The sequence below is a fragment of the Globicephala melas genome, chromosome 4 (assembly GCF_963455315.2).
Source record: "Globicephala melas chromosome 4, mGloMel1.2, whole genome shotgun sequence".
NCBI lineage: Eukaryota > Metazoa > Chordata > Mammalia > Artiodactyla > Delphinidae > Globicephala > Globicephala melas.
Genome location: NC_083317.1, coordinates 14,306,163 through 14,378,251, shown reverse-complemented (window position 1 = coordinate 14,378,251; position 72,089 = coordinate 14,306,163). Strand labels below are relative to the sequence as shown.

The 72,089-nt window shown below is 36.3% G+C and overlaps 4 protein-coding genes and 4 pseudogenes across 4 annotated transcripts; 6 read left to right on the top strand and 2 right to left on the bottom strand.

The window, feature by feature from the left end:
* Positions 1-6,513: 6,513 nt before the first annotated feature.
* On the top strand, positions 6,514-7,080 carry LOC115865831 (keratin-associated protein 13-1-like; the record flags this gene model as incomplete). Its single annotated transcript, XM_030880910.1, has 1 exon — positions 6,514-7,080. A coding segment is annotated over one exon (567 nt), but the record flags the coding sequence as incomplete, so codon positions are not given.
* A 4,337-nt stretch (positions 7,081-11,417) lies between these two features.
* Positions 11,418-11,921, top strand: LOC115865852 (keratin-associated protein 13-1-like; annotated as a pseudogene).
* Positions 11,922-17,464: 5,543 nt separating this feature from the next.
* Positions 17,465-17,643, top strand: KRTAP23-1 (keratin associated protein 23-1). The gene is given in 2 exon segments (XM_030880912.1): positions 17,465-17,576; positions 17,579-17,643. Coding segments are annotated over 2 exon segments (177 nt in total).
* An 801-nt stretch (positions 17,644-18,444) lies between these two features.
* LOC115865833 (keratin-associated protein 13-1-like) lies at positions 18,445-26,952 on the top strand (annotated as a pseudogene).
* A 5,959-nt stretch (positions 26,953-32,911) lies between these two features.
* On the bottom strand, positions 32,912-37,221 carry LOC115865834 (keratin-associated protein 13-1-like; annotated as a pseudogene).
* A 3,968-nt stretch (positions 37,222-41,189) lies between these two features.
* On the top strand, positions 41,190-41,699 carry LOC115865853 (keratin-associated protein 13-2-like; annotated as a pseudogene).
* Positions 41,700-45,785: 4,086 nt separating this feature from the next.
* LOC115865854 (keratin-associated protein 14-like) lies at positions 45,786-46,296 on the bottom strand. Its single transcript, XM_030880924.2, is given in 2 exon segments — positions 45,786-46,139; positions 46,141-46,296. Coding segments are annotated over 2 exon segments (510 nt in total).
* Positions 46,297-49,340: 3,044 nt separating this feature from the next.
* KRTAP15-1 (keratin associated protein 15-1) lies at positions 49,341-49,788 on the top strand. The gene is given in 2 exon segments (XM_030880913.1): positions 49,341-49,577; positions 49,579-49,788. Coding segments are annotated over 2 exon segments (447 nt in total).
* Positions 49,789-72,089: the final 22,301 nt, after the last annotated feature.

Sequence of the window (72,089 nt, the reverse complement as noted above, 5' to 3'; positions counted from 1 at the left end):
AACTCCCCACGTACCGGGGTAGGGCAAAAGAAAAAAGAAAAAACAGAGACAAAAGAATAGGGATGGGACCTGCACCTCTGGGAGGGAACTGTGAAGGAGGAAAGGTTTCCACACACTAAGAAGTCCCTTCACTGGTGGAAACGGGGGGTGGGCAAGGGGGAAGCTTCGGAGCCACAGAGGAGAGCTCAGCAACAGGAGTGCAGAGGGAAAAGTACAGAGATTCTGACACAGGGGATTGGTGCCGACCGGCACTCAGCAGCCTGAGAAGCTTGGTGTGGGCTGGGAGCTGAGGCTTGGACTTTGGAGGTCAGATCCCAGGGAGAGGACTGAGATTGGCTGCATGAACACAGCCTGAAGGGGGCTAGTGCACCACAGCTAGCTGGGAGGGAGTCTGGGAAAATGTCTGGAACTGCCTAAGAGACAAGAGACCATTGTTTCAGGATGTGCGAGGAGAAGAGATGCAGAGCACCACCTAAACAAGCTCCAGAGATGGGCACAAGATGCGGCTATCAGTGAGACACCAGAGATGGGCATGAGATGCTAAGGCTGCTACTAAAGCCACAAAGGATCCTGTGTACAAGCACAGGTCAATATCCACACCTTCCCGGGAGCCTGTGCAGCCCACTACTGCCAGGATCCCGTGATCCAGGGACAACTTCCCAGAGAGAACACATGGTGCGCCTCAGGCTGTTGCAACGTCACATAGGCCTCTGCCACCTCAGGCTCTCCCCGCATTCCATAGCCCTTCCTCCCACTGGCCTGAGTAAGCCAGAGCCCCTTAATCAGCCATTCCTTTAAAGCCCTACTATCTGGGTGAAGAACAGACGCCAGAGGACGACCTACATGCAGAGGCGAGGCCAAATCCAAAGCTGAACCTCAGGAGCTGTGCAAGCAAAGAAGAGAAAGGGAAATCTCTCCGTGCAGCCTTAGGAGCAGTGGATCAAATGTCCACAATCAACTTGATATACCCTTTCTCTGTGAAATACCTGAATAGACAATGAATCATCCCAAAATTGAGGCAGTGGACTTTGGGAGCAACTGTAGACTTGGGGTTTGCTGTATGCAACTGAATAGTTTCCGATTTATATATTTTTCTTAGTTTAGTTTTTAGTGCTTGTTATCATTGGTGGATTTGGTTATCGGTTTTTTAGCTCTCTTCTTTTTTTAAAATTACTTTTAAATTTTAATAATATATTTTATTAATTTTTATTTTAATAACTAATTTTAATTTTGTTATTCCTTTCTATTTTTCTCCCCTTTCTTCTGAGACATGTGGCTGACAGGGTTTTTGTGCTCTGTCTGGGTGTCAGGCCTGATCCTCGGAGGTGGGAGAACCAAGTTCTGAGTTCAGGACATTGGACCACCAGAGCCCTCCTGGCCCCATGTAATATCAGTCGGTGAGAGCTCTCACAGAGATCTCTGTCTCAACACTAAGACCCAGTTCCATTCAACGACCAGCAAGCTCCAGTGCTGGACACCTCATGCCAAACAACTAGCAAGATAGGAACACAAAACCACCCATTAGCAGAGAGGCTGACTAAAATCATAATAAGTTCACAGACACCCCAAAACACACCGCTGGGCTCAGTCCTGCCCACCAGAAAGACAAGATACAGCCTCATCCACCAAAACACAGGCATTAATCCCTCCACCAGGAAACCTACAAAGCCCACTAAATCAACCTTACCCACTGGGGGCAGAAAACAAAAACAACAGGAACTATGAACCTGCAGGCTGTGAAAAGAACACCTCAAACAGAGTAAGTTATGCAAAATGAGAAGAAGAGAAATGTGCAGCAGAAGAAGGAACAAAGTAAAAACCCACCAGACCAAGCAAATGAAGAGGAAATAGGCAGTCTACCTGAAAAAGAATTCAGAGTAATGATAGTAAAGATAACCCAAAATCTTGGAAATAGAATGGAGAAAATACAAGAAACATTTAACAAGGACCTAGAAGAACTATAGAGCAAACAAACAGTAATGAACAACACAATAAATGAAATTAAAAATTCTCTAGAAAGAATCAGTAGCAGAAAAACTGAGGCAGAAGAACAGATGAGTGAGCTGCAAGATAACATAATGGTAATAACTACCACAGAACAGAATAAAGAAGAAAGAATGAAAAGAATTGAGGACAGTCTCAGAGACGTCTGGGACAATGTTAAATGCACCAACATTTGAATTGTATGGGTCCCAGAAGAAGAAGAGAAAAGGAAAGGGACTGAGAAACTATTTGAAGAGATTATAGTTGAAACCTTCCCTAATATGGGAAAGGAAATAGTCAATCAAGTCCAGGAAGCAAAGAGAGTCCCATACAGGATAAATTTAAGGAGAAACATGCCAAGACACATATTAATCAAACTATCAAAAATTAAATACAAAGAAAATATATTAAAAGAAACATGGGGAAAACAAAAAATAGCATACAAAGGAATCCCTAAGGTTAACAGCTGATCTTTCAGCAGAAACTCTGAAAGCCAGAAGAGAGTGGTAGGAAATATTTAAAGTGATGAAAGTGAAAAAGCCTACAACCAAGATTACTCTACCCAGCAAGGATCTCATTCAGATTCGATGGAGAAATTAAAAACTTTACAGACAAGAAAAAGCTAAGAGAATTCAGCACCACCAAACCAGCTTTACAACAAATGCTACAGGAACTTCTCTAGGCAGGAAACACAAGAGAAGTAAAAGACTTACAATAACAAATCCAAAACAATTAATAAAATGGTAATGAGGACATACATACCGATAATTACCTTAAATGTAAATGGATTAAATGTTCCATCCAAAATACATAGACTAGCTGAATGGATAAAAAAAAAATACCCATATATATGCTGTCTATAAGAGACCCACTTCAGTACATAGGGACACATACAGACTGAAAGTGAGGGGATGGAATGAGATATTCCATGAAAATGGAAATCAAAAGAAAGCTGGAGTAGCAAGTCTCATATCGGACAATATAGACTTTAAAATAAAGACTATTACAAGACAGAAAGAAGGACACTACATAATGATCAGGGGATCAACCTAAGAAGAAGATATAAAAATTGTAAAAATTTATGCACCCAACATAGGAGCACCTCAATACATAAGGCAAATGTTAACAGCCATAAAAGGGAAACATAATAATAGTAGGATACTTTAACACCCCACTTTCACCAATGGACAGATCAACCAAAATGAAAATGAATAAGGAAACACAAGTTTAAATGACACATTAAACATGATGGACTTAATTGATATTTATAGGAAATTCCATCCACAAACACCAGAATACAGTTTCTTCTCAAGGACTCATGGAACATTCTCCAGGATAGATCACATCTTGGGTCACAAATCAAGTCTTGGTAAATTTAAGAAATTGAAATAGTATCAAGTATCTTTTGAGACCACAGTGCTATGAGTCTAGATATCAGTTACAGGAAAAAAAAAACTGTAAAATATAAAAACACATTGAGGCTAAACATTATGGTACTAAAAAACCAAGAGATCACTGAAAAAATCAAAGAGGCAATTAAAAAATACCTAGAAACAAATGACAATGAAAACATGACATGCAAAACCTATGGGATGCAGTGAAAGCAATTCTAAGAGGGAAGTTTATAACAATACAATCCTACTTCAAGAACTGAGACAAATCGCAAATAAACAACCTAACCTTATATCTAAAGTAATTAGAGAAAGAAGAACAAAAAACCTGCAAAGTTAGCAGAAGGAAAGTAATCATAAAGATCAGATCAGAAGTAAATGAAAAAGAAATGAAGGAAACGATAGTAAGGATCAATAAAACTAAAAGCTGGTTCTTTGAGAAGATAAACAAAATTGATAAAACATTAGCCAGACTCATCAAGAAAAAAAGGGAGAAGACTCAAATCAATAGAATTAGAAAGGAAAAAGAAGTAACAACTGACACTGAAGAAATACAAAGGAGAATGAGAGATTACTACAAGCAACTCTATGCCAATAAAATGGACAACCTGGAAGAAATGGACAAATTCTTAGAAGAGCACAACCTTCTGAGACTGAACCAGGAAGAAATAGAAAGTATAAATGGACCAATCACAAGCACTGAAATTGAAACTGTGATTAAAAAACTTCCAACAAACAAAATTCCAGGACCAGATGGCTTCACAGTAGAATTCTACCAAACATTTAGAGAAGAGCTAACACCAACCCTTCCCAAACTCTTCCAAACTATAGCAAAGGGAGGAGCACTCCCAAACTCATTCTACGAGACCACCATCACCCTGATACCAAAACCAGACAAAGATGTCACAAGGAAGAAAACTACAGACAAATATCACTGATGAACATAGATGCAAAAATCCTCAACAAAATACTAGCAAACAGAATCCAACAGCACATTAAAAGGATCATACACCATGATCAAGTGGCATTTATCCCAGGAATGCAAGGATTCTTCAATATAGGCTAATCAGTCAATGTGGTAAACCCTATTACTAAACTGAAGGAGAAAAACCATATGATAATCTCAATAGATGCAGAAAAAGTTTTCGACAAAATTCAACACCTATTTATGAAAAAAAACCCTTAGAAAGTAGGCATAGAAGGAACGTATCTCAACAGAATAAAGTCTGTATATAACAAACCTACAGCCAACATCAGTCTCAATGGTGAAAAACTGAAACCATTTCCACTAAGATCAGTAAAAAAACAAGGTTGCCCACTCTCACCACTCTTACTCAACAGAGTTTTGGAAGTTTTAGCCACAGCAATCAGACAAAAAAGAAAGAAAAATCATACAAATCAGAAAAGAAGAATTAAAACTGTCACTGTTTGCTGATGACATGATACTATACATAGAGAATCCTAAAGATGCTACCAGAAAACTACTAGAGCTAATCAATGAATTTGGTAAAGTAGCAGGATAAAAAATTAATGCACAGAAATCTCTTGCATTCCTATACACTAATGATGAACAATCTGAAACAGAAATTAAGGGAACACTCCTATTTACTATTACAACAAAAAGAATAAAATACCTAGGAATAAACTTACCTAAGGAGACAAAAGACCTGTATGCAGAAAATTATAAGACACACATAAAAGTAATTAAAGATGATACAAACAGATGGAGAGATATAACATGTCCTTGGATTGGAAGAATCAACATTGTGAAAATGACTCTACTACCCAAAGCAATCTACAGATTCAAGGCAATCACTATCAAACTACCACTGGCATTTTTCACAGAACTAGAACAAAAAATTTCACAATTTGTATGGAAACACAAAAGATCCCAAATAGCCAAAGCAATCTTGAGAAAGAAAAACAGAGTTGGAGGGAACAGGCTCCCTGATTTCAGACTATACTACAAAGCTACGGTAATCAAGACAATATGGTACTGGCACAAAAACAGAAATATAGATCAATGGAACAGGATAGAAAGCCCCGAGATAAACCCACACACATATGGTCATCTTATCATTGATAAAGGAGGCAAGAATATGCAATGGAGAAAAGACAGCCTCTTCAGTAAGTGGTGCTGGGAAGACTGGACCACTACAGGTAAAAGAATAAAATTAGAACGCTACATAACACCATACACAAAAATAAACTCAAAATGGGTTAAAAACCTAAATGTAAGGGCAGACACTATAAAACTCTTGGAGGAAAACATAGGCAGAACACTCTATGACATAAATAACAGTAAGATTCTTTTTGACCCACCTCCTAGGGAAAAGGAAATAAAAACAAAAATAAACAAATGGGACCTAATGAAACTTAAAAGCTATTGCACAGCCAAGGAAACCATAAACAAGACAAAAAGACAACCCTCAGGATGGGAGAAAAAAATTGCAAATGAAGCCACTGACAAAGGTTTAATCTCCAAAATTTACAAGCAGGTCCTGCAGCTAAATATCAAAAAACAAACAACCCAATTCAAATATGGGCGGAAGACCTAAATAGACATTTCTCCAAAGAAGATATCCAAATTTCACAAAAATATATGAAAGGACTCTCAACATCACCAATCATTAGAGAAATGCAAATCAAAACTACAATGAGGTATCACCTCATACCTGTCAGAATGGCTATCACCAAAAAATCTACAAACAATAAATGCTGGAGAGGGTGTGGAGAAAAGGGAACCCTCTTGCACTGTTGGTGGGAATGTAAATCGATACCGCTACTATGGAGAACAATATGGAGGTTCCTTAAGAAACTAAAAATAGAGCTACCATATGATCCTGCAGGAGTTATTGCCCAAGAAAATAAGAAGGGCTTACTTGGCCATGATGAAGTAGACATTAATTCCATGCTGTCAGACCATTCATAACATAGATATAATTCATTGACATAGAGCTATAAAAATGAGTTCACTTATAAATATAAGATGAAGGGAGTTAGTTAACTGCTATTACAAAAAGAATTACTGAGTTACATGTAAGCAAATGAGTGGGCTCAAATATGGAAAGATGTTACTGTAAGGTGCCACACCCATTACTGTGAATATATAAATACCACAGTCCAGGAGTAACATTCAAACTCAGAATCTTCTCACTGTAATTCAGCTGAACTCACATCTCCTGTCAATATGTCCTACAACCGCTGCTCTGGAAAATTCTCTTTTTTCCTTGGGGACCACCTGTGCTATTCAGGCTCCTCCTGTGGCTCTTCTTATCCAGCAACCTGGTCTACTGGTACTGGTACTGTCTCCTGCTCTCCTACTACCTGCCAGCTGGGCTCCTCTCTCTACAGTGGTTGTCAGGAGACCTGCTGTAAACCCACTAGGTATCAGACATTCTATGTGCTGTCTAGACCTAGCCAGATATCCTGCTACCACTCAACAACCTCCACACTCTGCAGGCCCTCTCAGACAACTTATTCTAGGTCTCTAGGCTTTGGGTCCAGCAACAGCTGCTCCCTGGGCTATGGATCTGGAAGCTCCTACTTACCAGGCTGTGGTTCCAGTAGCTTCAGACCCGTGGCTTACAGAGTCCGTGGTTTCCCTTCTCTAAACTATGGATCTAGATTCTGCTACCCATCCTACTTCACTTCTGGGAACTTCCAGTCTTGTTACAGACCAACCTGTGGATCTGGCTCCTACTGATCATCGTACATAATTTTTAATCTTGTCCAATGTCTTCAATGACTCTATTCATAACCTTTATTGTTTTCATCATCTACAGGAAGAATTACCCTCTTATTTCTAATTATCAAATTGTCACCTTATCTCTGGTCCTGAACGTTGGCTGACAAACTTTATCTAACAATTTTTATTATTAAAGTACTAACTCAAAATAAAGTCTAAAGTCTGCATTGCAGATAGAATTGACATTGTATTTTCTTCCAAAATTGTGTGAAAAGTCATTATAATCTAATAAATTAATTGATTCTGATATCCAGCTATGTTTATTATTGTTAGTTGTTTATTATTATTGTTTATGTGATTGTAATAGATAAAAGTGTTTATTGACTAGGGTTTGATTGTGATAGATAAAAAAGATAATATGAAAAGATCAGGGCTTCCCTGGTGGCGCAGTTGTTGAGAGTCCACCTGCCGATGCAGGGGACACGGGTTCGTGCCCCGGTCTGGGAAGATCCCACATGCTGCAGAGCGGCTGGGACCGTGAGCCATGGCCGCTGAAACTGCATGTCCAGAGCCTGTGTTCCACAACAGGAGAGGCCACAACAGTGAGAGGCCCGTGCACCGCAAAAAAAAGAAAAAGATCAATATGCACATGGGAATAGGTTCTGAAATCCTACAAAGTTGGGGATTTGAACAAATTTTAGAGGATCTCAGATATTTTTCTTACTCAGACTATAACTGGTGGAAGAGTATTGTTTGAATAGAATATCTCAGAATCAGAAATTAGATTGATTCCCTTGTAGGATGTGGATCCCCACATAGATACAGTTATAGATATAGTTTTATATAGCTATAATTACCAATGAATATATAGCTATAAATGAATATGTAAATATAGATGAATATATAGGTGATACAGTTATAGTTTGATATCCAAGGAAAATTTATCAGACTTCAAGAAGTTAAGAAATTATTAAAACCAAAATATGTGTTATGTGGTATAAACAGACTTACAAGGGATTCAGTAAATAGAAAGGTAAGACATAGATCTTATAATAACTATAATCCATATGCTTAAGAAATAGAGATAGAAAATTTTGGCAGAACATTGAAACATATTAAAAGAATCAAGTAGAAATTCTAATATTAAAAAATGCAATAAATTAAATGTAGAATTGGTTACAATTGGATTAAAAATAAATTAAACATAGCTGAAGAAACTATTAGAGATTGTTCAGAAGAGTATGTTCAAACTAAAAAGTTAAGAAAGCATAAAAATATTGAACAGCATTCCAGAGCATAAGGAACATGGAGAATATGGAAAGGTCTAAAAATTTCAACTGGAGTCCTAAAACAAGTTGTGTGTGTATGTATACATATATATATATATATATATATATACACAGACACATACACAGACACATGTATATATACATATATATAAATATATATATACACGTTCATATTCAATGAAAAATTAACAGCCATTGACAAGTCAAGACATCACCAAATCTAAGAGACAAAGCATAGAATAGAAACAGATCCAGAGAGAATTTTCCAAATAGAGGAAAATCAATTCACAAATTCAAGAAATGTTACAAATCCCATGTATGACAAATATGAAGAAAGGCCCACACCTAGGCACAATGGAGTCAAACTGATGAACAAGAAAAAGAAAAAAAAATGTAAAACAACCTATGGGGAAAAAATCAAGTTACCTTCAAAAAAAAGCAACAATAGGGCTTTCCTGGTGGCGCAGTGGTTTAGAGTCCGCCTGCCGATGCAGGGCACACAGGTTCGTGCCCCGGTCTGGGAAGATCCCACATGCCACGGAGTGTCTGGAGCCTATGCTCCACAACGGGAGAGGTCACAACAGTGAGAGGCCTGTGTACCACAAAAACAACAACAACAACAATAAAATTGACAACTGAACTCTAAACATATAGAAAGGGGAAGGTAGGAAAAAAATTAAATAGTCTCAAATTTGTGAAGAAAGAACAATTTAAAACTAGAATACATCACTAGTGAGTATCTGTTTCAAAAAGGAAATAGAAATACAGATATTTTCAGACAATTGAAAACTTCGAGAACTTGTCACTAGCCTTCCAGCACAAAATATATAGATAAAAGTTATACATAGTCAAAAGCAAAATGATCCTAGCCTATAGCAAAAAAATGTAGGAAAGAATAAAGAGTAAATAAAAAATATATATTGGGTACATTTAAGCAAATATTGCCTGTAAAAACATGGGGACCAATATTTATCAATATGCATAAGCATACATAAAATGAAAATACTAACATAATAATACATGAATTGGTGTAAGGATAAATGGCCTTAAGATTTCTCACATTCTTGCATTGTACAGAAAACAGTAAAAATATGAATTTACATTAACAAATCAACAAATCGGCTGTGATCCCTAAGGCAGCACTGCCTAAGAGAATTTTCTTTGATGCTGAAAATATTTTTTATCTGCAATTTCCAATATTTGGTATCCATTAGCCACACGTTATCTGTTGTGCACTTGAAATGTGATGAATATGACTGAGGAACTGAATTTTAATTTAATTTAATTTAATGTATGCAAATTGAATTTGATATATGTGGCTAGTGCCTACTCTATTGGATGGTGTGGTCTTAGTGTAACATTTAAATAACTAATGAAGTAATATGTATCCTCCTGGTAGTCCGACAGATTGATTGTTAAGAAATATCTTGATTAATATACAATAAACTTCTTAACATATAGCAAACTTTGAAATTAATAAAGTAGAACTAGCATTTTTGTTTCTTTTGCCAGATATATCTTTTATGTTTCCTTTTCTGTTTCCTCATATTTAAGAAAATCTCTTTTATGTAGAAAATAGTTTTGATTTTCATTCCAGTCTGATATTCTAAGTCTTTTATATGGACTATTTGTCATATTATATTTAACTTAATTATTGATACAGTCAGATTTCTACCTTCATATTTACTATTTTATTGTTATTTAATCCATCTTTTATGTTTCTTTTTGTCTCCTTTCATGCATTTGAGGAGTAATAAAATGGTTTAATGCTATAATTTTACTCTTTTGTTATTTTTTCCAGGCTTTTAATTTTTAAGCAAAATCTTAGATTTTAATGATCATTCTTAATTTATTACTGTTTACTTCTTCTTATATATTAAGAACCACTTAATTAGTGCTGTGTACAATGTGTATTTAGACATAATTTACTCATATTTCAGTCTTCATTTCCCCTCCTGCAATTCCAAATTTCCCCCTGAGATTATTGTCTTTTTAATTTGAGAAAATTCTTCAATATTCATTTTAGTTCAGGTTTACCTGTTATGGAAAGCTCTATAAAAAGAAGATATTTGGATATTTTACAGTGGAAAAATAATCTTAAAGGAATAGAGTAGATAAAAAATATGTTTTAAAGTGAAAAAGAAAATCATATGAAAGAATCTGAAGGTAGAAATGTTCAGAAGGTATTACTTGGGAGTTGTTCTAGAGAAGAAAGACCTCTAGAAAATTTTAAATATAGATGACAAAAGGGACAATATATATATGAAAAGCCATAAACTATACTCATATTGAACTTTTTAATTTAAACTACAGAGAAAGAAAACCCCATAAAGTCACTACTTATCTCCAATTGACTCTAAAATATTTGACTCTGAGTCATTTCACATGTGCACATATTGGCATCCCCTGAGTTTCTGCTTCAAAGTAGACTTCTTTAGTCATTTTTGCCTCTAAACATTTGTTCTGGTTTATCTCTGTAATCCACCATATTTCTTATTCAGTTTATCTGATCTATTTTCTCTTTCTAAAGAATTTGAGAAGCAATTTTATAATAAAATATATAAAAATAATTTTAGGCAATGAAATAAAGTTAGGGAAAGAAAATCATTGGTGGCAAATAGGGTACCTTTATTCCACTGACAAAAAAAAAATTACTTCATCTTAATCTCTTCCCTTAGAGGTAAGAAGCCTCCAGCCAATATACAGTCAAATGAACAAAGAATCTTGGCCAGCGAGAAGAGTAGGGGATTTTCTGGTCATGATGAGATGGCATCAAAGACATGTAGTCATAGAATTTCTGACTTTGGAACAGGTCATTAGCTTAGTGCTTTAACAACATGGTGAATTCACCCATGAATATGAGATGAAAGGAATTTTTCATCTGCAATTACAGAAGATATTATTGAATTACACATACAGAGATGAGAGATTACAAGCATGAGAAAGGTGACTGTGTAGAATGCCACACCCATGGCTAAGAGTATAAAAACACCCCAGTCCAGGAGGTGACATTAAACCTCAGAATCTTCTCATTGTCACTCATTGGAACTCACATCTCTTGTCAACATGTCCTACTATCACTGCTCAGGAAACTTCTCCTCCCGCTCCCTTGGGGACCACCTGTGCTACTCAGGCTCCTCCTGTGGCTCTTCCTACCCCAGCACCCTGGTCTACAGCACTGACCGCTGCTCTCCCAGATCCTGCCGTCTGGGCTCCTCTCTCCAGAGTGGCTGCTATGAGCCCATCAGGTGCCTTACAACCTGTGTGCTATCCAGTCCCTGCCAGACATTCTGCTACCGCCCAAGGACCTGCATGCTCTACAGTCCTTGCTGGACAGCTTATCTTGGGTCTCTGGGCTCTTGGTCCAGCAGAAGCTTCTCCCTGGGCTATGGATCCAGAAGCTGCTACACACTGGGCTTTGGATCCCATGGCTTCAGACCCCTGGGTTATGAAGTCTATGCCTTCGCTTAGTTGAGCCATAGATCTGGGTTCTGCCGTCCATCCTACTTTGCCTCTAGGAGTTGCCAATCACTGTGTTACAGACCAATCTGTGGATCTGCCTTCTATTGATCAGCTTGTGGAACATTCAGATGTGAGCAATGTGTCCAACCTCTATACAGAGCTTCTATCATCTTCATGATCTTCGGGAATATCACCTGTTCTTCATCTTTTTTCCATTCGTAAAATACTGACCAAAAAACTGTCTGCCACATATACTGAACTTAATGATTAATTTTATGGAATAAATTAACGGAATTAGTAAAATGAATGAAATATATTACTAAATCAATTAATGAAATTCATGTTAACAAACAATGAATTAATGTTAATAAATTAATGGGATCATTGTTCATGAATTTTATTCACAAAATGGATAAAAATCTAAATGAATATAATCTAATAAACTCATTCAATCTGGCTTGCAAATATGCTACTAATTTTATTGTTAGTTTTAACTAGTTAAGTGGGGTTTTTTTCCTTTTGCTTTTTTTGGAGGCTGTTTTTGAGTTAACGTTTACTATACCTCTGAAAGCAAACTTTGAAAAACTAATATTGAGAGATTTGAACTAATTTATTTCAGGGTTTAAACATTTTCTTCTTCAAAACTTCTGTTTTCTGAAATCCTTACATTGCATGTATAAACTTCACGTGAATAATAATCTCAGGAGTGGCATAGAGCACATTTTCTTCAAAGAATATGGGGCCTTGATGTTTGCTGACTGAAGGAGAAAAGCAAGCAATTTGGAAAATACAACTGAATGGGGAAAAATTTTAGGTTATATGAAAAGTTTTGTACATTAGTTTAGAGAACTTTCTTTGATTCAGTCAATGTTGGGTGGCAAAAAAACCATATCCCTTCATCTCATTGAGTATCTTTGTATGTAATTGATTTCTTCACAGGTGTAAAGAGGAAGCCAATTATATTTGGTGAGAATTAATTAGGTTCATGAGATGTAGATTTTCACCTATTGTATCCAAGATCCAAATTAAATATGGCTGGAAAAACAAGGCTTTCAAACCATCAGAAGTCGCTATTTCATTCATATTGCAACACACGTTTACACACTCCTTGTTTTTATGTTTTATGTTGCAATTCTGACATTTTATAGGTCACATATTTCAGAAAACAGCATAGTGCTAGTATAGATAACATATTGATAAGGTCTAAAGAAAATAGCCAAAAGACAGTATCTTTATACAGAGATAAAGAACAAGGTTCAAAGAATTTTCCTATTCATCATTTTTCAGATCACTATAAGAATTATGAGAAACATACATTTTATGAACTAGTTAATTTACACAGAAGGAAATGAAGACTCAAAGCAGATTAAGGGTTCACTATAGGTCCCAGTCTTACAATAAAACCAAATAAAACCATCTATCTATATGATAGATGAGGACTAATATAAGAAGTGAAGACGCAAGCAACATGGGAGAGAATAAAGAGAATTCTGAGAAGGTGAAATAAAATGATCAAAGCAGAGAGGTACAAAGGTACTTGTGTTCAGGAAATTATTGAAAATCAAGTTACAATTTGTATGGATTAGTAATGGAAAATCAGCTAGAGAGGTATAATTGGTCTCTTTCACTTCATTGTTTTGGATATCTTGAGTTTTGGATCACATTAATCTTAGGATTCATCTTCTCTTATTCATACTGTTAAAATAGCTTTCTGCCTGCTCATTTTCATTTTATTTTCTACTTATTTAAACATTTTAAAATACTTTATAAAATAAAACTTTTGTCAAATATTATGTAAAATAGTATGTCATTATATTTCCTTATTTTATATATATTCATATTAAATATATAAAATAATATAAAAAATATAAAAAATATAACAAACAGTTAAATCTCTTAAATCCCCAACTACAAATAAAGTAGCAGAGCATCTGGTAGGCTTTTTGGGGTTCTGGAACAAACATACTCCCCAAGTAGAAGTACCTCTCTGGCCTAATACAAATCTTCCTTTAGATCAGGAGCAGGAAAAGATTCTGTAGGTCTAGTCTCAGATGCAAGCAACCCTACTGGTTGGGTCAAACAATCTGGCAGACCATATGGTGTTGGTGGCATCTGTGGTATTGAAAAAAATAAAAATACAATAAAACTGCAATGTGAAGTTTACGGCACACCTCAGTGGGAAAATCACAATGCAGGCAAATAAAGTTGTAGAACAAGGTCTTATAATCTGTAGTTGAAAATTAACATATCTTTGGATAATCAGATCCTTGGAAACTACTTGGACCTGGTAGAGGTACAAAACTTGACTGTGGGACAAGTGATCATGCATCTGTAGCTTCCATCGTGAGCTGCGTTCTGTTGAAACTTCCAAGTCATGAAGTCAGGTGGACTCAGTAGCAATCCATTGTAAGACAGAAATAGCTCATAGAGGAATGAACACTAGCAGAACAAGAAAGCAGACTCCATGAGCAGAAGCCCAGACCTCCATGTCACCGACCAGCACTGCACCACCACCTCTTTCTCAGATCACATATGTGGTCACATTTGGTGCCTCAAATGACCAGCTGAAGGAGGAAGGGAAAAGCCCAAGCAAGGCTTGCAGATGGATTGGCTCATTGCATGGATGCCTTTAAACACCATGATGAGAAAAATATGCTTTCTCTATGTGTAGAATCATATGTCTAGCACCTGGTTATCCACTTTGTATAAAAGAGAAAAGTGGTCCCAGTTGATGATACATCTAGATTCCTGGACAGTTGCAATTGACCTGAGCAGCTAGTTAAAAACCTGGAAGGGAGAATATATAATATTCAGACAATAAAATCTGGTATAGAGACATATGGATGGATATATGCAAGTTGGTCCAAAGTGTCAAGATCTTTGTATTTCTTCTCAATGCCCACCAGAATGCATCTATCATGGAAGAGGAACTAAAAAATCAAGTTGACAAAATGACTGTCAGTCGAGCTAGCTTGCCTTTGCCAGAAGTCCTCACCATGCTGGCAAGATGAGCATGTGAATAAGTGACCAAAGAGGCTATGAATGGGTCCAACAGCATAAGCTCCCACTTACAAATCTGATATAATTAATGCCACTACAAATGTCCAATCTGTCAGCAATGGAGGCTAATGCTAAACTCCCAGTATGGCACTATTCCTCAAGGAAACCAACCGGTCACTTGGTTGCAAGTTAACATGGCCCCCTTGTGCCTGAAAGGATCAGTGGTTCATCCTCAAACACATAACTACCTATTCAGAGTAAGCCTCTGCTTTTTGTGCTTATCTCAGCAGCAATATTATTCAGGAGCTGATGAAAAACTTGATCCACCAGCATGGAATTCCTCACAAGGCAGCATCTAATCAGGAAATCCACTTCATAGTAGAGACAGCAAGAAATGGGATCCACAAGTTATATCAAAAACCACAGGACCCTGAAGCTGTCTGCCTGATAGTGCATTAAATAGCCCCACTGACGGCAAAGCTGAAGTTTGCTTGGAGCATGGAAGCAATGTCCTCAAAGATTGGGTCCCAAATATCCACTTACTGTCATCCCCAATGACCCGTTTAAGAACTTTGTGCTTCCTATTTCTGCAACTGGAATTTCCAAGGATAGAAGACCTGTTCCCAAAGATAAACTTTCTAACGGACATACCAAGGGTCTCACTGAACTACAATTATGACTGCTGGCTGAGCACTTCGAGTTCCTTGTTTCAGGTACCAGCAAGCAAAAAAAAAAGAGTTACCATCTAATCCAAGGGTAGATGATCCTGTTTAGTAGAAAATAGTAGGGTTACTGTTACACAGTGAAGGTAAGAGGGAGTATGTGTGGAGCTCAGTCGATCTACTTGGATGGCCCTTGAAAATTCCCGCCCAATTGATGTGATTTGTCATATGCAGTAACTATAGCAAGAAAAGGGTATGATTATCAGTGTTCATACTTCTTAGGAAAGGGCATAGGTAATACCACCAAGAAATCCACTGAGACCAATAGAAGTGGTAGCTGAGGGTGAAGCAAATTTCTAATGGATTGTGAAGGAGGGAAATAATGAGTATCCATCTCAGCTCCAAGATCAAATGCAGTGACAGAGTGCGTTTCATCCCACCCAGTCACTCTTGAACATTTCCCCTCAGGAAGAGAGGCCAACCAGAGCTACGGAGAATCTCTCTCCTGATAAGTTGACCCTCAAGGTGAAAATGGTGGACTGTGACAGGTACAGATCTGCACTGGAACTCACTTCACATCACTTCAAAAAAGGAATAGCTATCCAGATGTGACAAGTGAGGTTAGTTGACAGCCTTTCTCTGTTGGCTTCCTTGGAATCTGCCTCGGATTTCAAGCCAAAGTCAGGTTTTTCTCATGGCAGCCCCTTGTCAATGACTGAACAAGGTGGTATAATGGCTTTTTTTTCTTTCACAAGTGTTACTCTCTTACAAACTTTTTGTTCTTCCATTCCTGTCTCAGTGTCTGCTTCCTGGAGAATCCAACTAGCAAATATTCTATTCTTTCTTGAAACTTAATGTTTCCTTTTAAGATTATTTTCCTTCATCCTAAAGAATTTCTGTGTTTATTTCAGTGCAAGTTTATCTGATATAATTAGCCCACTGGAAATTAGCACTCAGCTATTATATTATACAACAGAAAAAATAAAATGGAGAACAGGGGTGACAAAGGGAAAATATTTTATATTTTTGAAAGAAATTACAGAAAAGGAACTGACTTTGAAAAATGCACAAAAATCATTCACAGTATGAGCAGAGAAAAGCCTGAGTTGTTCTAGGATGCAGAACCCAGGTTCTTTTAAAATTTTTATGAGGTAAATAAAAATATATGAAAATATATAAATTATATTCATTTTTGAAGTGTTTTTTTGTAATGGCATTTAGATCCATAGTCTCAAAGCAAGTAGAAGAGATACCTGAAATCCCTGTCTCTTCATCCCTTTTCCCAGTTTCTCAAACTACCATCATTATCCCCACTCCCTCTTCACATGCCACAATCAGTTTCTTCCTGTGGTTCCATCTTAATTCAGTCTTCTGGAGTAACTTTGTCTTTAAATGTTTGCCTGATTCCTTTCTGTTTCTAACCATTTCTCATTATGTGTTATTTTTCTTCCCTCCATTGGATATGAGGAGCACTGTATAATAATATGTGATAGATGGAAAATAAATTTGAAGAATGTGAATCAGTAGTGACAAGTAGAATCAATCATTAGAAGCATCCTTATAAAAGACAAAGTTATGCCACTGATCACTTGACATGGTAGAAAAGTGACAGAAGAAATCCCAGAGCAAAGCAGGAGTAGATATACATGGAGTCATGGCCAGGAAGTAAAAAATGGGCTTTCCTGTCCTTAATAGGATGAAGATAACTGACAAATTGTCCTAGAATTTCTGTACAGGAATGGTCATTGGCTTTGTGTTATAAAAAATCATGGCACCAGTAAATAGAATAAGTAGGAAACTAGTCAACTGCAATTACAGAGACGATTAATGAATTACACACATGCAGAAGAGGAGTGAAAAATGTGAGAGGATTGCACCAGTACTGTGCCAAACCATTGACAAGAGTATATAATTACCCAGTCCACAAGATGACCTTAGACCTCAGAATATTCTCAGTGTATTTCTGCTGAACTCATATCTCCCGTCAAGATGTCCTACAATTGCTGCTCTGGAAACTTCTCCTCCCACTCCCTTGGGGGTTACCAGTGCTAGCCAGGCTTCTCCCGTGGCTCCTTCTACCCCAGCAACCTGGTCTACAGCACTGACCTCTACTCTCCCAACACCTGCTAGCTGGACTCCTCTCTTTACAGTCAGGAGACCTGCTGTGAGCCCACCAGGTGCCAGACATCCTGTGTGGTGTCCAGTCACTGCCAGACATCCTGCTACCACCCAAGGACCTCCACACTCTGCTGGAAAACTTACCCTGGGTCTCTGGGATTTAGGTTCAGCAGCTGCAACTTCCTGAGCTCTGGATCTGGAAACTGCTACTCATTGGGTTGTGGATCCAATGGCTTTAGACCCAGGGTTCCCTCTGTTAGTAGCTCTCCTCCATTCCATTTGTAACATTGCTGGGCTTTCTCCATTGGATATATCTGCATTAATATTTAATACTTGGAAATTAATTTTGGAGAAAAAAATGAATAGTCACAAGTAGTTTCAATCTTTAGAAGGCTTTTTAGAAGGCCAAAGCTATGCCTCTAACCAAATAAAAAAGGAAGATGGTACCATTTTGATCTCCATCCTTAGAAGGAATGCATACCCCAGCAAAGCCAGACTCAGATACACATGCAGCATATACCAGGAAGGAGGGACATTCTTGGCTGTGATGGGATGGTCATTAATATAAAACGGTCATGCCATTTGTGACATGACTAGCTTATTGGCTTTGTGTTGTAACCAAAACTATTATAGCACCCATAAATACAATGTGTAGGGAACTATGCAGCTGCAATTACAGAAATGATGATTGAGGTAATACTATGCACATGAGGGAGCAGACATGTAGGAATGGTGACCTTGTAGCTGTAAACACCTATTTCTGAGAGTATATAAATACCACAGAATATTCTCAGTCTAATGCCACAAAATACTGTCAGTCTAATTCAGCTGAACTCACATCCCCTGTCAACATGTCCTACAACTGCTGTTCTGGAAACTTCTCCTCCAGCTCCCTTGGGAGTCATCTGCACTACCCAGACTCCTTCTACTCCAGCAACCTGGTCTATAGCACTGACCTCTACTCTCCCAGCACCTGCCAGCTGGGCTCCTCTCTCTACAGTAGCTGTCAGGAAACCTGCTATGAGCCCACAATGTGCCAGGCATTCAGTGCGGTGTCCAGTCCTTGCCAGACATCCTGCTACTGTCCGAGGACCTCCACTCTCTACCATCCCTGTTAGACAATATATGCTGGGTCTCTGGGCTTTAGGTCCAGCAGAGGCTGCTCCCTGAGCTCTGGATCCAGAAGCTGCTACCCACTGGGCTGTGGATCCAGTGGCTTCAGACACCTGGGTTATAGAGTCCAGGGCTCTCCTACCTTGGGCTATGGATCCAGATTCTGCCACCCAACCTATTTTGATTTTCGGCCTATCTGTGGATCTGGCTTCTAAAGACCAATTTATTGGATGTCTAGATCTTTTGGCAGAATGACAACTTTTTTTTTTTTTTTTTTTTTTGCGGTACGCGGGCCTCTCACTGTTGCGGCCTCTCCGGTTGCGGAGCACAGGCTCCGGACACGCAGGCTCAGTGGCCATGGTTCACGGGCCCAGCCGCTCCACGGCATGTGGGATCTTCCCAGACCGGGGCACGAACTCGTGTCCCTTGCATCAGCAGGCGGACTCTCAACCACTGCGCCACCAGGGAAACCCCAAATGACAACTATTTTATTCTCACAAGAAACAACCCTCTTCATGGTCCCCAAAGACTGGCTGTTCACTCACTCTGCAGCCAGCCACCCAACCTAACTTACAGATTTGGTCTTGTAGAATGTAAAACTAAGTAACAAACCTAAACTTTAAATCATATACCTGCATTGGTGATGGAAATCATCCAATTATTAGATATCCTTCAAAATTTAACAGTATCTAATTATCTTAAGTAAATAAACACATTTATTCTGGCATCCATATATGTTATTATTATTAGACAGTACAAATAAACATCTCAAGAGCTATAAAAGCCTTGTTCTTTAAATCATGTGTCCTTATACCTCTCTTCACAGGAGAAGAAAAGCACAAAAGTTAATGGATATGTATGGAATGCAGAGAGAAAGAATAAAATTTAGGTATAGTTCTAGGTTTGCACATAAAACAAAAATTAAATATAAATCTAACTTGTGTCTGTATATTTTCAGAAAATACTAAATATAAAGCTTAAATAACTTCTATTAAGTTCGTCCAAAGTTGGTTGGTAAAAGTGACCGACTTTTTGAATCTCAGTAAGTACTTTTCCATGAAAGTCATTTTTTTACAGCATGTAAGAAGGAAGCCAATTATTCTTGTTGTGAAGAATTTTGATTCAGGATGTGTGAGTTTTTATCTCTATGCTTTCCAGTGGCTCAGGCTATATATGGCTGAGAACCACAACCTTTATGTCAGCAAAAAATGGATATCCTTTACTTTTACTTTTTTATAGTCATGTGCTAATCTTTTTTATAGGACACAGATTTCAGAAAATGGTACATTGCTGTTGGACACATTTTGAAAAGGAGACAAATCTAATAATAAAAGGGCATTATCTTTGTGTTGAGCTAAATAAACGTTCAAAGAGATTTTCAAGTCATTATTTCTTTAGAACTTTAAATAGCACTCAGAGGAACATAACTTTTGTGTGCTACATGTTTGTTTGTTTGTTTGTTTTTTAAACATGAGGCAATGGAAGTTCAAAGGGACTCAAGATCCGGCCAAAGATCCCAGTCTTACAGAGAAATTGATGTTCACAATTTTCCTAAAAGATGGAACCTCCTATTAAAAGCAAAAACAGAAGTAGTATAGGATAGAATCGAAAAAGTTTGGAAAAATAAAATGGAATGGACAAAGCAGAGAGATATAAAGTTACCTGGTATGTTCAGGGAATATATGGGCAATTAATTTACAATGGGCAATTAAGTCATTTGGTAAATAGGTTTAGATAGCATTTCTAATGGCTGCACATTATTCCATCATTTTGAAGTTTGAATTTTGAATGACATTAATGACATTAATCCTAGGTTTCCTCTCCACCTATTAAATTTACTGGAACCGACTTCCAGTGATAATTCTCACACCAGATTTCTTGTCTATTCTAAATAATTTTGCATATATTGTAAAATAAATATTTTTACCAACCATCCTTATATATAGAAGTGTAACATGATATCATTTACCAAGTATAACTTTTGTCAGCATCAGAGTGGGTAGTTCAAATCACTACTAGAACGCTAGTAAAACTGGATAAAATAATCTGTGCACAAACACTGGAGCATTACCAGGCTAAGAACTGCTAGATCAAAATTAGGAGAGGTTTTAAGTCAAAAGAAATGTTGGTATTTGGGCTGATTTCTTCCTAGAGTTGCCCACTAAATCCAAAAACGTCAATGGGCTCATAGTGTGAATGAACAGAATTAGACTCCCATGGCATTGTAAGGAACTGGGGATATTGGTAAACATTCTAGGATTTTGAAACATTATAGGATTTTAAAACTCCACTAGAATTTTAAGGGTATACAAACAGAATATGTTTCACAGGAACTGAAGTCAACCTTTGAATTACATCCATCTTGATGATATGACAATATTACTAATCTTACCCCAGCTTGGTACTTCCAGAGTAAATTCTGCAAATAGACCTCTAATTACCTATAGTAATTGATTAAAAACTATCAATACTGCAAAAAAAAGCAAGACAAGAACAGAGACAACATAGAGTACAAACAAGTCTACAGGAGATCCAGATAATGAACATATTAGAAATATACACAAAAATAATTGTGGTTATTTTTCTTAAGAAATTAAAGACGAGTTTAAGAATTTTGACAGAGGGCTTGAATATATAAAGATGAAAATGAAAAATGCAAAAACTGTAAAATACAGTAACTAAAATGTACAAAACTCAAATGACTTCAAAGGCAAACTAAAACAGTCTGAAACTATGGGCCAATATCCCTCCCAGCTGAAATAAAATATAATAATGAGCTCAGATAAGGGAGTGTCAGAATACCTGGTCAAAGTATAGGCAAACTAGAGGTTCAATCAAGCTGATTAAAATCAGATGACACATATACACTAATATGCATAAAATGGGTAACTAATAAGAACCTGCTGTATAAAAAATAAATTAAATTAAATTAAAAAATTAAAAAAAATAGAGACGGTGCCTGCCTAACTCAGTTATTAGAAGAACATTACTGATAAGCCCTTGACCCATCTAACATGCAGAAAAAAGGACTTACATTCTCTTGAAAACATTAAATCAAAATATTTTCATATATATATTTGTGTGTATATATGTGTATCAATTACATAATTATATAATCATATGTGTACAAAAATATAAATATTTATACTACAAGATACACTGTTCTTTTATATACAATGTCATAATGCAATAAAACATTACAAAAAAATGTCAGAAAGTATGTAAGTGTTACTGCCCCCATCAAAAGAATAACAATCAATAAGAGGAAATTCACATTTAACACACTTATTAGAATTAGTTGGCTAAAATGCTCATGATGGATATGTGAATAATTTAAGAAAAAGATGGATATAACTAATAAATATATAGGGAATTTTAAGAGATATGTACATTTAAAAACAACAACAACAACCTAATGGATATTCTCAAACAGAAAGTTAAAGATTTAAGTTTTTTTAAAAAAGTCAGCCTGTATCAGTTCAAAATATCCTTCAAAAATAAAGAAAAAATAAAAATTTTCAGAAAAATTTTATCCTCAAAAATTTTCTGTAAAATAATTAATTTGACCCTGCCTGATTTGATCAACAATTTCCAGAAGTGGGTGCAGTTGAAAAAGTACTATAATCTATCAATAACACTTCTCATATCAGAAAGAATTGTATCCATATCTAAGGAATACAGACTCACAAACAAAAAAACTTGCAAGTCAATATTTCCACGGTAAAGACCACACATATTTTGGAAATGCCCAGTTTTATAATTACGTTTTTTTCTTTAAAAAAAAAAAAGCTGCCCCTGGAATCCTACACTGTACAGAATAATCAATACAAGACTGGAGCTGGGTTGACCAGGTTCTGAGTTCCTGGGAAGTCTCCTTCAACTGATAACCCTCATCATTCACTTTAATACAAATGTAGAATTAAAGATGAAAATAAACTAGTAAAGAATGAGGCCATGAGCCTCTTTGATTGGTGCAGAGGTTATGAACTAAGATTCTATACCCTTTGAAAACAAATGGATTAACTTTCCACTTTGTCTAAGAGTAGTTCTGCTCCCTGCTCATCCTGTGGTTACTCTTAAGTTTGCCAACAGGGCTATTTTGAGGAAGTGTTTGGAAAAGAGGGAGAATGAGGAAGGCTAAGATATTTACCTTGCCTACTGGAAAAAATGAAAAAAAAATTAATTCTCCTTTGGAATATAGAAAAATAAATATTTTTCCAAATAATTATTTAAATTTTGTGAAGCTGTTGGTTACTTCTTTTCTTATATGATGTTTCTTTTAAAAATTAAAATAATTGATTTTCTCAAAATCTAAATTTTGACCTTGTTTTTTTTCTCTGTTTTATATTTGACTTCTATTTCATTGATTTCTGTTCTTTCCTTTCTTATTTTTATCTTAAATTTACTTTTGGTTTAAATTGCTATTTTTTTTTCTAAGTTCCTCATATAAAGTACTAAAATAATTGATTTCAAGCTTTCTTGAATTGTTATATATACTTTAAAATCTAAAATTTTCCTTCTAAACAGCTGTACCTCTCAAATTTTACTGGGTTATATCATCATTATGCATTTTAAAATATTTCCAAATTTTCATCCATTTTTTTCTTTGATGTTTGAATTTTTATGAATGGTGTTAATTTACAGCCATATGAGGTTCTTTTTATTTAAAATTTGTAGTTTATTTTTATCTGATATCTACTGATTTCTCACCTTTTAAAAATGTATTGCCAGCAGTAAACTGAACAATAAACCAAATTTAACGTCTAATGTCACCATTTGTGATAGAATTTATTTCAATAGATTTTCTCCTCAAAATGAAATTCACATGAATTAAATGTAATAAACCCCTTAATTCAAAAACAATGTGGTGGTTTGTTATCTGTTTATTTTCTAATTTTGTTCTCTTGTCCATTTGTGGGATTAAAACAAAAGATCAATATTCCCCTGTGAATGGGCTTTGAAATCCTAACTCTGTGCAAGGTCTAAACTAATGTCTTCAGAATTTTAAGTGTCTTAATATGGTAATTTCCTGGAATTTCACTAAAGGCACAACTTTCTCTGACTATAAATCTCCGAAGCAGAGGAGAGCTGAATTCACTCATGAACAATTGACCATGTGTTTGTATCTGGAGAAGGACAGAATTAGGAAAAACAAGGAAATAATTTAGTTCATATGTTCCAGTTCATATGAAAAAAAAGTAAATGAAGGACTAGTATACATTTGTAAACTTGAGGAAAAAATGCCTATGATCTTTCATTAACTATCATTGAATTAGCCTCATTTTGGTTGGCAAAAGTATCTGAATTTTGCATTTCAACAACCAGTTTCTAGTCTGATTCATTTCTCTTAAGTGTATGTAAGGAGGTTATGCCTAAACCTAGGTGAGATAAAACCAAAACAGATACATGGGCTGCTCTAGAAGCTCTAGAAGGGTCAGGTTCAGAAGGCATTTGTTTCATCTCAATGCCTTCCCAAGTCTCAAACTCAAAGCAGCTGAAAATGAGCTTCTATGTCCGTTTGGTTGCCTCTCACCATGAAATTGGTTACTGTTTGATTTTTTATGGTAATTTTCTAAGTTTTTATAAATATACATATAATTTCAGGAAATAATAAGTTGCTAAAAATATAACTTGCTGTAAATGAGCCAAACATAAAAATACAATGCTAGCTTTGTGTAGAGCCAAGGAATCTAAAGAAATTTCCTAAGCGTTAGTATTTCATTATACCCTCAAGCAGACCTGTGAGGAATTTGCTCATTATATTTTAAGGTCCTTTTAGCATTTAAGAAGAGAGTGGCTCAAAGAGAACCAGACTTGCCAAAGATGGCATTTCTTTAAGGAAATGAAAATGTCTCACTCTCTTCCTAAGTACATTAAATATGAGTGACACAAGTAACTGTATAGATCCCCAAGCTGAACTTACTTATTGTACAGATGTAGAACTTGAGAACTAGAAGCATTCGTTTCTTGGTCTCTCAGGAAGTTAATGGTAAGACTAACAACAGAACTCCTAATTCCTATTTCATTTTTTTTTTCTTTTGCAGTACGCGGGCCTCTCACTGTTGTGGCCTCCGCGGCATGTGGGATCTTGCCGGACCGGGGCACGAACCCGTGTCCCCTGCATCGGCAGGCGGACTCTCAACCACTGCCCCACCAGGGAAGTCCAGATTGACAAAATCTTTAAGGGGCGATATCAATTCATTTTGTTTTGTTTTGTTTTGTTTTGTTTTGAGGTACATGGGCCTCTCACTGTTGTGGCCTCTCCCGTTGTGGAGCACAGGCTCCAGACGCCCAGGCTCAGCGGCCATGGCCAACGGGCCCAGCCGCTCTGCGGCATGTGGGATCCTCCCGGACCGGAGCACGAACCCGTGTCCCCTGCATCGGCAGGCGGACTCTCAATCACTGCGCCACCAGGGAATCCCTCTTATTTCATTTTAATGTAATTTCAGTTGTGCCACGCGATCTCATCTTCTCTCCCCTTCAGTCATTTCTCTCTCTTCTTCTCCTCCACATCATCATCACCATCATCATCGCTATTAGAATGCTTGGGAAATATTCATGGTTTTTAGACTAGTACTGGGAAATCTAAAGGGATCAAAATAATGAGAGAAAATATAGAAATTTTATTTGACATCCCTGACAGAAATTGAAATAGTAATATTGGGTTGCTCCCCTATGAACATAATCATATTTTGTTTATAACTTCCATAAGTTTTGAAAATGTGATAATCCAAGTTATCCCCTTATGCAAATGCCCACTTTGGTTAAGTCGGAGCAGCCTCTGATGATTAAAAATTACCTGCATATTTCAGATGTGAAAGTGGTTCTCTGGCCTCCGGAAGTACTCTAGTTAAAAAGCAAACTTACTTTTAAAGAAGAATCAGGGATAGTTTCAATAATATTTATACAGCCATAAAGTGAAGTACTCACACACAACTAGTAATTATAATGTTGGAAAGAATAAATTTGTAATATCACAACTGGTGCTGAAGTTAAATATAATAAAGTCTCATTTAAATATATAAGTATCAAAGTATAAAAACTTTTATCATTATTTCTCAAGAAACTGTCCCAATCCCATACAACAATCTAGAAACAGCCAACCCCTACCTCTGAAACTGAGCAGGGCCCTGTGGAGTTCCTGGGCACAAAAGCCTTTCTGTGTCCCCTTTCCTGAGTTCCAAAGGGCAGGTTCAAACCGTTGCTAATCAGGAAAGGGAGGGGATGCAGAGATAAGGGAAGAGCAGTCAAGAAACACCGGGTACAGACTTGGGGCAGAGTCCTGGTTCCCCCTCAAGGGAAACACATAACAATATATTTGAGCTCTTCTGCAGAACTAAAACCACCACCAAATGGAAGATGTTAACTACTTGATGAAGCATTCTTCCTTCCAGAGAAGGTCACAGTTCAACCCTCATCACCTGACACCAGATGATCTCTGGATTGAGGGAATGTGGGCCCTGCATGCACCACGGTCCCTATTAGTAACCCTGCCCCTTGATTATAAAACTCCTTACAGCCACTCCCCTCCCCCCCAGTTCTTGGGACACACAGTTTTGAGGGCACTAGCCTCCTGTGTCCCCCTTTGCCTGGCAAAGCAATAAAGCTATTCTTTTCTACTTCACCCAAAACTGTCTCTGAGATTTAATTTGGTGTTGGGATACAGAGGCCGGATTCAAAGCTTTTTTTTTTTTAACATCCTTATTGGAGTATAATTGTTTTACCACGGTGTGTTAGTTTCTGCTTTATAACAAAGTGAATCAGCTATACATATACATATATCCCCATATCCCCTCCCTCTTGCGTCTCCCTCCCACCCTCCCTATCCCACCCCTCTAGGTGGTCACAAAGCATGGAGCTAATCTCCCTGTGCTATGCGGCTACTTCCCACTAGCTATCGATTTTACATTTGGTAGTGTATCTATATCCATGCCACTCTGAATTTATCAGGATCAAGATAAGGTTCTCCCTATATTCCAGCAACAGGGATTCTGGGTCTTCAGTTCCTTACAAAAGCAGCCCTACTTTCTACCAGATTCCCATTATTTCCTTCTTAGATCCTGCCCCAACTAGATTTCTGATTTCCTCCTGCTGCATTTCTTGTCCCTCTGTTACACTCAATGTCCCTATGAAATTTGAACTCAGGGGTTCAGCTCCCAACCTCCTGCTGCCAAAGCAACTTTATTTCCAGGAATTGCCAGTCATCTTTTTACCAGCCAGCATGTGGTTCTTACTTCTGGGGATGAATGTATTTAGTTTCCCAGGAAACTCATCATGAGTCATTTCCATGCAATTGATTTCACCAATTTCTATTTATTTATTCTTGTCACATTAGTGATTATAGGTAACAGCTTTGTTCTCCCCCCCCCAACCCGGCCTTAACTCCCATATTTTTTATTAGTCATGCCTCAGTAGTACCTTGTCAAACATCTTGTCAGCACCAGTCCTCAAAATAATATTCATTTAGCTCTGTTCTTAGGGAATGCAGGATGAACAAATGTTCTATTACATTTTTTTTTCAGGGAGAATGCATTCATTCATATACTTCTCTATATTAAGAAAAATTTAAAACTGGTTTTTAAGTGGGATTCCCATTTCTCTGAACTTACCAACTAGCAAGGTTAACCAAATAATAATTTAATTACAACAGTAAGTAAAGCTGTAAAAGAGCTGTTCTTCAACATATAAGTACATTTGACAATGAGACCTTAATAACAATCTGAGATGTAAACAAAGCTTCCCAGAGAAAGTATTTTAGAAGCTAAGTCTGGAGAATGAGTAAAAATGGCTTGATCCAGGTAGAAGCTGGAGCAAAGGTACCCAATTAGATGATTGTACCAATCTGAACAGAAATAATAAAACCTATCATTAATGAAGTTAGCATATCCACATGTACCCATCCTACATTGCTATCACTGTCTCTCATTTCTACATAGATTTCTCCTTTTAATATAAACCAACTGAACTTCAATTCTTCCCTGAACACGTGTGTATTTTTTCCCTCTGCTTTGGTCATTTCACTTCATCTTCATATATTTTCCCTTATCTATTCTCATAGCTTTTGTGTTTTCGATATTTAAGAGAGTCTCAACTTTTAGATTCATTTTTAAATGCCATTTCCTTTATAATTCTTACATCATCGAATAAAAGTTTTCTTTCCATCTTCTGATATTGGAACTGAACTGAGTTACAGTGAAATTTAAAGAGTGAGGTAATAGGGATAATATGGTAGAGTGAGTCTGGCAATCTTGAATTAGACATTTAATTAGTCAATTACTATGTGTAAAGACCCCATTTCCTGATCTCAGGAGAGTTTGAAAATGGAACTCCCAGGCTCATGGGGATAACAGAGCAGGGATTTTGTTGCAAATGCCTTCTAAATGAACTAGATTAATAATATCAGTCATTTTTCACTCACTCCCTTGGTCAGATATACTTAGATACTATAAACAACAGGCTCGTAAAACTAAAAAGATACACATTTATCAATTGTGAAAAGAGAAGGTAGCACACTACTTACTCATATAAACACACACAAAATCAGCCACATTACCATATTCCCACAACATTTCCAGTCATCGTTGTACTATCGGTCTTAGCCAGAGCAGTAAACAAGAAAAACAAATAAAAGGCATAAATATCAGCAAGTGAATAAGAAAGTTGTCTTTATTCACAGGTATAATGATTGTCTGCATAAAAAAATCCTAGGAATGTACAAAATTACTACAGAAAACTCTATTTTACTTCAATATACAAACCAAAAGTACATGAAAAATTAAGTCTAAAATATGTTGTAATGACAACAAAACATACAATCTAAAAATACATTTCAAGATTCTAGATTCCCATATTAATACTTATAAAATACTGCAGAAAGAAATTAAATAAGACTCAAATAAATAGAGATATATCACAGATTGAAAGCTGTTCAATATCCCTAATTTACAGATTCAATATTCTTTTTTTAAATTAATTAATTATTTTTTATATCTTTATTGGAGTATAATTGCTTTACAATGGTGTGTTAGTTTCTGCTTTATAACAAAGTGAGTCAGCTATACATATACATATATCCCCATAACTCTTCCCTCTTGCATCTCCCTCCCATCCTTCCTATCCCACCCCTCTAAGTGGTCACAAAGCATGGAGCTGATCTCCCTGTGGTATGCAGCTGCTTCCCACTAGCCATCCATTTTACATTTTGATTCAATATATTCTGAACAACAATGCCAGCAGGCATTTTAATAGAAATTGAAAACCTGATTCTAAAATTTCTATGAGAGCAGGGAGAGGCAAAATAATATTTAAAAAGAGAATTAAATGTGGAAGTCTTTTATTATCTCATTTCAGGACTTAATATACAGATATATTAAGAAATTATGGTACAGCAAAAAGTATAGGTGATTATTCAGGGGAACAGAATAGAATTCTGAAATAGATTCACAAGTATACTGTCGATTTCTTTTTACAAAGATGCCAAATCAATTCAAATGCAGAAAAATGTATTTTCAACACATGGTATTAAAATCACTGGATACATTTAAAGAACTAAAAAAAAAAAAAAAGGAAAAATGTGTTGTGCAACAATCTTATACCTCTGCTTAAAACCATTCAACAGCTCTTGTTGCTTTTAGAAGAAAGTGCAATGCTGAATTAGCACTAAAGACATAGGGAAAAATGGCCCCCAAATTTTTCTGGTCTAATTTCAAGTCATTCCTTCCTTTCCCCTCAATGACCAGACAAAATGGCTTTTAGTTTTATAATGCACATATCAAGACTTTGGTCCTAAAAACACTTCTGCAAGCCCCACCTATCTATGCCCTACTTATTCCTTAGACCTGTTTCAAATGCAGTTCCTCTGGGAATCTTTTCTTGACTTCTAAGACTAGATGAGGTGCCCTTGATGTATGTTATTGTAGCATCAAGGACTCATTCACAGCTCATTATTTTATATTTGCTTTCTCTGTTAGACTTTCAGTCCTGTTAGAACAAAGAGCACACATTTTCTTACTTTATTTTTCATTATGGAGTAATACACAAAACAATTTTATTTTAAAAGATATATTCAACAATATATTCCCATAGCAGAGATTTTGGCTCATGGTAGAGGTTTAATGAAAACATTGTGAAAATAGTAATACTGGCAAAATGTTTGACAATGTGTTCTGAGGTGTGACTAATTAAGAAAACAAAAACAAAAACATGGGTATAGGGAGTTGGGAAGGATAAAGCTGTTCTCTGTAATTACTAATGAGATAAACATTGATAAATAGAAATTGTTATCTCAAGTGCCTAGAAATGATTCATGAGAGAATTTCCTGGGAAACTGGGTATATTTATTCTTGGAAATCAGAACTGGAAGCAAGTTGATAGACAGATAATCGGCAGCTTCTGGAAATTTAGTTGTGTGGACAGCAGCTTGGGACTCAAACCCCTGGGCTCACAGTCCATGGTGTTATGCACCTGTGGAAGCATGCACCAGGAGGAATTCAGAAGCTAGAAGCCAGATAAGTGCCAGCTGGTGTCCTCTTAGTTGTGCAGAGTGGGATTAAGTTAATGAAATCTGGATGACCACTATATTATTCACTATACTATAATTAATTGATGAAATAGAGAAAGAATAAAATCTTTACTCTGGGAAATTTATAATGTGTCAGAGACTTGGAACAGAGGAAGATGCAGTTTTCTGAGTGGTAAAGGCAAGACATCAGTTCAGGAGTTGTGTTTCTTGTTGTAAAAATAATACAGTTTTCTTATTTTGACTATCTACCTGAAGTGGGATATTATATTTAATTTCAGACATAATTGTAGTATTATAAATTCATTGTCTCCACCATTGAATTTTAGTGTTTATTTGTGATCACTTCATTATACTGCTAGTTACACTTAATAAATCTTTGAGCTGTTTTTATAAATTTGCTTGTTTACTAGTTTTGGTAGGGAGAATAATGGCCCCTTAAAGTTATTTATATACCTTTTGAATATGTTATGTTATGTGACAAAGGTAATGAAAGTAGCAGATGTAATTAAAGTTGCTAACCAGTTGATGTTAAAATAGAGATTGCCAGGTGGACCCAACATGATTATAAGCATCCTTAAAAATGGAAGAGAGAGGCAGAAGAGTAGGTCAGAGTCATACACTGTAAGAAGGATTTGACCCACCATTGATGGCTTTGAAGACGGAAGAAGTGGGACATTGGCTAAGGAATTCAGATGGCCTCTAGGAAACAAAAAAAAGGTAAGTAAATAGGTTTTCCCCTAGATCCTCTGGAAAGAAATGTAGTCCTTCCAGCACCATGATATTAGTCCAGTGAGACTGCCTGAATTTTGTCCTACAGAATTATAATAAATTGTTGTTTAAGCTATTATGTGTATATGTATATGTACATATATATATATATATATATGTATGGCTTATTTGATATAATTTGTTATAGCAATAATTTAAAAACTAAGATATTAGTATATTCCTAAAGTCAGAAAACTTTCCACTCCTGCATCTCAAATTGAGAGACATTAATAGATGAGGCATCAGCTTGGCCAACAACTTCAGTTGTTCCCCATGAGTGTTCTGCAGTTGCTAATGTTTTGAAGTTTAAAATTTGATTATTTCTTTGGTTGGAGATTATGCACATGAGATGACCTTGAATCATTAAGATTCATAAGCAGGACACTTTACAGAGGATTTACTGTTTATCATTTAAATTTTTATAATGCAGTGGCTGATAAATTTTTTTCCAATTATTTTTCATTATTCTTTTATTTTTTTCCTTCTAACTATACAGTCACCATAACTAGTTCCTAAACATGGGGGAGGAGAAGGAAGAGGGATAAGAAGGTGAGGCAGAGAAGGAGCATATGAGGGAAGAGAAAAGAGAGAATGGTACAGTTGGATGGAATAAAATCATTCTACTTCGTCACTCTACTATAACTTGCTGTGTAATCTTGTAAAATTCTATTTAACTCCTTTATGTTTTATATTTTATCACGTTGGTCGTAAAGGAAGAAGTAAAGAGAACGTGATGAGAAGACTGAGAAATACTTATAAGACTAGATTTTGCTAAGCCTCTCATACCCTGCAACCCATTTTCTAATTTCAGGGATGTTTGAGAATCTTATAAAATAAAGATAAGAAAAATAATTGAACATTACTTGTTTTATATGGATATTAAATTTCCAGTTATTATTATATTATGTCAGTATGTTACTTTGTGTAACACTTGGATGTCAGAAGAATGGCATAAAATAAAGAATATCCAATTTTATTTCAATATACAATTGAAACATTCATTTTTGATAATATTAAAGCTTTCTTGTTTGCAGTTAGATTCAGTTTCTATGTTGGCTAAGAACCCAGGTGCAACCTCACACCTGCTGAGCCTAGTTCCTTCCTATCTAAGTTTGTTGCCTGCCTTCTTATACAAATGTTGATAATTAGAGCAGACTGAAAATAGTAACTGGGGTACAGGGATTTAGTCAATTAAAAAAATGAGAAAATTTCCACCACTGTGATTATCTAAAGCTCAGAGATGCTCCTAGTCTAAAAATGTACACCCACACACTAGTCTTCCATTTTAATACCCTTTATGCACATGCCTCATCATAGAAGTCTAAATTTTCTTCCTACACCCTTAAAACCATTCTCATACATAATATCTTTAGAGATGCATGGTCCGTGTTTATTGTGTGAATAAAGGTATTCAAATCACTTGGATTTTCTTTTAGAGAAAGTCTGTACCAAGAAACTGTGGGCATCCGGGGAAAACTCTTGCTTAAAAAAAAGAAAAATATCTAAGCCTAATCAAAATTAGTGCATAGTCCCCCAAATCTGACCTTACCAAAGCCCATTAAAAGAAGCAATGACAATACAAATCCTAGCTGACACATTACTTGTAAATAACAATATTCACAGCATATTTGGATAGCAGAATAAAGAGTTTATTAAAATCAAATTATTTGATTTTCCATCTATCTTTGGGAGAAGTACAAAACCATAAATTCTATCAACAATATAATTTGAATTTCTCATTAATTTTGTAGGTTGACAGAGTTAATCTATCACCCAGTGTTCGAGGGCTGGAGAGGTAAAGAGTTGCCGGTTATCAGGGAACATTAGAATACTTTTCAATGGAGGAAATTAAGATAATAGATAATCACAGTACAGAATCTAAATTTCTTAATGGATTTGACTCTTCTACAAATTAATCAGTAGAAACCAGATCTACAGATTGGCCAGTAACAAGATGAACGGAAACTCTGTGATTGGGTGCCAGAATCTGGATCCACAGCCCAGAGAAGGGAAGCCACAGACTCCATAACCCAGGGGTCTGAAGCCATGGGATCCAAAGCCCATTGAGTAGCAGCTTCTGTATCCAGAGCTCAGGGAGAGGCAACTGCTGGACTTAAAGCCCAAACACCCAGCATAAGTTGTCCAGCAGGAACTGCAGAGCCTGGAGGTCCTGGGGCGGTAGCAGGATGTCTGGCAGGGAAAGGACATCACACGAGATGTCTGGAACCTGATGGGCTCATAGCAGATCTCCTGACAGCTTCGTAATAGAGAGGAGCCCAGCAGGCAGGTGCTAGGAGAGCAGAGGTCAGTGCTGTAGACCAGGTTGCTGGGCTGGAAGGAGCCTGGGCAGCGCAGATAGCCTCCAAGGGAGCAGGAGGGGAAGTTTCCAGGGCAGCCGTTGTAGGACGTGCTGACAGGAGGTATGAGCTCAGTTGAGTTACAGGGAGAAGATTCTGAGTTTGAATTTAACCTTCTGGACAGGTGTGTATATATATACTCTCAGCAGTAGGTGTGGTAACCTACAGGGTCATTTTTTACATATTTGTGCTCCCTCGTTTACATGTGTGTAATTCAGTAATCTTCTCTGTAATTGCAGTTGGAATCGTTTTCTCCATATTGTATTTATGGGTGCTATAATTTTGGTGTTATAGCCCAGGCCAATGAACTACACTATGTCAGAAATGCTATGACTGTTTCACACTAATGCTTATCCCATCATAGTCAGGAAATGGTGAGATAAGCATCATTTTCCTTTTCCTCTTGTCATAATCCTTGTGTGTTTTATGTCTGGCAATGATGAGAAAACACTTTTCTCAAATGGTGGTTAAATAAGATAAAATTATATCTCTTCTTTGTCAATGGATCAAAGGTGCAACTTTGGCTTGAATGAGGAATCTACTAAATACTGACCTTACTTGTCCCTATGTTTTCTCATTCTCCAAAATTATTGCACATCTATTACATTCTATTACACATGTGTCTCAGATACAATGGAGAGGAAAAAATATCAACCAGGACAAATTTAATATCACTGATGGCTACAACCAGAGAGAAACTTGGACAATTATTTGGAGACATAGTGACAGTGAGGGACAGAACCAAGACAGAGTCACAAATGCAGGCCAGTTTGGACCCTTATGAAGAGAATCAAAGAGCTAAGAAATATTGAGATGAGGGAAGGAAAAATTGAGTTTTAGATTCAGTGTATCTGATATGAGACCTGTAGTCTTAACAGATTCTCATCTGTATGTGTAGCAGCCCTGAGAATTTACTTCTCAGATCTTCATCTGCAGGAGGCTTGATTGACCAAGGGCCCCCCCTCCATGCTATGGTCTGAAATCTAGCACTTCATTGGCATGGAAGCCTTCCTATTCATGTGACTGCTGCCAGGCAATGACTGAGCATAGCAGAGACACATGGAATCCTCTGATGGCCAACAACTGAGGATTCTCCAATGGCCTTGAGGAACTACCTTTAATCTGTGGCTACCTGGGGCATGTCCTTCCCTCTCTTCTTCACTCTGGTCAGACTCGTATGGAAGTCTGACATCTCCTAGCCTTCTTCACTCCCTCTCCCAGCTCTTTTCTCCCACAGACATTTCCCAGTACAATCCTTGTACCTTTAATTCCATCTTGGTGTCTGCTTCATGAATGACCTGTACTAACACAGTAAGTTATGGAGTGACTTTTGCCAGCCCAACTATGTCTCTTCCAGGCCTTACGGATTTGTTGCCAAGAATCTATCTGGTGTTACTGATTCTCCATTTCCTCCATTCTGCCCTTTTGTTAGTTCACTCTTTTGCTTAGTCTGGGATTAATGTACTTTCCAATTTTCACTCCTTAGTGTGGATATGGATTCAGTGATTTTCAGCCATTATTCTAAAATGTATGCATTTAAGGCTATAACTTTCCTACAAAGCACAGTTTAATTTTGATATTTTATATTCTATTGTGTTTTCTTCTTTGAGGATGGATTGTTTATAAGCATAATGCTTAATTTCCAAATATATGAGGATTTACTAGTTAATTCTGTTGTTCTAGTTGCTATTTCTTCTTAGCTTATACCACTATGATAAGCATATGATCTATTTTGGTAAATGCTTTGTGGACATTTGAACATAACTGATATTCTGAAGTTTTGACCGCAATGTTTTATGCATGTTACTTAGGCCATATTTGCTAATCATGTCGTTAATATTTTCTATGCCCTTATTGTTTGTTTGTCTGTCATCTGCTTCAGAAGTGAAAGAAGAGTATTAAATTTCTAGTTGTGATTGTGGATTTGTATATTTCTCTTTGTAGATTGTCATTTTTTTTTGGTGTGACAGTGTGAGCCATCTTTTTCTTTGTATTTATTGTGTTTGAAATTTGTGATGGTTCCTTAATCTGTGTGTCAAAGAATTCCCAGATGCATTTCTCTGTTTTGCATGTTAAACATTCTAAATGCTTACTTTAAATGTAAGGAAGACAGTCATTAAACTTTGTCTTAAAGAAGCAAAGGCAAGATAAGATTTAAAATACAAAGGGTAGATTCTAGTGAGGGAAAAATGCAGGTAATCTGAGTATGTTGAATCTTGTTTACACATTTTTGGAATTAAACTAATTGGTTGGTGGGTAGTAAAACATTCAGACTGAACATTCTGTCTTGTACATGCCAACCCAGGTTAACAAATAAAATTATTTCAGTTATTTAATAATTAAAGAAAACTGTTTGGAAGTTCAGCTTTGGAGAATTTGTTGCAGGCTGTCTCTGGGTAACGTTTGCTAAAGCCCATCATCTTTCAGCCATCTCAACCTTAGGCCAGTTCTTCTTATTTTCCTCATTACTATTTCACATGTGAGATGATGTCTTTCATCAATTTTGATAAATTGTCAACTATAGTCTCTTCAAGTATTTTTTCTGTCCCATTCTTATTTCCTTTTTTCCCTGAGATTCTAATTATAAGCAAAATACACTATTAAACTATGTTATATATGCCTCTTACAGTCTTTTCTCTATTTTCAATCTTTTTGTTTTTTTATGCTTTACTTTGGGAATTTCCTTCTACTCCATCTTCTAATTCACTAATTGTCTATTCAGCAATGTTTAATCCCCTGATAAAACATATAAATTAGGTTTTCCAAATGTTATTATTTTGTAAATTTCTAAAAATTTCAATTAGTTTCTGTTGTTCAGTTTTCAGTTTTCTGTCAAAATCTTCAATCTTATCTTTAATTCTTTAAACATAACTATTCCTTGATAATAGTATTTTCCTATTTCCTATTGTTAAATTCTTTACATAGGTATTTTAATGTCTGATTTTGACATGTCCATTATATGGATTGTGTATTTCAGATTCTATTTTCTCCTGTTCTGTTTTGTTCCAGTCTTATTTTCTCATATTCCTGCTATATTTTTAGAGTAATAGATATTTCATATATATTTTAAAAACCTGGGTGACTTTATCTCCCTCCAGAAAGATTTGCTTATATTTTTGGAAGGCTGCTAGGATAAAGATGTCAGAATTCTAGATTATTTTAATCCAAAGAGGGATTGAGAGAATTCAAACCTGGGCTTCAGTTCTTATAGGAAGCTGTCTATTAGCAACTCAGTTTTACTTCCATGAACTGGTTCTCCATGGTCTGGGATATTTTCCATGGTCCCAACTCTTTGGTAAGTCCAAAATTCTAATTTTATTTCTCTAGTCCTGTTAGTTTATGAAAATTCTCTCAGCTTCTTAGTCACTACTTCCAAAATCAACATATAATTTGAAGGGAATAGCAAACTCCAGATATAGGCTCGTTTCTTTTGATTTCAGTTCTGACCCATATAGTATCCCTGTGACTCTGGAACATTTTGATATGTCTCTGAAGTTTTCAAACACAGATTTTTTTTTTTTTTAATTTCTCCAGCTTTTCTATTCTCATTGAAAGGAATTGTTCAATGTTTTAAACAATGTTAGCTTGCTAATTTTATGTAATTTTGAAAGGTTTATTTATGTTTAGAATACATAAGAGCATTTCAAATAAGGGAGTAGCTACAGTGAAGGTGACCATTTAAAAGTCTGTTACAGCAGTTTAAGTAGTAATAGATGACACCAGAAGTCATGGAATTTAAAGCTGCTGTTGTGAGTATCAACCTTTCTTTCTAACCCTGTCTCCCACCCCCGTACCACTTCCCGTGCCTTACACTGTTACAATATGGCCTACACTCACCACGTGCCTTCATACCTTTCTGATTTTCTCATCCCGTTTTAACCTTCCAGACCTTATCTTGTTCTGTTCCATATTTATTGCATCTTTGCTTTTCTAAGTGACACCCCACTCCCAACGGAAGCTGTCCACACCCTGCCTATGTCTCCTGGGTAATCATCTGTATATTCTGAAGGCTGATTCTTCAGCGCATCTGTAAAGCTCTGTCTAAGGACCTTTTCACTTCCCAGGGCATGCTGAGCCCCTGCACAGGGAATCCTCCACTAGAACTGAGCTCCAGATGTCTACAGTGGTGCCTGGCTTAGTAATGCACACTGTACTGCTTTCCTTCCATTCCCTGTCAATCTTCCCACCCCCTGCAGGTGTTTACTGTGATCACTTCCCAAGTAAAAAACTTGCCCTTGAATCCATGTTCTCAAGCTTTGTTTCCAGATAATTTATAGAAAAATACTTGGATGCCTCATTAATACATTTACTGAAAAATCTTCGACGTTTCTCCACCTTGTAAAATTGTAATTATAACAACAAGGAACTATACTCAATATTTTATAACTTATAAGAGAAAAAATCTGAAAAGGAATATATATATAATATGTACATTATAAGTGAATCTGTGCTGTACACCTGAAACTAATGCAGTATTCTAAATCAACCATAATTTAATAAAAATAAATAAATTGTAATTTTAAAGTCCTAGGGAAAAATACCAAGAATATATTACAAAGGGAAATGTGCTTTAGTATTGCATGTGACACATTTAAGAAAGGCAGCCATGATATCTTTGTTCAATGAATATATTTTTAAGAACACAGAATTCAAAAGACTTCTAATCTATGTTGGATAATAATAAAGAACATATTTTGTGGCTAATAGGTAATAATAGATAGTGATTAAAGGGGATCTTTATATAAGAAGTATTGGCTTTTGTTTATTGTTTCAAACCTAGATGATTAATAAAAGAAAGATCCCCAGCAGGTTAGTGACAAGTTGACTGGTCATTTGGAGAAGAGTAGTAGCTGGGTGCCGACCATTGTAACTTTTAACTATGGATGAGATTCTGCTGGAAACACACCTCACATATCAAAACAACTTTGTTCATAACATAAGCGTTTAGACTCTGCAATTAAAAAATCAGAAGTCACAGGATCACAGCTCAAAGTGTTAAATTTTACATGAAATATATATCTCATTTTTTGTTATAAATAACTCAGTGTAAAAAAAAGAACAAAAATAATGGTGGAGGTTTATGGTACGTAGAACAAACAATATAATCTCTGGGCTTAATTTCGTCCACGATTAGGGAGTTTACAAATTCTTCTTGAATTTATATTAATTTAAGGTAGATGAAAATTTAGCAATTTAGAGCAAAGGGAAGAGAAGACTACCTCTTCTCAGGGAATAGTCCTTGAACAAGGAAACTGGAGTAACTGAAGACAAATTCACTCAATTTCCCAGTTTTGCCAGATAAATTTATGCTCCCCTTTTAACTCAGGTATTTTATATTCAAACATTTTAAAAATTTTGTCCAGCTTTATTGAAGTATAAATGACAAATAACAGTTGATATATATAGTGTACAATGTGGTGTTTTGCTATAGGTATATATTGTGAAATGATTACTGAAATCAAACTAACATATCCATCACTTCATGTGGTTACAATTTGTGTGTGTACGTGTGGTGAGAACACTTAAGATCATCTCTCTTAGGAAATATCAAGTATACAAAATAGTATTAGTGTTATCATTAACTATAGTTACCAGGCTGTACATCAGATCTGCAGAATGTGTTCATCCTGTATAATTAACATCTTGTACCCTTTGGCCAATATCAGAATACTTTTAGAGTTATGTTTGAAAACAGAAAAAATGGGGAAGGAATAGTGTCCACAGTATTGTATCAATTAGACATTTTACCTACTTGTTGAGGCACAAAGCAAGGAGAAATGAATTCTGGTCTTGAAGAACAGAAAATAAAGGACTCACCAAGTAACTATTTGAATTGGGTGTATTTACTTCTTTCCTCGGTCCTCTTCCTTCTATAAGGTCTACATTATGTTACTTTTAAACTTGCCATAGTTTTTTTTTTTTTTTTTTTTTTTTTTTTTTTTTTTTTTTTGCGGTATGCGGGCCTCTCACTGTTGTGGCCTCTCCCGTCGCGGAGCACAGGCTCCGGACGCGCAGGCTCAGCGGCCATGGCTCACGGGCCCAACCGCTCCGCGACATGTGGGATCTTCCCGGACCGGGGCACGAACCCGTGTGCCCTGCATCGGCAGGCGGACTCTCAACCACTGCGCCACCAGGGAAGCCCAGTTGCCATAGATTTTATTGATAAACTTCAATATTTTTAACATTATTATTTTTTGTAAGTTTATAACAGTTTTATTAGAAAATAAAATAAGAAAATATTGCCATCAACCATAACACTATATTTCCTTGAGTCTGGAATATAATTTAACTGGTTTTATTCTAACATTAAATATTTTGTGAATGAACTAGAAAGTATCTGTTTATACTCTCAGAATATGAAAAATCTAGCAAATTTTGTTTTTAAGCTTATAATCTGTAGTTAAGTAGAGGCTATATATATATACACATATATGTATATATATACACATATATGTGTGTGTGTGTATATATATATATATATATATATATATATATGAAAAAACAGAAGAGAAAGTCTAAGTTAAGCACAGAAAAAGGAGGAAAGAAAAATGCTACTGTGGGGACAGAAAGAGAGAAGAGAGAGAGATTCATACGTTCTGCAGAGGAAAAAAGAACTGGAAAGAAAAAAAAAAAAACTTCAAACTGAGCTTCCCTGGTGGCACAGTGGTTGAGAGTCCACCTGCCGATGCAGGGGACACGGGTTCATGCCACAATCTGGGAGGATCATGCCGCGGAGTGGCTGGGCCCGTGAGCCATGACCTCTGAGCCTGCGCGTCCGGAGCCTGTACTCCGCAATGGAAGAGGCCACAACAGTGAGAGGCCCACGTATCGCAAAAAAAAAAAAAAAAAAACCTTCAAACTGCAGCTCTGCAAAGGAACAACATATGAAAATTCATAAAATATACTAATTTTGAAAATTTTAATTAAAAAGACATTAGGAAACAGATAGTAATTTTAGTGCAATAGAAAAAAAAAAATCCTGAGCCTTCTCTGTTTCACTTTCATTTGTTTCCTCCCCTCATCAGACTATTCCTTCCTGGCTGAATAGAGATGGGCCCAGATTGATCTTCCCTGGTACTATTTCAACTGAGCCGTTTTTTGTTTTTTTGTTTGTTTGTTTGTTTTGTTTTTGTCATCTTATCTTTACATACACAGCAAAGTGTCTTTCAGTTTCTAGCCATTTCTCTCTCAGTCTCTGTTTTATTTATTTTTGGTCTCTCCTCATCAGATTAAAGACACAATGTAACTGTGATACTTGGTGTATTAGTTTTCTATTGCTGCCATAACAGATTACCACCAAGTGATTTTGGAGAATGGGAATGAATGTTGACAAGGCGGATCATTCCAGGAAGGATTCTATCCAGCTAGAAACTGTGCCTCTGATCCATTGTACCAGAAGAAAATTGATTTTGTCTCACTCCCCACTCTTAGGAGGAAAGCATCTACCAGCAAAACCAGATGTGGATACACAGGAATCAGATTAGCATAAACCAGAGGAAAAGCTTTCCTAGTCTTGTTGCTTTCCTGGCCATGATGGGATGTGCATTAATGTAAAAGAGTCAGCATTTCTGACACAGCAGTAGTCCATTGGCTTTGGCTATAACAACAAAATACAGCACCCATAAAAACAAATGCGGAAAACTATTCGAATGCAACTGCAATTACAGAGAAGACTATTGAATTACACATATGAAAAAGAGGAAATCTAACGTAGGGCCCATGACCCCATAGGTGTCACACCTATTGCTGAAAGTATATAAATGCCATAGTGCAGGAGTGACATTCAAACTTAGAATCTTCTCACAGTAACTCAGCTGAACTCACATCTCCTGTCAACATGTCCCATAATTGCCTCTCTGGAAATTTCTCCTTCCACTCCCTTGGGGGTCACTTGTGCTACCCAGTCTCCTTCCACCCCAGCAACCTGGTCTACAGCACTGACCTCTGCTCTCCCAGCACCTGACAGCTGGGCTCCTCTTTCTACAGTCAGGAGACCTGTTATGAGCCCATCAGGTGCCAGATGTCCCTTGTGGTGTCCAGTCCCTGCCAGACATCCTGCTACTGCCCCAGGCCTTCCAGTCTCTGCAGTCCTTGTTGGACAACTTATGCTGGGTGTCTGGACTTTAGGTCCAGCAGCTGAAGTTCCCTGAGCTCTGGACCCAGAAGCTGCTACTCACTGGGCTATGGATTCCATGGCCTCAAACCCCGGGGTCATGGAGTCTGTGGCTTCCCTTCCCTGGGCTGTGGATCCAGATTCTTCCGTCCAACCAACTTTGCCTCCAGTAGCTGCCGATCATCGTGTTACAGAACAACACGTGGATTTGCTTTCTATCGTTCAACTTGTTGAGGGTCTAGATCCTTTCGAGTATTGAGATCAAAGTCTGTACTCAGTACAGCCATCATTTTCATTCTCACCATTTACCACAGTTCTTTTATTCTACAATCATCAGTTTCTTGCATCATCAACTTTTGAGAGACTCTGAATTTAATGAATAACCCAGTATGAAGTCCTAATATCTGTACTATTGATAGAAAATATGCTATTGGATTTTCTTGGAAGGGCAATTGAAAATGAAAACCTTAATCTGATAAATTTATATTGTCATCTAGCACCTAAATATATTGTTCGGCTTATTATTATTTGCCTATAGTTTATTTAGGATTTGGGAATTTAAAATAAAGACCAATATGACTCTGAAACTGGGTTTGGGAACACACATTTTGATAGATTTGAGCAAATTTCTTTTGTCAGTGCATATGTTCCCTACTGGGAGTATTTATTTCCTGGAGGTCCATATTTTGTATGTCTCAATATCAGTGACACTTGCCTGAGAATGGAGGCATGGATTTCTGCTGATAAAGGAAAACAGAGAAATTGGCACAAAACTAGAAATGCAGGCAACAAGAATACAATATAACTTATAAGATAAGGTTACACATAGACCAAAAACGTATCTGAAAGTCTAGTATCTGAGTGTGGATTTTCAGCTAAGAGAAAAATGAGCCTTAAACAACTGCTAAGATAGATGTTTTGCTCCCTGTTTCTTGGCATAAGTGCCATGATCCTTCCCTGAGCCTGGTCCCTGAGCATGATCCATTCGTGAGCCGTCCCTATGAACATATGTAAAGAGATGCACAGTGACCTTAAGTGGGGAGTAACTGGGTTAAGGCGGTGTGGGAAAACCTCCTGATGCTTCTCCAAGGTTCAAACTGCATCAACTAAGAGCAACACACCTGAGCAATGCTGAACAAACATTTGTATCCATTAGTTTTAGCCTGAACTCCTCTCTCCCAGAAAGCAGAGCTGAAGTCAAAACCTTGGGTGCAGACAGGGTATTTGCCACGAGACCCCAAGGAGCTAGTTTGGGAGACCATGGAAGGTGAAAGAATGAAAGACGAAAATTTCACAAAGGGACATAATTTTTGGTTGACTTTATGGTGGGCACTGGGGACTCAATCGTTCAGGGCCTTTTTAGGAATGTATAGAATGACTTTTGGAATTGTCCACCCCAGGATCTTATCAACAGGGGGAAGTATTTATGCATCAGCTTCTGTTTCCCATTGCTAGAATGTTGTCCCTGATGTTTGTCACTTTTCTGGAACGTCATTACCTGTGCAAAGAGGATTCATAGTGTGTTCCTTTTGTTTTCCTGGCTGTGCCCTCTGAGAAACCCAGGTAGAGAGTGAAAGAAAAGTTGTCTATGCATGAAGGGAGAGACTGTCTGTGCAAAGAGGGTTGAAACCTGCATGAAATTGTTCACCATAGCTGTGCCTGGGATCATAGGTGAGAAAATGAGGATGTAACAGAGAATACAAAGGTACCAGATATACCACTTGCATTTAATGCTCAAACATCCTTGTGAGAAAGACAGATATTGTGTCATATAGATCTTTCTAGGCATGAAGGAATGAAAAGTCATAAAGAATTAGAATCTTGCCCAAGGTTATACATCAAAGATCTAGTAGAATCCAATCTCTTGAATTAATCTTTTCTTGTTCTTTCCTGACGCGCAGGCTCAGCGGCCGTGGCTCACGGGCCCAGCCGCTCTGCGGCATGTGGGATCTTCCCCGACTGGGGCACGAACCCATGTCCCCTGCATCGGCAGGCGGATTCTCAACCACTGTGCCACCAGGGAAGCCCTGTTTGTTTTTACTTCCACAAGAAAACTTAGGATTTAACACGAGTGAAAATGATTTAGAATAGTTATGTGACCTAAATGAAATGTATGCATCAGAGTGATATATTAACACAGCTTTTGCAACTACTAGTGATAAATAATTATCTTTGGAAATAATCGTCTTAAAATTTCTATCTTTTGAAATAGATACTGATGCTTCTTCAGCAAAATTGCCTCTTTTATTTTTCATGTGGTAAGTGATATTTCTGACCCCAGTGGTGGAGAGTTAATGTTATTGAATTGCTGTACAAGTCATATATTCACCATCAATTTGCTTTAGTAATAGATATTAAGTATTCACATTTTTAAATTAAATATGAACTTTTAGCTTTAGCTCTTTGTTCCTAAAAAGATATTTTTTTGCAAAGGTTAAAGAAGAAAGATGCTCCCAAACAATTAAATGAATAGTTGTAGATTTAAACAATACGACATGTGGCCAAGCCACTGTAGCAAGAGCATTTAGATTAATACTTATATGCTGTGTGCCACCCTCAATTTTAGGCCCATATTTTATGTACACCTAATCAGTAATTCTAAATTCCCCACTATCTCCACCAACTGGTAGTTTGGGGTGTATTATTGCATCTTGCATGCTGTGGAAAGAGCCGTAGCAGTACTGACTAGGTTAGAATGACAAATGACCCTCCAGCAAGATTTGAACATGTGAGCTGTCCTACCACTTGTATCTGAGTGTAATTTGTTTTCCATGGTCCCTCTGCAATAAAAGGAGTAGTTCCATTTTGTTCAGGCAGGATGACCAAAGAAAGGATAGGATATGGCTTGTCTTCTTTCAGATTTAACACTGGTTAAAGTGAAAACTCTGTACACTATACATGTATGTCATACTCCACTAGATGAAACCATAGGAAAAGCAAAGTGGTTTCCTAAACTGATCATCACTTATGTTAACTCAATTATTCATTATAAATAAAAAGTGAAAAATCTAAGACAATTACCAAATGAGACTGGATGCTGAGACAAATGGAATAAACCAAGACATATGGTTACCCTGTGGGTGAGAATCTAGGTCATCTGTATCTTTCAGTAATGTTGTCCTTGACATAATGGATAAAAGTTTGGAGCATAACTGCTGATTCAGGAGTGATCAGCTCCTTAAACATTTAGTTGAATGTTGTAACAAGAGAATATTTGCATTGTTTTTGAATTTCATTTTCTTTTTGTTTGTTTTTTTCTAAACAAATGTTATCAACAGAACTAAAAAAATAGTAGCAATTGGGACTCCATCAAACTTGTATAACAGATTGTATGGAAAATGTTGGGCTTACTTGCTAATAAGTGCTGGAATGTGTTAGATGTTTCATTTATAAATCAATTAGAAATTTCATTTGATTTCTTATATGCCTGTAAAGCTGGGAGAACTGGAATTCTCACCAAATCTAACTCACTAAAATCTAAGTTCTTACTGAATATCCCCATTTCAATTTCTCAAATATTTTAGAATGTATTTATGATTAACTTTCCTTCCGGAATTATATGATGTAGTCAATTTAATACACCTTACAATTTGTAACTATTATATATAAAAATATTCATTTCTAACCCACGACAAAACCAAAGGTCACAGTTATTTGTTTGTAGTCTTAAAAATGTATTTTCAGGTTTTATCATATAAAGATATTAACAGATGGAATAAACATAAAAGATGAAATAATTTCTTCCAAACCTAAAGGACACTGGGCAATTTTACATTTTAAAGTAAAGATTTTTTAAATGATGAATACAAGATACAGAAATATTCAGCCAGATATTTAGAAGTAGTTTTGAAGACAAAAAGTAAACAAATAATGTTAAAGCCAATATGTGGATGTCATATACCACATTTTTATTTTTTCGGTATGCGGTCCTCTCACTGTTGTGGGCTCTCCCGTTGTGGAACACAGGCTCTGGACGCACAGGCTCAGCAGCCATGGCTCACGGGTCCAGCCGCTCTGCGGCATGTGGGATCTTCCTGGACAGGGGCACGAACCTGTGTCCCCTGCATTGGCAGGCAGACTCTCAACAACTGCGCCACCAGGGAAGCCCTACCATATTTTTATTTAAACTTACAACATTTTTTTCTACTAGTAATACCAGTTAGTGGTATTCAAATTACCCCTAAGCCATAGTAGGTAACAGTAGAAGTCAAATTTATAAGCTAAATGTACAACAAAAGGTCAATAAATAGTATAGATATTGATATAGCAGGTATTGCATTAAATTTCTAGATGTAGTAGGTATTGTGTTCACGCATAATATTAGTAGAAGCCGGGTCCACAGGTTGGTTGGAAAGAAAGAGACTGGCAGCTCCTAGAAGAGAAGTAGGTCAGAAGGTAAAAGCTGGATCTACAACTTAGGGATGAGAAAGCACTGGGACCACAAACCGCTGATTGGAAACCACTGGATCCAAAGCCCAGAGATGGGATGCCACAATCAAAAGATTGAAAGTTACTTGGAGCCAAAGCCCAGAGGCCCAGAGACACAGAGTAAATCATCTGGCAGGGAATGAAGAACATGGAGGTCCTCCGGTGGTAGCAGGACGTCTGGCAGGGACCGGACACAACATGGAATGTCTGGCACCTGATGGGATCACAGCAAGTCTCCTGACAGCCAGTGTAGAGAGGAGTGCAGACGGTAGGAGCTGGGAGAGCAGCGAGTGTTTTAGACCAGGTCTCTGGGGTAAGAAGAGCCACAGGAGAAGCCTGAGTAGCGCAGGTGGTCCCCAAGGGAGCGGGAGGAGAAGTTTCCAGAGCAGCGGTAGTAGGACATGTTGACAGGACATGTAACTTACAATGGGAATACTCTAAGTTTGAATGTCGCTTTTTCAACAGGGGCATTTATATAATCTTATCATTGACTGTGTCATCCACATGGTTTATAAAAACAAGTCACCTTCCTCTTTTTAAATGAATTGGAAAAGATCAGCATAGTTACACATATGTAGTATTTGTGTTTTTACAACTGGAAAGTGCAGTCATGTTTGTGCCTTGGAATTCAGGTAATTGGAATCAGGTAATATTATTGAATTTTCAAAGCTCTTAGTCATCCTTCTCTACCAAAGGTCACTGAGCAGATCACTCAGAAAACTTTAGATGTAGTGTCTGGGCTGAGGGAAGCGGGCTTAATTAAAAATAATTGATACCCCTTTCAAAGTCTGTCTCAAAATTGTTGCCATCTGGATAACAAAGTTGCTAACTGATCTACTCAAAGTCATTTTTTCAAAAGCAAAAACATACATTGACTGTTACCAGGAAGTAGAAAGTTTACCTAATGGACAGTGCCATCAGGAAGCAGCAATGGTAACATGCAGATGTATGAGGATTATTTTTTTACATCAGATCTTGATTTTAATGGCTTTAGTGAAATATTAACTGAGAGATCCCCTTATTTCTGATGTCCCTGCTTAAAATTGTATGCAAACTAATGAGTCAGTCTTAGTTTTTCTGTCTTCTGTGTGTGTCTTTACTGTAGAATGAGTTAAGTATTAAATATAAATTTCTTTATATTAGTTTGGAATGTTAGAGGTTATTTATCTAAGATGCTGGAAAAAAGAAACATTAAAAATGTGGCAAAAATGCCTAGTATTTCTCTCTCTAATCAGAGGCAATGTTTACCACTAAAAGGATTCCCCAGAATCTGAAAAATGCCCCTGTTCTATAGAAAGTTTATAAGGTAATTGCCTTGAACTTTTGGAGCAAAGGAGTCATCTTAAGCATATTTTTCCTTTGCCTCAGAAAGCGACATATATCACTTTGACTTAAATTGTTTTCAGGTGTTTCTGACAAGTATTAGAAAATTTCTAAAATAATCGTCATTTTGTTGTTGTTGTTATTGTTCTATGACTTGTATTCCACCTCTGTGTAGTAGGCTAATGAAGACTGACAACCTTGAAGAAGAGGAGAGATTAAGAAAGTTTATCTTTCTGTGGCTTCTGTGCTGTTTGATTTGTTCATTTCATAGAAAAACATTTCTCTTCTACTTTTGAACAAAAGTGCTTGGGTACACAAACCTCCATTTTGTTGAGAAAAGGATGTTCAAAATTACTTAATATCTGATCTCATAGAATATTCTTCCACAGAAATAGCTTATATAAGAGTGGATGACATTGAAGCAAGCAAATTCAATTTAGCTGAGTTAACTATTTATATGGATATTTTGATGTTCAATAATTTATTAACAAATAAAACAGGAAGGTTTGGAATCTACTAGAATGTTTTTTTCTATTCATAATTAAGAAGCCTAATAAATAAGAATTGTTTATTACAGTAGTGGAGCACGTATTATGTTACCTAGTATACGCAACATGATTGAAGACCAATTTGTCTACTCAAAATGTTCAGACTCATAAAATCTACAGTTTGGAAGGGAGTTTTGCAATTACCTTCAGTACTCTACCATGTTGGAATCCCATTTACAATACCTCTTTAGGTGGATATCTAATAAGTGCCCCCAAGATGGAAATCTCACTTACCTGCAAAAGTACCTTGTTTTAGATTTTTAGCTGAATCTTTCCTCAAAACTTCCACTTAGTAATTTCAAGTCTTCATAGAATGAGTCTCAGCTCATTTCCATTGGACAATACATCAATTTTTGAGGATAGATGTCTTAAGAGATTTGCCTATACCCACAGGTTATCTTAAGCCATCCCCTGTACCAGGCACTACTCTATTTACAGTTAGTGATGATGAACTTTATGAGTCTAGAAAAATACTTATACTAGTCCTCTAGGCAGAATATATATACGTCATTTGATATATTTACCACATCAGAGGTCCCAAAAGGATTCATTCTCTTTTTTACATTATCATACATTTTGATAACCTCCACTCTCAGTTCAATTTATAAAGATCATTTGTAACTATGAATTTTTCTAACTTGATCTTTTGGTGAAGTTTACCCGGGGTAGACACTTTCCTAATTTCTTGATTTTACTTACCTTCTGTAATAAAAATCCTACTCTATGAGTGAAAACTAAGGGAATAAAAGCCCATTTTTAATGTATACTGCTTATCATTTACATCTCAGTAACATCAACACCACCAAAAGTTACTTAAACTTTATGGGGATAGAGATTTTTTTGAGAATTAAATTTATTGATGAGTTCTTTCAAGAAGCAAATCAACTTCAGAACAAAAATTTCTTGACTTAAGTATTTTTATAATGTAATCTTCAAAGCACTCCTGCAAATATTGAACCCTTACTTTTAAATCAAAAACTCATGCACACAAGAGCAGCTTGGGTACCTGTGCTATAAGAAAACTAGAATGTAAATGTGTTTAAACACTCATCTAATGTTTGTACCAATTGAGGATTGTAAGTAGGTTATTTCTTCTATAAGGTACACAAAATTTGGGAGATGGAGCAGATACTGAGGGTTTCTTTTTCTCAATCTGGTTGCTAAACTTTGAACTAAATAAATGTCCCCTCCAGAATACAAAGTATTTTTTAGAGCCTTAAACACAACAAAATTCTCACTGTGTTACCCATTCAATACAATATCTTTAAAGATAGGATGAATAAAATACCAATCTTATAGGTACAATTATAGTACAGTAACATTTTTGCTTCATGAACAATTACTTTAAAAAACGAATGCAATTCTTTCATTTAAAAGTCCACATTCATAAAAAAAGGTCTTTGAAGGTTAATGTATTTCATTTGGACTAGAACCTAATTAAGCGTTCTTATTAAAATGGGCACATGCTATTACACCCATTGCTAGAGTACAGTATATAACTGTCCACTATAGAAGGTAATGTTCACACTCACAAACTTCCCTCTGCAACTCAGTTGAACTTAGAATTCCTGACAACATGTCTTTCAACTGCAGCTCCGGAAACTTCTCCTCCCTCTCCCTCGGAGGTTACCTGGGGTACCCAGTTTCCACCTATGATTCTTTCTACCCCATCAATATAATCTACCCCCACCCCAACACTTTCCAGCTGGGCTCCTCTCTCCACGGTGGTTGTCATGAGAACTTCTTTAAGCCCACCAGCTTCCAGACACCCTGAACTGTGACCAGATCCTACCAGAAATCCTACTTCCATCCAAAAAAATATCATCTTCCACAGTCCCTGCCAAACAAATTACACTGGATCTCTAGGTTTTGGAAATACTCGCCTTGGATCTTTTGGTTATGGAAATACTGGCTTCCAGTTTCTGGGGTGTGGATCCAGCTTCTGCTGCCCAGCTTACTTTTCTTCCAGGAATTGCCAGTCATCTTGTTACCAACCAGCCTTTAGCTCTCGCTTTTTTGCATAAATTTACTGAATGTCTCCCGTTACCTCATGGTTATATCTGCACTTTATGAAACTTTAACACTCAGCCTCTCCAACATCTTTGACTACTGACCATCTTCAACACTAGGACTCGCTATCACAGTCCTCCCAGAAGTAACAAAGTAACCTTGGCCTGTAACCTTTTCTAAATCAGACATGTGAGATATATCTTGAATTTTCATTCCTATACCAATGTTCTGAATCATTTCTGTTACTATCTTAATAAGATTCTTATTTTCCTCCTGAGACTCTTTCACTTAAGTGTACTTCAAATAGATATGGCATTTAAAATAAACTTATTTATCTAGCATGAATTATGGCATTCCATTTTTTTATCCATATGGTACATTTAGTGAATGCATCCAGTATCTTCAACTGTCTTCATTAGCTAAACATCTTGTTGTTGTTGTTTTCTTTGTTTCGTATGTTTCACTAATATTTTGCTGGGTAGAAAAGAGGAAGTTTAGAGAATCTAAATATATGGCATATCTTATGTCTTAACAGGTTTATATTCCTCAATGGGTGCATTTGTTCACCTAATTGCTTTAGAAAATTTTGTTTTTAGGTAGGCATTCGTTGAAAAATATTTATTGTGTTCTGGTGCTAGACCAGGCATTTATGCTGAATGAAGACATAAATTCCCTGCCTTCACGGAATTCACACACACACTATTTTAACTCACTGCCATGTAGCAAGTGCAAAATGGTGATAAAAACGTGTTTCAAAGGGAACACAAAGAACAGAAACTTCAAAGAATGGTGAGAATATCACACAAAACTCATTATTGACAATAGTAAATGTAAATTACCAGTTCATATAAAAATATAAATCTTGCTGTTCTAATGTGTTAGTTGTGGTCCTTTGAGAAATAGCTGCTCTCTAGGATTTGACATGACAGATATTTATTGGGGAAAATACCTGTCAGTGAAAATGGGGAGGTAGCTGGAGAATTCTGGGAGATCCAGCAGACAACAATGCAGGTCTGAACTCAGTGAAGGAAAGAGGGAAGGAAGGAAGGAAGTTTGTATTAGAATAATCTTCTTCAGGCAGTTCCAAGAAAGTTTTGGTAAGTCACCCGCAAGTCACAGAGATGGGCCTGCCTGAGTATCCCTGCCAAGCTCAGTCACTGGCCAAGAACAGGGCACAGCATGACCTTGGCATAAACGTGGGGGTAGATTCAGAGACTGGCAGCTGGGACTGTAAGTCAGTTATGCTCCCTGAAGTGGGAGATATGAGAGCTACATTTTTTTTTTAATTTATTTATTTTTGGCTGTGTTGGGTCTTTGCTGCTGCCCGCGGGCTTTCTCTAGTTGCAGCGAGCGGCGACTGCTCTTCGTTGTGGTGCACAGGCTTCTCATTGCAGTGGCTTCTCTTACTGCAGAGCACAGGCTCTAGGTGCACAGACTTCAGTAGTTGTGGTACGTGGGCTCAGTAGTTGTGGTGCATGGGCTTAATTGCTCCACAGCATTTGGGATCTTCCTGGACCAGGGCTCGAACCCATGTCTCCTGCATTGGCAGGCAGATTCTTAACCACTGTGCCACCAGGGAAGTTCTGAGAGCTACATTTTCATAGTTTCCATGTTCATGAAATTTATTCTGATTTCAAATAAGCCGAAATAATGACAAATAGTATAATAATAACTGAAAAAAAGACTTTTCCATGAATTAAGTTCAATATACTTTATTTTACTTTCATCAATCAAAAAAATTAATTCCTATATTAGACCCTATATGGGACTCACTGAGTGAAAGTCAAACCTTACAACTGAATGTGAGAAACAATTCAGAATTATTGGATGGCCATCTTTGATTTTAAATGCAAGTGATGTATTAAACAGATTGGACCCAGTAGGCATCATTAGGAAAGTGTTTCATTTTTCTCCTGCTATGGAACTTCACTCTTGACCTGCAGACTCTAACTTCCCTGAATTTCTGAATAATACCTTGTGCAGATCTATGATCACATTAAGATATTAAGAAACATTTTATTCCATATTAGTAGTTAAGTTTACTCCAGTATAAATTAAGAACCAGTCTTACAGCCATATTAAAGCCTCCTCCCTTTATCTTGAGTTCAAGCCTGTCATGTGATTACGTAGGCCGCCTGTGACTTGGAGGGGCCCAATCATTTTATTTACCTGCTTTGATCTCCCTTGTCTTCCATTAATGTGCTCCTCCTGGCTTCTCCTCTTCAAGCCAAAAAGAAAGGATGGGAGGAAAGGAAATGACAGCTGAGACCATCTGTCTCAATCTGCTTTAGACCAACTGTGTCAGCATGAGCTAGTTGATTCAGGAAACTTTTCCTGGGAAAAGATGAGACTAAACCAATAAATCATTTCACTGTATGCTTCAGGAAACTCCTGTAGTATGAATACAACAGTCTGCAGACCTGAAAAATAGCTCTCTAATTAAGCAACAGTTAACTTTTCAAGAGACTCGTGTTGGTACCCCCTCTTTGCCATGCCCATCAATTCTAAACTATCAACTAATAAATTTGCCCAGTGCTGATCAATTCTGTGCCTTGAAACCATCTGAGCCCAAGATCTCACTTCTAATATCTGTCTATAGAGACGCAGCCAAATGCCTCCATGCAACGGTGTTCCCTTTTCTGCAGGAAGTTTGAATATACTTCATTTTGCTTAGTTAACAGATTGTCTGGTGATATTCTGAGATGTTCAAAAGGGACATCAAAAGTCTTTCCACTTAGCCAGTGCTAAGTGTCCCCTATGGTTCTGTCTTTGCTGTTGAATATCCTCACTTATCACTCATGTCTGAATACTAGCTCTTTTCTGGTGGTATGTTTTCCAGAAACCACCGTCTTACCACCCGCCCCACTCCATGGGACCCTCTGCACTGAACAATTACCCTGACAGCACACACACTTCCATAACTTCTCTGTAGGTCCTCACCCTCAGTTCCTGCCCACCACCAGTGCTGCACCTACCCAGCTTTCCTCTGCTAGGATCCACTTGTTGTGGAGCCAACCCTCTTAGCCTAAAGGAAACACACACACACACTTGCTACACTACTCATGCAAGCAGAGTCTGGCAGCATGCTTTCGATGGGCAGAATGTCTTCTTCTCTGAAGGTCTTAATTGGTTGAATGAGCCTGCCCACATTAGTGAGAGCAATCACCTTAAAGTCAATGGATTATAAATGACAAATTCATCTGGAAAATGCCTTTACAAGAGCAAGACTAGTATTTGACCAAACAACTGGGCACCATAGCCTAGCCAAACTGACACATAAAATTAACCGTCAAAGTCTCTGTTTCCAAGAAAATCTGGGCTCACAGTTTCTGTTTCATAAAAAAATATAGTTTAAATTACTGCACAAGACTGAAAGTGAGAGTAAATCAAAATTTTACTTATAAGCAATCTTCCTCTCAGTTTACAAAATTATTTTCATACTTTTTAATAATCAATTTTTCATACTTTTTAATAATCAATTTTTTAATAATCAATCAATTTAATAATCAATTGATTTAATAATCAATTTTTCTTCCTCTCAGTTTACAAAATTATTTTCATACTTTTTAATAATCAATTTTTCAGATTCTTATGTCTAATTTGTAAGAGAGATTTCTAGCACAATTTCATGATCACTCACTAGAATAACTAAGTCTCAATAAAATGTCTATATTTGTTCACAAAAATTATTTCTTTTCTGCTAATGAGCCCTCTGGCCTCTTTAGTGTGGTTCTGCTAAGAACACAACTATGACCCAGCTGTGCACAAGAGACTTATTAGGGCAGAGGGCAATGTTCAGAGAATTTATTTCCAAGATCATTTTTAATCTATTTGCTCAACTTATGCTATTTCTGTCATCATATTTCTCATATTTGCTTCATTAACTTCTTTCATGCCCCCATTGTTTGTCATGCCCTTCTTTTATCATTTTCTATTTTCCTGCTTTGTTTCCTGTACTTTATACATGTATTCATTCTCTTCACAGTTTCCATAACTTTTGGCACTATCAACATTTAGGATGGATACTATTTTGTTAGGATAGGGCTGTTCTGTGCATTGTATGATGTTTAATAGCATCCCTGGTCTCTTCCCACTACCATCCCCTCTTCACCCCGGTTGTGACAAACAAGTATGTCTTCAGATATTACCAAATGTCCCCTGGAAGTGAAATTATCCCTTGTTTAGAACCACTGATTTAGATGGGTATTCTGAGAATGAGATGTTTGGGATAGGGCTAGAACAGTAAAAATGCAATAGTACTTTATTCCATGGATTAATGAGGTGTTATGAATGATGACTACCCAATAAATATATTTATACTTCATAAATCTAAAATAATGTTGAATACTTACTTGGCAAATATTATTCCACTGTTGCACATAAATATAGTAGTTGTGATTATGTTTACAACTATCACAATTATAATGATCTGTTCAAATGCAATTAGAGAAAAGAAAATGGTATGTTTGTGACAAGCTTCTCAGCTCTAGAATGTCTAAGTTGTCTGTTGGGATCACACCTATTCTGATCATCCCAGACCAAAAAGTAATAGTAAGACTTAGTTATCTTCCCACTCTGTTTCAAATAGTCAAGACCAATTGAGGCCAATTTCTGGTTTATAGACTCTGCTGCAATATCTCTTGGACATTCTGAGAGCTTTCTTCAATTTATCTGACTCATTCTGTGTACTCCACAAAAAAGACTTCAACTCTTTTAGTATGTGCCAGCAGTGATGGAGTTGATCATAAACTACATTTCTTCAATTTGAGGCTTTGAAGCTGACATCACAAGTTTTACTCTCTAAGTATCTCAACATTTCAATTCAATTCATCATATGGGTACTTTACTATGAACTTCTTCAGTTGTATCTACCAAATATTTCATGCTAAATATTTCATCTACTTAAAGAGATTAATATTTCAAATACAAGAAAACAAGTTTATTTAAACAAACAGTTATTTGTTCCTGCTATATGCCAGGGTTTATGCTAGGTCCTGGAGAATACAAGTTTAGGTAATAATGTAATGAAACTGACACACAGCTATCAACAATACTGTAAACTAACTATAATTTTAGTTAGACTGATTTAATCTCACAAGACAAGACATGAAGATTGGAAGATATTTCCCGGAAAAAGTAAAGCTCAAGGTAGGACTTAGAAGATAATACATTTGAACAGGCAGGTTAAAGTCACAGGAAATAGGACAAGTGAAATAGGCAAAGAGTATCTATGAGGATACTCCCTTGCCTTTGTGTGTGGAAAAGAAGCTTCAGCTTGAAGTAGAAAGGTTATTTGGCCATGGGTATCATAGTTACAAATTTAGATTATATTATATAAGAAACTGGAGATCAATAGAAATTTCTGAGTAATAATTTTAGAATTTCATTCTGTCATCTCAATTTAATGTGCATTTTGGGGGGCAGATTTTTAAATGAGAACTTTCATTTGATTATTTTAGTCAATAGATTTTTTGCAATATATTTGCAATTCACTTTTTTTTTTTCATGTTTTATCATTTGGAATCATTCTGGCCAGAAAGGTATTAGAAATATTTTGTAGTTAGAGGGTTATATCCTTTTTTTCCAACTCTTGCCCACTTGCCTGAAAGGAAGCCCCAAGACAAGAACTATATCTTCTTCATAATTTGTTACCTTCAGAGTATCATTTAATAAAATGCTAACAATTGAGTCACTCTTCTTTTAAGGGAGCACAGCACTTTAGTTATAAATTATTTATTAAATGTAGAAAACTACCTTGATATCTTCTGTCCCTCAGAAGTTGTCTTGATTGACAAAAATCTCTGTTATTTCCTGATGTTTCTGACATGTATCTTATTATGTTGCAGACAGGTCATGTTTCCTGATGAACAGTAGAAAATTTTGGAGACAGAGCAATCCTCTCGAAGGAGCTGAATGTTCCATCTCAGAAGCAGCACATATTTCTTATTAATGACAATTTCAAACATGCTTGTGTGTAAGGACGTTTTGAACAATGTCGCTCCATTAATACCAAATTATATTGTTAGGCTTTTATTGCTGGCTGAAAAAAAGATCACAACATTTAAAAATTTTCATTGTAGACAAAAATAAAAATTAGTTATCACAATTACAGTCATTAATTCATCTACTTTTATGTTACTTTTAAAAGCAGTAGTCTAAATTTTGAGGGCTTCCATTTTTAATAATATATGTTATAACAATATACTCTTATAATCCATAAAACAAGACAATGAGTTCAGTTTTTTTGTTTGTTTGTCTGTTTTTGTTTTGTTTTTAAATAATGTACAAAGAAGCCAATTTGTCCAAGATCATACAGCTAGTTAGTGATGTATTATAAACTCAGCTTTACTTTTAAAACTTTATCTTTTTAACATATCATCCAATGCAAGGAGTAATAATTAATTAATTAATTTAAAAAGAGCACATCCTGATGATGGTGAACCATCACAGTCTTCTAGATAATAAAGTATCTATTTTCCTTATTAATATTTTCTAAGCTTTTGACATCAAGGAAATATTGAGCATTACTTTTTCAAAGGCCTTGAAAAATGTAGCATTTTGTTATTAAGAATCTATACCATTAACAAATTGCATTTCTTCAAATTTATTTTGTAAAGGCCAGTAAAAGGTAAAATGAATGCTGAAAAACACTCTGAAAAATTATAGCCATATGCATGATGGGTATCTAAGAATATTTTTTGAGCAAGTGAAGTACAAATTGAGAAATGATGACATGAAAGAAATAGTGTGGAGAATTGGACAAAATTGTCTGCAATTGAAGAGAGGCTCTATTTTACGTAAATTGTGACACCTCTACACAAAGACAAGAGTGTTCATGCAGAAGACCCAAGCAAAGAGCAGGCTTTCTTATATATTGCACAATGCAGTCTCATTAAACACATGTGGCTACCACGTTCTCATAACAACTAAATTAGAGATTTCCAACTATTATGAGATCGACTTAAGTAATCAGATTTCACATTAATATAGAAGGAACACAAAAAGTACCAACAAGAAAATTAAAATTATGAAACATTTTAATTTGCTCTTTTGTATGTCATGCACGGAATATGTTTTGCTGCCTTTTGAAACAGAGGAATGCAAGTCTGTAATGATAAATTCTAAATTGCTTAAGTTCATAGTACCAGGCTTCTGTGAAGCAGTGGTCAAGTGAATGCAAATTCATTCTAGCCCCTTAAAAATTATGAAATAGGCCATTTTTGTACAAATTCTGTTATGAGGAATTAGGATTTATTTAGTTTGTTGATTCTTCAGCTCAACCCCCAAAGATGCCTTATATTTCAATGAGTACACATAACTATTCATTATTTGTCTATGGTTCTTATTCTGTTGCATATACAACAATTTAATATATACAACCATTTTATATTTATATATAAAATGAGCTCTATTAAGAATAAAAGTATTTTCCTTTTTTTTAAGTGTTTTCTGAAACTAATAACACTAAGTAATAGAGAGAGGCTGTTTTTATTGAGAAACTGAGATCCTGAATATCCTCTGAGCTCAGTTATGGTGGAAATATGACCCATCTCAGTTTCCACATCTTCTTCTTGAGAAATCTACTTAATTTTTTTTTTTTCCTTTTAAACTTAGTTATCAGGGGTGACTTTTTCCTGACATACAAACTGGTGACTCTTTGTGACTTACCTCCTAACCTCAATTTCTTCATTTTTATAATTGAATAAAATCTTATATTTGGCAGGTTTAGACTAGGAATTAGAGACATTATATAAAAAAACACTTGTTATCTAATGGAAGGTGGCCACAAATGTGAGGTCCTTTGATGTATTATTTTTACTAGTTTTAATTTATATGTCCTAAAGCATGGAGATTTCTTCAGTGGATACTTAACCCTGAATGTCAACAGTGTAGCAGTCGCGGTTCTGGCCTTGGGTTTACAAAATGAAGAAACATAGTTCTTACCCTCAAACAACTTACATGGCAGTTAGAAAAACTGTAGCAGAAAGAAAGAAAATCCCCATGTGTATTTAAGTGCATTAGAAACAATAGACTCCATCTAGCACAAGAAGAAAATTGTTTTCAAGTGCTGGAAGAGTAAAATGGACACTTTGCATAGGAATTTTACTATTTCTCTTTCTATGTATGAGTCTTTAAAACTGTATCCAGAACAGTATCCAGAACTGTATCTGCTCTTCTACTAGAAGATTTTCCACACCATCCCTGACACAGTGGCCTTCACTATGCAGGCAGGGCAATGGGAGACAGGGAAAGTTCTTGTAATATCAGAGCCTTTCAAATATGTGTAACCCTGACCGATACTGAGAAACACATTTTACTTCAGAACCTATTTCTCCTACTATCTTTCTCTCTCTCTCTCTCTGTATGTGTCTCTGTGTGTGTGTGTGTGTGTGTGTGTGTGTCTTACTCTCTCTTAAAAACCAAACTTTCAGAAAAAAATGTGTGAGATAACTCTGAAATTTTTTCCCATCCCATCCCATCCCATCCTATCCTATTCTATTATTCCTCACTAGAAGAAGTACTGGTCACCATCAAGAAATAGATTTTGTGACCCATTAATGATACAAAACTCACATATAGAAACTTTTGCTAAGGATATTACCCACATGGGAGTTACTGAAGCAGCTAATTCCATGTCCTTCTACTTAACCTTATCTCAAACATTTTCCATTATTTTATATAACACTGCACTATCTCTCTCCCAGTAAGTGGAACAAAATTCCTATTAAACAATGGTTCTACCATGGGTCACTAGATGGTCATAGAAGAAATCTTAGATTTCTAGACATGTTTTTTCAGTTGAAATTACAAAATCTTAGAAGGAAGGATGATTTAGGACAAAATCAGAGTTGCTATTCTAAAAGGAATAAATAACAATTAGGAAAGTATGTTGATGCAAATTTAAATCAATTAAAAAATAACTCACATATATCTCTGCTTATATTTGTAATCAAAACATATTAATCAAGTACCTATTCAAGTTTGAATTATTTCAAGTAAAACTCTTAACAAATTTTAATGTTCCTTAATTTTCATATAGTGTTTTACAGTTTATGTGGTATTTTAATACATTACATGTGAACACCATCTATTGTACTATAGAAGATACAGGTATTTACTACTTTCTCAAAGGTATTGTATTACATAATACAAATTCATTACATTATTTGCATTATTACATAATGCAAATTCATAATAGAGAATTTGCAGATTGCTAATATTCAAAACCAGAAGAATCCCAACAAAAGGGCCAGCACATTGATTGGTAAGTCCCACACATTCAGCCATAGGTCCTGGACACTCATGTATCAGTTGCAAGGTGACCAGTTTCTCCACCTGGTGAGATATCACAAGGGATCATAACTTAAAGATGGAAATCCAGGGAATTCTCTGCTCAGATGGTAAACTCCATTTCTGTAATCCCACTATCTGGTATAAATTCTTTGTCAAGAATGAGACAGGGAGAAAGTTTTGGCTGGATACACAGGGGTGGAGCACAGATAGTGAATGGCATTGCAGAAAGAATCATGGCAACCTTCGTGGATTTGAGAGCCATCTTGAAAAGCATGAAGAAGAGAATTAAGTAGCTTGGATAGGAAGAATGAAGGAGAGAAGTTAAAGGTATGAGGAAGAGAATAAAGTGACTTGGATAGGAAGAATGAAGGAGAGATGCTAAAAGGAATCCTAAGGACCTGACTGAAGTTTCCAGAATGTCAGTTGATAATGGTTCTGATGCATTCATTTTTAGGGAGTGGTCTGAGAAAGTATTGCACCCAGTATTCTAACCTTTGTGGCTTACTAATGGTTGTGATGTCCAACCATGATATTTGGATGAATCTATCACCTTAGTGAAACTGCAGGCAGAAATGTCATGATCATTAATATTTAGTTGAATTTCCTAGGAGTTGGTGGTGGGAGAGATTTATTTATATATTATAAATCTAATAAAATACTTCATTTTCAGAAATCTTTTATCTTTTTAAAGTAATTATTTCACATAATTTTAGACATTAATTCTCAAAACACTGAATTAGAGTATGTGCCATGACTAAGCATCTAGGACAACCTGAGCTAACTGGATGCCTAAAAAGTAGGCCTTTAAAAATAGTCTGATAATACAGTTTATCAGATATTTTTCACCTTATAATTTAATCTAATTGCCACCCACCCTTCTGGAAACCATTTAAGAATATCACATATCTTCAAAGTAACTGTGGGAAACCAAAAGAATTAAAAACTGACACCTCTCGCCATTAAGATACTTAGAATCCAATTAAGGAAGTAGATATGCATGTAAAACATTAGAGCAAGTGAGTCAGAAAGGGTTTCTACATCAATCAGTCAATCAGTCAACATCCTTTGACCCATTGTGTGTCAAACATGCTGGGTATAGAGTGTTGAACAAGATAGGGAAGATTCCTGACTTCGGAGAGCTTACATTCCACTGACATTACCAGGTCTAGTCACTAGAACAATAATAATTCAAGGCGCTCAAGCAAATGCTGAGTTTACAATCTAGACTGACTCAAAACAATCACAATACAACTCATCAACTTGTAACAAATAAAAAGTGTAACGTTAAATACACATATCATGAGAACAGAGAAAAAATGAACAAGTTGGTGAAATCTGATTGCCTGACGCAGCCCCTTCCCCTGCCTCCATACTACTTACATGTCCCATCCCCATTTTTCACCTCCATGACCCTTACCGACATCTACAAACAAACTTTCTTTTTATTTTATTTTTTAATATTTTCTTATTTATTTGGCTGTGCCAAGTCTTAGTTGCGGCACGTGGAATCTTTGCTGCCATGTGCAGGAATCTTTAGTCGTGGCATGTGTGCTCTTAGTTGTGGCATGCACGTGAGATCTAGTTCCCCGACCAGGAATCGAACCTGGGCCCCCTGCATTGGGAGCACAGAGTCTTAACCACTGGACCACCAGGGAAGTCCCTACAAATAAACTTCATATTTGATGTCTCTTCTTTTTCTTACCTGTTCACTCTTTGTTGGCCACCGCCACTTCCTCTCGGCTGAAAAGCTGAGTTAGTGGTCACCAATGCCCTGCTAGTGATCAAACTCAGTACTTTTCTTCTCATTCTTAACCTTACCTGCCCTTCCTAAACTGTGTCATAGGACTATTTTTCTACGTTCTCTTGAAATTCTCTCTTCCTTTGAACTTCTTGTGAAACTACTTATTTGATTCTGTGTCATTCAGATCTCTCACCATGCACCTCACCATAAGTTCTCCATTCCCATGTCCTCCTATCCAGTCCTCAAATGTAGGAATCTTGCAAGATGGAGTACCATGCTCTCTCTTTTTTTAAGCTCCATATTCCCTCCCAGGACAATTGCATCTTCTTTCATGTTTTCCACTATCAAAGTTGCAGATAATTTTAAAATTTGCATTCAAAATCTTAACTACTTTCCTAAGAAAGTCTTGAAAGTCAACTAGTTCCTAGATATCTCTTATACCTCTTGCCATGTAGTTTTATATATATATATATCTTTTGATGTGGACCTTTTTTTTTAAGTCTTTATTGAATTTGTTACAATATTGCTTCTGTTTTATGTTTTGGTTTTTATGGCCCCGAGGCATGTGGGATCTTAGCTCCTCAACCAGTGATGGAACCCACACCTCCTGCACTGGAAGGTGAAGTCTTAACCACTGGACCACCAGGGAAGTTCTGTCTTGCCATGTATGTTAACCATCACTATCTCAGATGCAGCTTGTTAAATTTGAACTCATTGTTATATCTTATTTCTATTAAGATAAACCATTACTTCTGCAACCGAGTCTCAAAAATCTTGATATTCGTTTGATTTTTATCTTTCTCTTAACCTTCATTCACAACAAATCGGATTAGTCTGTACTTTAAAATGTTCTGAATAGCTACCATTTCTTCTCATTCCTGTCCTACTCTCTTATGGAGGCCTGTGTGACCTCTTGTCAGACAATATTGCAAGAACTTCCCTGCGTCTGGTTACTTTCCACATAAATCTAGTCTCTGCATTGAATAAAACAGAATTTAATTGATAAAACAGAGTTGAATAATAAGACAGAGTTGTCTTCTTAAATCAGTTCAGATAATATCATTTCTTCCCTTAAAGATGTTCAGTGGTTTGCCAATGATAATAACAAGAATAAAGATTTATTGAGAACTATCTGTTGGCATATATGATACATACTTTACTTCAGAGTTCAAAAACTGTGGGCCACATTGGTCCTGCATTCATTTATTCAATCAATCATTCATTCAGTCAGTCATCATTCATTCATTCAATAAGTAGTTATAGAGAATCTCTGTATGCCAATGATTCTTCCAAATTTTGTTCAACTGACATATGTTGATTGCCCTAGTGTTTTTTTTTTTTTTAATTTGAATAGGTTTTCAAGGTTTTAAAAGGGAGAAATTAAAAGATATCTTGCTACTCGGATTTTTTATTTTTAATCTGGTAAGTCTCAGACTGACTCCTACAGGACAATAGATTAAAACTGTAGATATATTTCCTTTTATCCTGGGATATGATCCTCACTTTGCAGAAGTTCACCTCTTTCTTTTAAACTGAGAACCAATATGATTAGAATTTTTTAATGTACTTGCACTGTTTTCTATCATACAGTAAAATTTTAAAAGCGGTGAAATATTTCTTGAACCTTAGTCTCTATCAAAAGTGAAAAAAATACTGAGAGGTTTCTATGTTTTTAAAAATATTAAAGCACATACTTCTTTGTGAAAGATTATTTCTACATACTGAATACACTAACCACACTAACCAAGTTGGTTTGTGAGAAAAAAAAAAGGAAGCTAAGATACCATTTGAAAAACGATATACTGAATCCTTATGTGTGGCTCTCTTGTACTTATTTATATAAAGTGCCTGGCTCTCATTGCTGTTTAAATATGAGGTCTCATCTTGCCATGAGGTACCTTAATTCTCACAACTCTGTGTGGTTGGTACTAGAAGTCAGGGAAAACAAATAATATGCCCCAGGGCACACAGGGTTAATAACTTTTGGAGCCAGGATTCTTAGCTCAGTCTGAATCCAAACTCATCTTTTCAGTACAGTTCTTTCACATAATAATCTATGATTTGGTTCCAACCCACTGTTTCCAGTTTATTTCTTGACACACTTCAAATTATTCATCAGTTCCTCTTATACTATGCTTTTATATACATTTGCTTTTGTTTTTGACCTTGCTCTGTTTTTTATATATTGAAATACTCGACTCTTTCTAAGCCTGTTCTTACTTTCACCCTCTCAGAAGTGTTCCTCTGTTCTATGATATTGCTACTTATGACAACCATTTTTCTCTTTGTATTGGGAAATTTATGTATGTTTGTTTCCTACCATTTGAGTACATACTTCATTAAAAATCTAATACAGCATCCAACCCAGGTTTCTATTTTTTATTGTTATATACTAGAAATTTCATTTTTATTTATTTCATTGGACTTAATGTAATTAGAGAAGGCTACCTAGACAAACAATGTTTTAAACAGTCTGAAACAATGACCCCTACAATATTGCTCTTCTTTCCAATTTTATGGCCATTAAAAAATATGGAAGTACTATGAAATGGTAATCATTTTATTTGTAATCTGCTACTTCTTTAAGAGATAGTGGATGTTGTTCTGATGAGGTGAGATATTGACATCACATTTGGAGTGCACACTTAGCTTGTAGCAGTTGTTCCCCAAAATGTGAATTCTTGCATGAGTAAATAAATATTGGAACTTACACATAAACATCACTAGTTTAGCATCAACAGTGAGGTCAAAAGTGTTTGTACCTTTTTCCAATTTTCTCACCTTTTCACTAAAGGCACTGGAATATGGTATACTCACAGTGATGACTTTCTGAAAGGTTCAACAATTGCTTTTTCCTTACGAAAACCATGTTGCTAAGCAACACTTGTGCATTGGTATATTTATTTCCACAACCTTCTATCATGAGAACAGTCCAGGGTTTTTTCACTTGTAATTACCAGAGTCCCTTGAGAAATAAACCACAACACAGCCACTAAGCTTTGCTTCACATTTTGCATTGATTTAATAGGAGATGAGTATTCCACTTGATCCCCGAATGCAAAGGTTGTTGCCAGCAGAGACATTTCCAAATTGAAATAGAATATGATTTATGGCATGCCTCAGAAACCACGTCAGATGCTGTTCTCCATTATGTTGCTTAACTCTGATCTGTATGAGGGATTCACCTTACAGAGACTGTGCCTTGCAAGGCAAATTGAAAATCATGTTTTCTATTATTGATACACAGCCTCTGTTTCCTTCAGGTTCAAGTGTTAAAAATCAATTGGCTGAGAATGCTCGGTTTTTATATTCTATTTTACATTTGCATTTCAATTTGTCCTGAAATTGTAATAAAGGGGTGTGTGTGTGTGTGTGTGTGTGTGTGTGTGTACAGAGAAAGAGCAAGTGAGAGAGAGAGAGAGAAATCTCCTTTTCTTTTTGTTGACAAAGGCAAAAAGGCTGCAGTAGTACCTTCTGTACACCAAGGATTATGGTTCAGTAGTTTCAAAAATCTATATACTCTTTAATAACTAAAAATAAAGGATTTTTGCTAATGAATATTTTTTCTTTAAGAAGCATTAGACAGTATTCTAGGGCTTTTTCTATGTGTCCTTAAGTATCACTAATTTTTCATTGATATTCATGGGAATTGTTCTAAGTAAGGTCAGAAAGATCCTCAGCAAACTAGCAATGGAGTACAACCATCCAAAGCATGTAAAACTAGGTCGTGCTCTTCCTAATTTGCAGCAGTTTCTACCTCAACAGAAGTGTCAGGCTTAATAGAACAAAGAATTTAGGCTTTGAAATAAAGAAAGTTTGAAGAGATTTATTCCAATCTTAAAATGTCTCTCAGTCGGCCTATAAACGACACTTGCAGTAGAAACTCCCAGCCAACTTCAAGGTCTTCAGACTCCAGGATAAAATTAGAAGAGACCAAAGGCAGTCTTGAAAGATAATCAAATGATCAATGAGCTGATGAGCAAGAGAGGGAGTGAATGAAAGTTCTGAAAATTACTTCCGAAATTTCCTAAGTGGAAAGTGGAGAGTAAACAATGGTGACATGCCCCCTGGTGGACAGAGGTACCTCTGCAGCCGTTTGCCTTGCTTAAAGAAAAAGATGTCTGCCTGTATCAGGGATTTTTAGAGGCTCTTCAATCTTGAGAAAATCAAATACAGTCTTTCCACAACCATGATTTTTTGTTTTTACTTTCAAATATTACTTTATTTACAACTACATTTAATTAATGCTTCATTTATATGACCTCTGCTGTTCAAACCATCTGCCCTCTAATAATAATCCAACGACTCTTAGCACAGAGAAGCTAGACTTTATGTGTTAGGCAACATTGCACATTAGGAAAATGTTCCATGAAGAGGAGTCCATCTTCCCTTTTCTTGAGAATCTGTGCTCCATTTGGATTATTCTTTCAAAAATTCTCCTTCCAAATACCTAGGCTACCTCCCACAAAATGTCTTATTCCACCTGGGAGAATATTTGCAAAGTTTCCCTTCCTTAAAAGTTAGGGTTTGAGACATCATATATCCCATGGTGAAAAAGAGAGAGTAACAGGAGGATGAAGAAAGATTAGAATCTGCTGCTTACATGACTATTCTTCCTTCACCCATATCCCACTAGACCGAGACCCACTGTTGTGATCCTGAGCCTTATGAATTTTCCTCTATTTAAGTGATTTTCTGTCCATCCTCTACTTAAAATTATAGGTCTTGTTCAACAGCTATACACAAAGTATTTATTAATATCTATTTCAATTTATGTAAAATTTGATATGCTAAAACAAAACACTATAGAAAATTACTCACAGTTGGCTTATACTAAAGTTTCCTAAATTTTTCCCAGGTATATATGCCAATGAAAAACTTATGATCTTAAGCAAAATTCATTTTCTCTATTCTTTTCTGGTTTCTAAAACTATTGAGTTTTACCAATTAATGCTCAATATAAATTAACCAGTGAAGACTACAAAATCAATATCATCTCTCGCAGTCCACAATTTATCCCAAATATCACCACTGATGCCTCTCTCTGGCAACAGCAGGGTGTAGCATAAAGAAAAAACATGGGTTTTGAATCCAGATTCAAATCCTAACTTTACCACCTACCAGCTGCTTGGTCTTGGACAAGTCACTTCCACTGTCTGATCCAATTCCCTTATCTTTACAATGGGGATAGTAATTTTTTCAGAGTTTATGTAAGGTATTCAAAATGCCTGACTTAAATTAGGTAATTAATAAGTGATGTCTATAATATTTTTGTATATTATATTTCTCCTATTGTACTTGTCTCTTCTAAAGTTCTTAGTATCTTTAACACTAGCTAATCATATCTTTTCTTCTCTGCAACTACATTTTTCTCCATATTAATTTTTTTATAAGGTCAATGCTTTATAAAGTCACCCATGGAAAGTTCAGTACCTTTCACTCAAAATAGAAACAGCAGTATCTGCACTCCCATGTTTATTAAGCATTATTCAAGACAGAAGCAAACTAAACATCCATCTCCAGATGAATGGGTTAAGAAAATGTGGTATATTCATACAATGATACTACTATAATACTGTTTCTCAATCTTTGTATGACAAGAACTAAAGCAATTTAGCAAAACATTTCTTCTCTTTTCTCTGCACTTCTCATTTTGATTTCTGAAGACTCAATTCTCTTCCTTAAGAGACTCATAGAAAAGATATGGAAGGTGATGTGTTTAAAATTATGTCTTCACAGTTCAGTAACACTAGCTGATGAACACTCAGACTGAAACAGCCAACTTTAATATTTTATCAACTCATATTAAAAGTACTTTCTCTTTTTTTTCTGCTTGGAGGTTAGATGCTCAAAAACCTTTCAGTTGTATTCAAAATTGAATGTATTCCTCTTATAATTGATGCAGATAAAGATTAATACAAATTTCATTTTAAATAGTCTTCAAGACGGTCCTCACATATAGAAAGTTCAAAATCTACATATGCATTTGTTCAAATGCAAACACATACTTGATATTTACCCCAAAAAGGGAGCTGTTTTTGATATTTATAGTTTCTGTCTAATCTGTCAAGGGATGATTTAGTTGATTCTGTACGTTTTTCTATTATTTCCTTTTAATTTAGAGATATAATGTAGGAAGAATTTAAGGAGATAAACATGTTGGAAAGGAATTATTTTTTGCCTTTTGCAGTAAAGGAAATGTTTGGAGAAAAGAACGGGAAATTTGGACAAAGGAGATTAAAAGTGACCTAAAGAAAATATAATAAAGGAAGAAATTGAACAAATAAAAATAAGTTGATGAGTCCAAACATACTTTTGACAACTATTGCCTTGTAAGGAAAGGAATAAAACCTTAGTGAATTTTATGAAAGAGAGGGGTTTTCTTTCTTCCTCTTCCCCATCTATAGATATATGAGGAGGATAGAATGTTTAGTGTGAAATGGCACATTTAAATGGCAACTTTTTTCTAGTTTTATAGAGGTATTATTAACAAATAAAGACTGTATACATTTAAGGTGTACAACGTGCTGTTGTAATATACATATACATTGTGAAATGATTACCATAATCAGGTGAACTAACATATCCATCATTTCACATAGTTAACTTCTTTTTTGCACTTGAAATTTACTCTCCTGAAAATTTTCAGGTATAAAATACATTATTATTAGCCACAGTCCTCATGCTATATATTAGGTCTCCAGAACTTATTCACCTCATAACTGAATGTTTATACCATTTGACCAACATCTGCTCACTTCCCCCAGCCCGAAAACCCTGGAACCACCATTCTATTCTCTGTTACTATGAGTTTGACGTTTTTAGATTCCACATGTAAGTAATATCACACAGTATTTGTCTTTCTGTGTCTGGCTTACTTCACTTAGCAAAATATCCTCCAGGTTCATCCATGTTGTTGCAAATTATTCAGCTTTAAATGGTTGATTTTTTATTAAATTAAATTCAATTGATCCCAGGTGATTAAATTTGAGGCCAGCCAGACTAACTGCTAAGCACTGTAGCTCAAACTCATCAAAAAGCATATGCTTACTTGTTTTATTTTTAGCAGTAAAAATCAATTCGTGAAGGGTAAGAAAATATCTTGAAAATAAAAATCAGTTAACCCAAGTTATTTCAAGTCATGAATTTAAATTCTCAGTAGATTCTTTAGTAAACACTAAAGAGCAGTTATCTTTTATGCCTTTGTACATTAGGTAAAGCTGGAAACATATTTGGCTTGAATGTTGTAGCACTTTCCTTGCAGATTTTATAGGCTACCTATTAGATAATCAGACAACTAATAGAGACAAGGAATCTCAACTTGGTAATAATAATAGTAAAAATAGTGTCTATTCATATTTATTATGTGCCAGAAACTTTAGATGTATTAATTCATTTAAGACAATCATCCTGTGAGGTAGATACTATTATTACCCCCATTCCACAGATGTCACAGAGCACTTAAGTAATAACATGCCCCAAGGCATCACAGCTATTAACTGCATAAGTTGGTTTTGAATTTAGCTAAGAGGCTTGAGAGCTTATCTGGTTTTCACTTGCCTGAACTGCTGATTTAGAGAGCCCCCAGAAGAGAAATAAGATAGACACTTCTTGATGGTGTTTCTACAACAACTTAGAACAAGTAAAAGCTTGGGGCATAATTGTTGTAGAGGTGATTGATCTTTGGTGACTTCTTTTCCTTTTGGTCACTGTCTCTCACCCCTGTCACATCTGTTCTTAGGATCTCCCTCACCAAATGCTTTTCCCTGAGTTTGTCGACTGAAAAAAAAAGCACAACCTAAAAATTGAGAACTATGTTTTATTTGGAGGACTTTCTGAAGACTTCAAGCTGGGGAGACAGCCTCTCAGAAGAACTCTGAGGGACTGCTCTGAAGAGGTAAGGGAGGATCCAGGATGTATAGGAGTTTTTGCAACAAAGGCCAGGTAGTCGGAACAGCAAAAGATTACTATTAATTAAAGAAAACCAGATACCTCAAGTTAATGAATTTAGCACTTTTCTATGTATGGGAAGACGCAAGAGTCTGGGCTCATTGAAATTATCCCTTTAATATACACCTTAGCTATCCAGGGTCAGTATCCTGTGCTTTCTCATCCTGAGTCCCCTTGGGGTACACTGCTGGGGAGCTGCAGTGGCTGAGAGCTTGGTGGTGGGCAGCCCATTTGTCTCCATCCTGAGTTCCCTCAGGGCTCACTGCTGGGGATGACTGTAGTGGTTTGATGGCTGCAACCTCCTTTGTTTACTAATATGGAGGGCAACATTTTTCATTCACAGGTTCCAAGGCTCTCACTGTGTCACTCCACATGAGTCTGCCCTCTTGACACCATATCTCTTGCTCCAGATTTATCTCTTTGTTTTCTTCTTTCCTTTTCCTCCCAATATTTTTGTGTCTAGTGTTTCAGGGACAGGTGGGGAGTAATGTACCACCTGTGCACTCAAACCCTGGAAAATAAATTGACAGTTCTAACCATGATCACATGTCATAACCTTAAGTGCTAAGTGGTGATTTGATTTGATTTAGGGAAATTTTCACCACCTATAGAAAACTGGAGGAATTGTTTGGAAGGTGCATCTTTGGGGCCTCCAGATAAACTGAAGCAATAGTGTATACACACACACACACACACACACACACACACACACACACACACACACTGAGGCTGGAAATTCAGGCAGGACTTGCTTCTGCAGTCTTAAAAGCATTCCAAGTCCTTCTTTGGGAAACCTTAGTTTTTGCTTTTAAGGTTTCCAATTGATTGGTTTAGATCCACCCACATTACACAGGTAATCTCTTTTACTTAAAGCGGACTAATTGTAGATGTTAACCACATCTCAAAAATACTCATGGACTTGAGGACACGAGGAGGGGGAGGGGTGGGCTGGGACGAGGTGAGAGAGTGGCATGGACATATATACACTACCAAATGTAGAATGGATGGCTGGTGGGAAGCAGCCGCATAGCACAGGGAGATCAGTTAGGTGCTCTGTGGACACCTAGAGGGGTGGGATAGGGAGGGTGGGAGGGAGATGCAAAAGGGAGGGGATATGGGGATATGTGTATACATATGGCTGATTCACTTTGTTATACAGCAGAAGCTAAGGCACCATTGTAGGGCAATTCTACTCCAATAAAGATGTTGGAAAAAAAAAAAAGAAGAAGAAATACTCTCACCATGTAGTGTAAACCCTTGACATTTGTCTTGTTTTACTTTTTTCTTTTTGTAAGTCAAGTGCCTGACTTAAGCTTTGATTACCCAGGCATCCACTTCAAAGAGACATCCACTTCAAAGAAGATATCTCAAATAAACACATTTCCAGCCATATGATTAGATAAAGAGAGTCAAGCCACCTTTGTTTTAGAGCTCTTGGTTGATTTCAATAACTGACCATTTGGGCCATTTGTTTCTTTTTCTCTTCCTGCACTGTAAATTCTCACTCTTATGTATTAATTCACCAATAAAAAGTAAGACCATGAAACCCTAGGTCTTCACCCTCAACCTCAATAAAAGCAGAACCTCAGACCCATGCATTCCCTCTCTCTCCCCTTGACCTCGCTGTGTGACCCCAGGTGTGTTGTGTAATTTCCAGGTCCTGTAAGTAATAAACCTTTTCTTTTTTCCCCAAAGTTTCCTGATTATTGCTAATAGTTTCTAACAATTATAAAAACCACAGGGCAGGTCCCACCACATCAGTCCAACTGTGACAGTAATGGATAAAGTGATATTGTAACAAGACTATTGCTGTAGCATTGGTTTGGTTGCTATTCCAGCCATCTTTACATCCCTGGATCCTGTATGGTTTGTTAAATTAATCTCCCAGCTTACCAACAGGTTCTTTGAGTTACCTGTACTATCAATAAATTTATTTTTTAAGTGGTTTCCATCTCTTCCAATCAAGAACTATGTTATATATATCCAATTTCTCCTTACATTCTTTACTTCTGGAAGAAAAATACATGATGAAGACAATGATAATGACTTGGTAATCTTTCTTTTAACTACTTCCTTGCTTAGTAAATAGTGCTTTCCTAAGATCTCTGAACAGAACCTTGGAGTAGACAGGCGGATAGAAGAAGTAGACTGGTGGAGAGAACGTGGATTTGAGCCTCTTCATATGGTACAAATGACTGTTGGAATGTGGGTTCTGATAATTTAATTGTGCATTTACTGTCTACCTAGGAAGCAATGCAGTGTTTTATATGGGCTGTTTAAATCTTTTTAGCAAATTATTTCAGTTCTCATTTTAGCATAAAAATATAGCATAAAAGAAATTCAACTTATAATTAGATCATATCAAGTTTAACTTATAATAAGATCATATCAAGTTTAAGAACCATCTGGTATTACAGTCTTAATAGGAATCTAGTATTACAGCAATGAATGAAAAAAGAAAGACATCTCACTGTATGAGTCTGTAATGAATTTCAATGTAGCTGCATTAAACTTGAGTAAATCTAGACTTCAATGAAGGAGCTCACTATTGAGCAGGGGAGAAAGAAAAGCAAACATCACATTATAAAATAAAGGTTGTTGTGAAAAAATAAAACACATGAAAAGAATATAGTTGAGGACAGATTTTTTATTTTTATTTTTTCAGGACCATGATGTAAGAATAGTTTTTATATGCTAAGCCTTACAGGATAAGGAGGTGCTTCTATGGAATGAAATAGAGGAAAAAGGTATTATACAGCAATGAAAGTATTAGAGTAATAATTATACCTATAGCTCAAGTCTATTGTTTACTCTGGCCATTCTTTGGGCTTTACAAACATTAGCTCATTTAATCCTCACAACATTACAGGGAAAACAATGAAATCATCTTCAATTTTCAGATAACAAAAATGAGACTTAATGAGGTAAAATAAATTGCCCAAGGTAATAGAGTTATTCGACATTGACATTGTAACCCAAGCGGTCTGACTTCAATGGATGTAAAAGAGAATGTCATCTTAAGATGTGAATGGAGTAAAAGTTGATTTAAGAAGACTCTTAATGGAGAATATTGTGATGAAGAGATGAAAAGATGTCAAGTAAAGGAGAAGAATTGGTGATGAAGAAGATGAGATCTCTTTTAGGAAGATTTAAATGGCAGAATTAAAGATAAATCAATGAATGAGGAGAGGAGACAAATTGAGAATTATTTTCGTGATTGATTTTTCAGTCTTGTAGTATTAGGTGGATGGAAATACCAGAACAAAGGGTCTGGAGGCAGAAAGGGTACATGTGTAAGAATAAACTATTAGACCATGTTGAGGTTCAGTT